The following is a 72,089-nucleotide window of genomic DNA, read 5'->3' on the forward strand; positions in this document are numbered from 1 at the left end:
GAGTCTGTTAACAATAGATTATCACAAGATGTCTTTAGATCCGAAAATAGTTCTAAAGATCCCGTCGATACTTTGATCTAGTTTGAATGCCCCTTATGTCAGAAGAGAAGGCTCTCAAGAACAATCAAACTAGGTGTAATCAAAGTTACAACACCCGTTAGTCAATCAAATCAATAATCGGAAACTAAAGTAACAATACAACTATCTATTTTCCCACCAACGATACTCGTAGAGCTTCTTGATCCCATAAAAGTCTTTAAATCAGCGGTCGTAAGAGATTTTTCCTAATTCGAATACTTTCCTATCCGAATAGATGGCTCCACCAGAAACTACACGAATGAAGTTTATTTGGCTCTTAGGATAGTTTGAAGAAATAAAAACTCAATTATTTATAGACCAAGGTTGGTTGGACAACAAGGAAATTCCAAAACCGAAAATATTCTCAAGATATTAATATTAAAATACCTAATTTTGGTTTTCCTATTTCCAATTAATTACCAAACCATATTTCCGAAAACTCCCTTAGAAAAATTTTATCATTAACCTAGCACATTAACCAATAATATTTTCCAGAGGATATGCTTTAATTGCTGGTAATTAAAACATATATTATGAAAATCATAATTAAACGCTTTTCAATTTTTCGGTTTGGGATCACCTTGAGTATCAAGGAATATTTTTGAACAATTTATGATAAGAGTTATGTACATGTTGAAATAATGTCGACACCTAGAAGCTTCTCATCTTGGCAAACCCTAAACCCTAACTCATACACATCAAAGAAACATGTGAACCATGGAAACTTGGTTTTGCTCATGAAATCGATTATACCATTACTCCAAATATATGTTGTGATCGGATATAACATGATCCCCAAGATAAGTTGTAATCGGTTAAACCTTGCCCCACAAAGTAGCTTGTGACCGATTATACCTTGCTTCCCGAAGTAGCTTGTGACTGATTACACCTTGCTTCCGAAAGGTAGCTTGTGACTGATTACAACTAATTTCCCAATTCATCTTTTGATCGGTTATACCTTGGATTCCAAAGTAACTTGTGACCGGTTACAACTTGCATTCCAATATAGCTTGCGATCGGTTACACCTTGATTCCCAAAGTAACTTGTGACCGATTACAACTAGCTACTATCATAGGATATGACCGGTTATACCTCAAATCTCAACCAAAGTTAAGATTGGTTTCTACATAGTCATCTTGTATTGATCAATCAAAATATTCAATGAAGAACCGGATCAACACAACATGATTTCACTTTCGATTGTAAAACAAGTTCATACAACTACTTCCTTAAACTAATGTAATAATACATAGTTTTCTAGTATGAAATCACACCTATATAATGCACACATAATTAAGTAACTAAATACAATAGATTATGTCATGTCGTATTTACGAAGTTCAAAAGATAAATGTTATACTTTGTAATATAATTCCTTAATACTTTGATCATACTATTATGTCCAAGTCTAACACTAGAGTTTGATATGTATATATCTTCGCATGTTATATTTTCAATGTAAAGAGACTTGAAAGATACGTTAGGAATGGAAACAAGATCAAGTCAATACTACTAACTTCAAGAGGAAGGATGATGTCGTCATTGCAGTCGCTACTTCTTCACTTTCTTCAAGTCTTCGAAGTAATACTTGTATGTCTCAACATTCTTAGACTTTCTAGTCTAACCTAAACTAAGTTGACTCTGGTATTTAATGAAGCGACTCTAGATGAGTTTTGATACTAAAATATGACAACCAACCCTGACATACTAACGCTTGGTGGGTTCAACCGACTATGATCTAACACTATGGATATAGAAAAGTGGCAAAAAATTCTGGCTAAGCGGCAAATTTGCCACTTAACCAGGGGAGGTTTAGTCCCTACAGAGCGGTGGAGTCTCAACCGCTCGGTTGAAACTAAGCCGTTAGGTGTAGTGTAGGCCTCCAGCAGTAAAGACTCGACCGCTCGGTGCAAACTACATCGCCCAGTATGTCTAATCCAACGACCATAAACCATCCCCATATAAACACCCAATTTCAATTTCATTTCAACTTAAACCTTCTTTACTCTTCTCACTTCTCACATTTGTGATAATCTAATACAAATTTTATCATCCAATTCCATCTTCTCTACAATACACTACTATTGTGTAATATTTTGAATATCGATTCTCAATATGATTCTCAAATGAGTGTACAAATTTAACATAGGGGAAGATGAAAGCATTTGCAGAAACTATGTGTACTTTATACAAGTATTAATGGTGCCCAAAAACCAAGTAATAAGTTGTGGGATAACGTATTTCATAAGTTTCATAAAGAAAAAATGAACATCGATGATTGTAATGCAAATGGATTGTCGGGTCGCTTTGTTGCAATTAACACCCATATTGCCTTGTATGTTGGTGTGATAATGCAAGATGATCATGGTCGAGGGAGCGGTCTTGTCGATGTTAATGTGGAACGTAAATGGGAAAAAATTTGTTTATGAAAGTTGTTATCATATTTTGAAAGTGTTGCCTAAATATAATCCAGACGTGTTATCAAATTTGCAGCATGTACCTGAAAGGTCACCATACACTTCTTCGATCTCCTTCAGCACCAAGTTGACAACCACCTCAACCCCCTCCAAATAATCCATTTTCTTCACCATACACCATAAAAAAACAAAATTCCAAACATGAATCTCAATGCGGCGGTTAAGAGACGAAGAAAAAAAATACAAAAGTAGCGAGAAAAGTTGCACAAGAAGGACAAAAAATTGAAGGTTTTTTGGAAACTTTTATGGATCATCAGAAGACCGTCGAAAAACAAACAATAGTTGGTCGGAAACTCATAACCAGGGAGATCAAAAAACATTGTCAGACTCAAGACAGGTTTGTTGCAGACTATGACAAGAATAAGATTCTTGGTGCAAACACCTCAACAATGACCAAGTGACAAAAAATGGTATGAAAGATGAAATTTGATAGGTTAGCAGAAGAGTTGGAAGAAAAACATAACAAGAGAAATTTGGAACAACAATTTGGAGGTCAAGATATAAATGAAGCTGATGGATCAGAACACGATGAAGTAAAACTACTTCATTATTTAATGTATCAACTTTAATTTTAATTAAAATGTAATAGTTTGTTTAATGAATGAAGTTGTAGTAGTTTTTCATTACTTGGATTTTGAAATACATAAATGGTTTGCATGAAAATACACATAAAATTAAAATTAAACAACATCTCATTCAAACTTAAACTTGACAACATCCCATTAAAACTAACCAACATCCCATTAAAAACTAACATCTCACACGAGTTATGAGAAACCTCCTTGAGATTTAGAAGAGCGCTTCGTATTAAAAAAAAATTCTTTTTCATCTTCTCCATTCGCCTCGAGCTTGCATTCCCATATCAGCATTGGTTTCACCTCTAAGACAATATCGGTTGACTGTCTCATAGCTATAAAATCCACAACTTTTTTTTTGATAGTCATGAATCGACAAAACAAAGCAATTTGATCCTTATGATGAGGATTCCATGTGTCTGTGCAGAAGGTTTCATGAAATTTCCCCCAATAACTCATACTGGGTAAACCATTCATCTGTCGTTCTTCTACAAAGAGATAGATCTTCATCTTCAGTAAAGCTTGGATCATCCATGAATTACCTGGAAAATAAAGAAAATCTTGAATGAAGGTGTGATTTTGAAATGGCTGAATTGGTAGGTATATATAGGGATTTTGGACGATATATTCTAGGGCGTTCGATGCACCCTAGGCCCCTCGGTGCCTTCTAGGTCGCTTGGTCGAGTGAAAAACGTAAACTAGAACCTTAAAAGATTCAAACAATTTGGGTAATATTAACCATAAACATTAAAACTTAAAACCTTTCAAACGATTTAAAAACTAAACAAATAAACTTAAAATAATTTTAAAAATAAATTGATCTAGCTAACATTAATCCATTCGCCCTCTCGTTCTTCCAAACTCCACCCATATATTTGCTTTCCGATCTTCCTGTAACCTGTCATATAAAAATTTGTTCTCAATGTAACTAGTCATTTGCGCATAGTTCCTTGCAGGTAATCCTCTTTCTGGTTGAACCTCATGCCTTAAATCTTCATCTTCATGGTTAGTCCAATTCCTCTTACGATGGGTTTCCTGAATTACCATGTTATGCATAATTATGCAAGTGAGCATAGTCTTATGTATTTCACGATCACTAGGATCACAATAAGGCCCACAAATGGTGGTGAACTTCCACTTCAGAATTCCAAAAGCCTGTTCCACATCCTTCCTCAATATTATCTGTTTACTATTAAAATACGTATATAAACGACCTAATTCGCCAGCAGGGGACTGGCGATAACATTGAACTAAAGTTCGCCATTTTTGATAGATTCTATCTGCAAGATAATACCCATGAGCGTAACAATGAACGTTGATAGTGAAGTTTACTTTATGACTAATTTTATACTTTATATCTTCAATAAAAAAGGCAAGTTATGCAAAACATTTATGTTGTTCTGAGACCCCATAAGACAAAAAAAAGCGTGCCATATCCAACAATCATAAGAAGACGGATTCCAAAATTTAAAAATTATGGAAGATGAATATATTTGCATGAATTATGTATTTTTTTAGTCAACGTCTTATCATTAGTGCTGCACTCCAAGCCATGACATTTTGGGAAAACATATTTGTGAAATTTCACTACGAAACAATGAAGCTCTATAATCGCGATGCGAACACGTTAATTCACTGCTTCAACGTGATCAATAAGGAAATTATTAAGTATGTTGCTTTAGTAATGTAAGCGGGTCGAAACATGAAGGGTGGTAAAACCATGATGGACATTGAACAAAGGTGTCAGGTGGAATAGCGCTGCATCAACGGAGAAAACTTCCAATATGGAAGTTGTATTGAGATTTTAAGAGTGTTTCCCAAATATAATCCAATATTGTTTTAATTTCTTAATTGCCGACTTAAGCTTAGGTAGAAGTCTATTTTTTAATTATTTTTTAATATCTAATTTCTTAATATTTTTTTTACTTGATTAAGAATAAAATATAAGCTTAATTCTTAATAATACGAGTCAGATTTTCAAATTCATTAAACTTCGAGCTAATCATTAATAGTCATTCTACAAGACATAAAACTAGATAATAATAATTTAAAATATAGACTTCAAAAATAAAAATTCGGGACAATGTTTTCATCTTGTTTATCTTCTTTATTTCACATAACTTCTAATCAATACGCTCATGAACTGTGTTTCCCTTGTTTATCTTCTTCTTTGCCTTCAAATTTGCTTTGCCTTGATTTTCCTTGCCTTGAAAGTTTCTTTGTCTTCTCTTAGCTGCAGGTTTGAATTGGTTACTATCCAAAACTTGAAGACTTCTTTGCTCTTTACCTATTTCTTTATCATTATCACATATCTTCTTAACAACACCGTCAAGTATTACTCCAGAAAATCAAGCTGTATTGCCAAATCAAATTGGGTTTGAAATTCTGCCATTTGAGAAAATTTTAGAGTTTAAGAAAGAAAGAAATAAAGAAAAAATTTTAGTAAAAAAAAATTATGTGTAAATTTTAAGTTTAAATTACCTTATAGGCGAGAAATAACTATTGATTGGCGCTAGACATTCCGTCGAGCAATATTAACTTTCTATCCAGTGATATAGTTTTTGTTATTGGCGTTATTGACAATATCGTTCGTTAGACCATATAGTAACGCGACTGGTTTGTCATGCCATTTGGCTAATAGAACTTTTTTGACATGGTACATAGGGATAGGCTTAGGTGGCATCTTTCCACTCATTCTCATTATTTTGAACCATTTTTTGGGGACTACTCAAAAATGGTGGGGGACTACTTTGTGATAGGAATGTCTACCCTATACTTATAAGGGGTGTCCTAAAATATGTAAATGACTAACCTACCCTTCACCTATATATAATCACCTCCTCCCAAAACCACCACCACATATATATATATAACCACCTCTACCCATCACCACCGCCGCTCACCACCACCAACAACCACCTACCACCACCGACCACCTCAAATCACCACCACCGCCACCTCTATATGTAGCTTAATTTAAATCATTACCGAAACAAAATCAAAATCAAAATTATAACAAACCCATTACTTTTCTTTCGTTTTCCTTTGAAAAAATGAGAAGTTATCATCAAAATGAGTTGAAAATGGAAGTTGCGGATAAAAGTTCGGCTAGGAATTATCTGAAAAACTTTGTCGAACTAGTCGAACTCAACTTTAATGGAGGTTTTTTCTTTTAGAGAAAACTTCGGTTACGTCGCAATTTTTTTTTCCTAACCGAACTTTTAGTTCGGTTACGTCGCAATTTTTTTCTCCTAACCGAACTTTTCTCTGAAAACCTATATATTGAGTTCGGTTACGTCGCAAATTTTTTCATTTTATTTTCCCAGCCGAACTTTTAGTTCGGTTACGTCGCAATTTTTTTCTCCTAACCGAACTTTTCTCTGAAAGAAAAAACTCCATTAAAGCTGAGTTCGGCTACCTGTGTTTTTAGAAACATTAACCGAACTACACTTGCAGAATGAGTTCGGCTACCTGTTCTTCAAATGTTGTAACCGAACTCTGTTAACGAAACCGAAATCAATTTGTAAATTGTTCATTTTTAGGAATGTTTTGGCCAATTCAAGCACCATTAACTAAAATTGAAGTATCCGTGAGTACCCAAAACATCATATTCTTGTTGTGCCTCTTAAAGAAAAAGATCTAAATTTTTTTCTTCCAAAACACTCATCTTCATTATAATCTTCATCTTCTTCTTCTCCCTCTCTATAATTCTTTTTTTGAAAAAAAATCAAATTATTAATTTAATCTCACTAATCATTAATTAACTCACTAATCATTACACTAGTTTAATTATCAAGGGCAAGTTTGATATTAGAAGAAAAGTTAGATAAGGGGTGACTCATTATTACTTCTAATATCCACCCAAAAAACTGGAGAGTAGTTCCCCATCATTTTTGAGTAGTCCCCAAAAAAAACCGTTCATTATTTTCACTTGGATACGGCTAGCTGGGCTAATCGTAGCCTTATGGGCTTACCTGGTCTACATCCCGTACCCCGCTATTGGGTTTATTTATTTGTTACCGAGCTAGAAACTAGTAAAAGAAGAACGATTTTTTGGGGACCATGATTTTTCTTGGGGGACCATGGTTTTATTTTGGGTAAAGACATTAGAAGTAATCTAGGTCACCCCTTATCTAGATATTTATATTAATACCTAAATAACCCTCCTGATTAATTTTGGGTGATGATTAGCTAGTGTTAATAATAGTTAGTGTAATGATCAGTGAGATGATTAATTTAAAGATAATTAGTGAGATTAAAAAATCAGATAAGTTTTTTTTTAAAGAAGTAGACTTATTGAGAGAGTAAAGTTAGATAGATGAAGAAGGAAAACATGAAAAACGATGGATTTTACCGACCACAACCGGAGGAAGGGTATTTGGGTACCCAGGTATGCTTCAAACTTAGATAATGTTGGTTGAATTGCTCCAAACTTTCAAAAAAATGAATTTTTTTATGTAAATTTGGGCCAGTTCGGTTAACCATATGTCAACAACATGTAACCGAACACATTTGAAAGTGTAGTTCGGTTACCATATGTCAAGAACATGTAACCGAACACACCTGAAAGTGTAGTTCAGTTACGTTTTCCAAACACGCAGGTTACCGAACTCGCTCGTTAATGGAGGTTTTGGACGTACAGTGCAATGTTCGGTTACCTAGGATAAAATGGTAGGTAACCGAACTTTGAACTTGACAATTTATTTGAGTACATCTTGTGTGTTCGGTTAGTTCGCAAACTTCAACGCAACCAAGTTCCCAACCGAACTTCAGGTTAAAAGTAACCTAGTGTTAGAAGTTCGGTTGGTTCGCAAACTTCAACATATTTTGCGAATCAACCGAACTGGGCTTATAGGTAGAGTTCTGTTACAAAGAAAACTTAATAATTTTGCGAACGAACCGAACTTATGGACTTGTATTGTTCTAATACAAGGAGTTCGGTTAAAAGTATTTTTTTTGCGAATCAACCGAACTTTGATTTCAGTTAAGAAAAAAATAATTTGTGATAACCGAACTTTTTACTGAAAAAAAAATCCATTAAACCTCTCCGCAACTTCCATTTTCAACTCATTTTGATGATTAGTTCTCATTTATTCAACCAAAAACGAATGGCAAGTAATGGGTTTGTGAGAATATCTTTGTTAATGTTTTAAATTAAGATATATATATATATATAGTGGTGGTGGTGGTAATCGGTGGTTGTTGGTGGTGATAATTGGAGGTGGTGGTGGTGGTAATCGGCGGTGGTGGGCGGTGGTGGTAATCAGTGGTTGTTGTTGTTGTTGGTGGTAATAGACGGTGGTGGGTGGTGGTGGTAATCGGTGGTTGGTGGTGGTGGTAATCGGCGGTGGTGGGAGGTGGTGGTGAGAGGAGGTGGTGGTTATATACATATATAGAGAGAGGTGGTTATTATGTTGGTTTTAAATTAAATTAGGTTAAGGATAGATTAGTCATTTCAATATTCTAGGTTAAGGAAGGTGGCCTAATAAGACCATGGTCCCAAAAAAAACCACCGGACCTAAAAAATCATTCCAAAAGAATTATATCTTCAGAAACCCTAGCTAGCACCAAATTTTATTCTCTATCTATCCTCATACAGTCATACTCTATCTCTCCTTCTTCCCTACAGGGTTTTGATTAGGGTTTGAGATTCACCGCAGTAGCTTTCTTCTGAACAAGTCAAACATGGTGGAAGGTATGTCGATGACAGACATTGAAGCTTTTGGAAATAGACTTGGAATTGATATTAGACAAGTTGATCTAGATTCGATTCAGTTACCACCTGGTGAAGATTTTGGTATTCCAAGGTAAATCCCTTTTAACCCCTGATTTTGTTTGTTGATTTTTCTTTTCTCATGCTTAGAGATGGATTTTAATGTTTTTTTTTTGTTTATATTTCATTTCAGCGACGATGAAGAAAAACTCCGCCAGGAAGATAGTTTAGAGTTTGAATCAGGATTTGGTAATATAATGGTTGTTGATAATCTTCCAGTAGTTCCTCCTGAGAAATATGATAAGTTGGAAGGCGTTGTTAAAAAGATTTACAGTCAGATTGGTGTTATTAAGGAAGATGGGTTATGGATGCCTGTTAATCCTGAAACACAGAAAACTCTAGGTTATTGTCACATCGAATATAATACTCCTCAGGTATTTTCTCTTACTCGATGTTGATTTATTAATGAAACCTAGATTGGTTCAATTATTAACTGTATACCTAGATCCCCCAATATTTTTCAACTTGGGGGAACTTGATTTAGTTGAGATCAAGTTGTCTTTTAATGTACCTATTCTGTAATTTTTCCCTAAAATTTGTAATTGTAAATATAATGTGGCTCTTTACTCACTTTCATTGTTACAGGAAGCTGAGCTTGCCAAGGAGAGGACTCATGGCTACAAATTGGACAAAGCCCATATATTTGCAGTCAACTTATTTGATGATTTCGACAAATTCATGAAAGTTCCCGATGAATGGGCTCCACCTGAAATTAAGCCATATGCACCCGGGGTACCTCTTTTTAAACCGTTTCTAAATGTTAAATTAAACCAAAGGAAAATTTAATTATAGTCTATATAGATCTCTGAAATTCAGATATTTTATTTACGTAGAAGTCTAAATTTCCGGGAATACATATTATAAATTTAGACCTAATTATGTATGTGGTTTTAGTCTCTTTGTTTTTTTGGTTGTTATGAAATAATAAGTCCAACTTTTACAGCTTCTTCCACCATGAAGCTTTTTATTTTAAGCAGTTGTACAACAGAATGGTTTTCATATGTTATTTTTTATTACACAGATTTCCAGCTATTACTCCTTGTAGGTGTGAATTATTACTTGAGCTGTATCATCTAAATGATGATTTAGTGTGTTTGGTGTTGTACCATTGGTCTAGTTCTATATTGTTGCTTTTTTATAGTTAATTTCCCTTACTCAAATATCTGCATGTTCGATTACAGGAAAATCTACAACAATGGTTGACTGATGAAAAAGCACGTGATCAGTTTGTTATACGTGCACATCATGATACTGAAGTCTTTTGGAACGATCCCAGGCAATCCATGCCCGTTCCAGTTTATCGCCGTCAAGTAAATATAACAATCTTTTGCACATTACTTTTAATATCTAGTTGTATATCTCGTTGTACATAGTTTGATAACATACTGTGCTATTCCAGTAACTGGGAGGTCTGGTAACTTCATTTTTAAGTAATATGTTTTTCTTTTTGGCTTGCAGTACTGGACTGAGAGTTTTGTTCAGTGGTCTCCACTTGGGACATACTTAGCCACTGTTCACCGACAAGGTGCTGCAGTGTGGGGTGGTGCGGCCACCTTTGATCGCCTTTCACGATATGCCCATCCACAGGTTATATCCTTGTCAAGTTGTACATTCTTTTCATCTTTGCTTTTTTCTTTTTCTTTTCTGCGTTTAGTAATATTGATATTGTCGATTGCAGGTTAAGCTCATAGATTTCTCTCCCGGGGAAAAATATTTGGTTACATATAGCAGTCATGAACCTAGCAACCCTCGTGATACGCATGTGAGCAGCCTCACTTTGCATCTATTCTATATGTTTTTATTTTCCTTGATATCAAGCATCTCTGAAGTGTTGTGTTCTTTATGCTCTAGAGGGTTATCTTGAACATTTTTGATGTACGATCCGGTAAAGTAATGCGAGATTTCAAGGGAAGCGCTGATGAGTTTGCAACTGGTGGAACCGGTGGTGTATCGGGAGTCTCATGGCCCGTTTTTAGGTGATTTATCCTTCTGTGTTATTGTGGTACTTCAAGTAACCATGGGAAAGGTTGACAAATGACTAATTAATATTTTTCTTTTTATCTTTTACTATTCAGATGGGGTGGTGGAACAGACGATAAGTATTTTGCCAAACTTGGAAAGAATGTCATCTCTGTATATGAGACAGAGACTTTCACTCTTATTGATAAGAAGTCTTTGAAGGTTGAAAATGTGCTCGACTTCAGCTGGTCACCTGCTGATCCCATCATTGCTCTCTTTGTTCCTGAACTAGGTGGAGGCAACCAACCCGCTAGAGTGAGTACTGAAGTTCTTAATGTATATTCCATATCTCCGCTTCTACTTAAATTATTCTAATGCGCCTTTTATATGCAGGTGAGTCTTTTTCAAATTCCCGGTAAAGAGGAACTCAGGCAGAAGAATCTCTTCAGTGTCAGTGATTGCAAAATGTACTGGCAAAGCAATGGAGAATACCTTGCAGTTAAGGTTGACAGGTATACCAAAACCAAGAAAAGTACGTATACTGGTTTTGAGCTTTTCCGAATCAAAGAAAGAGACATTCCTATTGAGGTTCTCGAGCTGGAGAACAAAAATGATAAGATCATGGCTTTTGCTTGGGAGCCTAAAGGACATAGATTTGCTGTTATCCATGGAGAATCTTCCAGGACAGATATTAGCTTTTACTCGATGCGAACTGCTACAAATACTGGGCGTGTCTCAAAGCTCACAACGCTAAAAGGAAAGAATGCAAATGCGCTATATTGGTCACCTTCTGGCCGTTTCATACTTCTTGCTGGGTTGAAACATCTCAATGGACAGTTGGAATTCTACAATGTTGATGAGCTTGAAACCATGGCCACTGGGGAACATTTTATGGCAACAGAAATCGAATGGGATCCCACTGGAAGGTACCGACAGCTTAATAAAATTATTTAATTGTATTCCTACCCTTCTCTATAGTATGCGGATTATCTCTTTAGTGGATATTAGCCTATTAGGGCATAATTCCATTTCCTCTTTTTGGTACATATAGCGGATGAGAATTATAATTTCCTCTTGGATTCTGGCATATGTGCAGATATGTCGCAACTGCTGTTACTTCCATTCATGAAATGGAAAACGGGTTCAACATCTGGTCTTTCAATGGAAAGCTACTGTACAGGCACTCAAGGGATCATTTCTATCAGGTAAAATATATCTTTATTGTTTATGTTCTTCCAATGCTGTACCCAGCTGAACCCTGAAACCTAATTGTGTATAACTTTTCTATCTCAGTTTTTGTGGCGCCCAAGGCCACCATCTTTGTTGACTGCTGAAAAAGAAGAAGAAATTGCTAAGAATCTCAAGAAATACAGCAAGAAATATGAGATTGAGGACCAAGATGTCAGTGCTCAATTGAGCGAGCAGGACAGAGAAAAACGAAGGAAGCTGCAAGAATCATGGGAATCTTGGATCATGAAATGGAAACAAATTCATGAAGAGGAGAAGTTAGAGAGGCAGCACTTAAGAGATGGTGAGGCTAGTGATGATGAGGAAGAATATGAAGCCAAAGAAGTCGAGGTCGAGGAAATTTTGGATGTTAAAGAAGAGATTATTCCATACGAGTTTGACCAAGAGTAGAGTTGAAATTCTTCTGGAAGTTTCTACGATTTACACCAGCGTTCAAAGGCCTTCTGGAAGTTTCTACGATTTACACCAGCGTTCAAAGGCTAAAACAGGAGAGCTCGTTAGGAATTGCGGGTTGTAGTCGGTGCCCTCGTGTGGGACCACGTTAAAGTGTTGTCTCTATGTTTTTTCTGGATATGATATTTCTTTATCAAACTGAAGATTTTGTTGGACTAAATAGATTTTGTTCAACTTTTGTATCTGAAATCTTGCATTGCTTGATTTTGATTTTCATTACTTAGTTTTGAACCCCCAATTTTGAGGAAGAGAAGGTGTGAATTCGATGATTGGTTGAAACCAAGATGCAAAATAAATTGATATACAAAAAGCTGTTACATGGCTAAGGGACAACGTTGAAAACACAGTTCAAGAAGCCAAGAAGTTCAAGAAGCCAAGAAAATCTTTAAAGATCTTCCTCAAAAAATTTATAATGAAAAAATATAATTCTAATGCTTTTTGATAAAAACGAAATTATAAATCTTATGTCCTATCTTTGCTAGTTAATATATTCATCTTTCCTTGTAAGAGCATCGGCCAAGCTTAAAATTGCAGTGGGCGAACTTTGATTCCTGCTGCCAGCTGGGTTTAGATAGCATATCTTATCATTTCTCTTTCTCCATATGTTCGGAAAAAAAGCAGAGAATAACCTTAGATAAAAATTATAATAAAAAAGTGTGCAATTGGAACATGAAAACTTGACGGAGCTGCTCATAGTTACTCGGTAGGAATGGAGTGGAAGAAGGGATCCAATGAGAGTAGATTAGAGGAATTGATACTGGTATCACTTACTGCACTAGCTCATGTCAGATATGAATCAACTTGGAAGTTCCTAGGTTACCAGATGAGTGGACTCAAAAAAAATTCTACCCATACTTTATTCCAACATAACAACTCCACAGATTCAGATTTTAGTAAAATAAATAGAAGTGAAAATACAACAATGAATGGTTAATGCAAGCTTTCTTTCCTGACAAGAAGAACAAAGACATTGAAAAACATCTAAATACTTGTCTGTTGAATGCTGACGAATTAATGACAAGCCTCTTCCTGTATACCTTCAACCTACAGTCCTGGTGAGTACTGCATAGGAAACGCGAACCTACAGAGAAGGTAGAAGTCATCAGGTAGTGAATGAACAAAGCAGGAGTTGAAATGTAAATCTTAACTAGCAAAAACCTAGATCTTGTGGAAAATAACGCCAACTGGAAACTGCAATTAGTCGTATGGATGAATTAGCTAACTAAGTTTATAAGCACCAAGTTCTTATTGAGGTTTGGGTTTTCAAAACTGTAATGCCCTACACATATAGTTTCTTAATTCTTTGTTTATTTAATAACGACAAGGCATGGAAGTATAGTTTAGCGTTTCATCGTTTGGGCTAGATAGTGCCCTTTGACTTGAACACTTGGCAAACTGCAAGTCTGAAATACTAGGTTGTATCACCAAGTTAATCAAAGACAGTCGGGTCTCAACAAGCACAGATTAATGAACTCAACTCAGTGAACTGTGATCAAAGAGTCAAACCGTTTTAGGTAGCTAACCATGGGTGAACCGGTACATCCTTCTGCATTACACTATAAAAATAGGTTACATTACTGTATTTCCAACTTAAATCCGACTGTTTAAGGACCAATTCATTTAACATGTCATAAACCTAGAGCAAAACTGAAATCCATCTGAATTTTCTTGGGCACAGAAATAAGTTCAGCAGCCATTATGCTTCAATTGTCTGAGTGTTACTACAATGTGAGTGTTACCAAAATAACATTGGACTCCGGAGGACAAACCTAGTACAGATACAATAAAGATACAAGACAAACAATAGTCTAATGTTGAACTAAACATGATCCATGGAGTATAAAACTAAAGATGATATATTCAAGGAATATGAATTTCCCATTTGAAAACAACTGGTCAAAGATCACTCACACTTAAAATATGATGAACCGAGACAACAAATGAAATCATTTGAGATTATCTTGCGCTGAAAATAAGTTCAGCCCCCGGCGTAGGTTGTGTTCTTCGAGTGTACTTGAGAAGCAAACCTTCGGCAGAGACACCTGGTACTCGTAAATCCCTGAAAGAAGATTAATAGATATACAATATGAATTGAAATTGCCATCCGAAAATGCTAAATGCAAAGAGATTTACTAGAAGCCTAGAAATCTCCAATTATTTATAATGTCTTAATCTTAGTGATACAAAGTACTATCTATTTTAGATAGAAAAATTGAGATAGAGAACAGGAGAGAATTGAAGCAAACCTGATGTAAGGATGAAGATCTTTCATTTCCCACTTTTGTTTCTCTCGAAAGAGGGCAGCAAATCGGTCAGCAGGAGTGAGAGGTAAAGAAGAGACACTAAACGCACGGACCCATGTTTCGACTCCAAGTTTTTCTACCAAAACTTCCCCTTCCAACATCTCAAAATCTGCACACATCCTAGCTGGAATCTTCTGTACCCATTCCTCCATAAATCTGTCCATCTTCATTTTCCCTTCTTTCAAAACACCTTTTGCAAAATGGACGCAGATCCTCTTCTCATCCAGTCTCCAAACACATTTGCCTTCCATATCCGTATCCAATTTATTTCCATAAACCTCCAAATTATGTAGCGAAATTCTACGCGAAAACCCATCCGACTCCAGCACGCTCGAAATTTCATCTTCATTAAGTGAAGTCAAATTCCACCCAAACAACACAGAATTGTGCAAAAGCATACTTAAAACAACATCTATATACTCATCATCAACAATTCTCCAATACCCATTAATCTCAACAGCTGAAAGTGCTTTTAACTCGGCTCTCAATTCTTCATCACTTGCTTGAACCTTAGCAACCAAATCTTCCCATCTATACAATCCCATTTTCCCTCTTTCCAAATACTCCTCTTCTTCCATAGGATCCACAGAATCCTCCTCAGATCTGTAAGGATTCTCCATTAACAGTGACTTTAGTTTCCCTAACCTAGGGGCAATCTCAACTAGCTCCATATTTCCAGAAGCCAATTTGAGCACTTGAGCCGCCTTACATGAGTCCCCCTTTTCCCCATTTTCATCAGTAAATTCAGAATTTTCAAATGGAGGAATTAGAAAGATAGAATTAGAGTTACCGACAAATTTGATCGCGTACGTTGTAGATGAAGTACACAGTACTGCTTCTTCATCACATTCTCCTCTTACAGTTACTCTACAAAAGAACACACACAAAACCCTAAAACTTCAAAAAAAAAAAAAAAAAAAGTTCAAAATCGATAAACACATAACATAAGTGGGCAACCAGAAACTGCAATTGAAATTTTAAAATTCTAGATTGGTGTTTTAATGGTTATATGTATTTACCTTTGATGTAGAATGTGAGGGAGAAGCTTTTCATCGACTTCCAGAAGGAGAAGATCTTCATGAGGACCAAATGAAGGGTGATAAGAAATAGGCATAGATGAATTAGGTTTCAGATTTATGATTCCCTCTGCTCCACCACCACCACTTCCACTCTTGCCTGGATCTTCTTCCATCTCTTACTTCCTATCGTCTCTCTACTCTCTCTCACTCTTCTTTCAGTATCAATTTTCCCGCGCTTTCAATCTAGATTGGGACCACAGCCCCGAGTATTTTGTTTAAGTGTCAAATCCTAGGGTGCCCCTGAGTTACATTTCGAGGGTACTGAATAACAAGGTGCAAGAGCTTATGCCCAAATCTAGAGAGACAAGTCTGAAGACTCTGAACAACTATCACTTTGATCATCAAAATTTCAACCTCTCTTTCGCTCTCTCTGTGTACGATGGATGAACATCAAAAAGGAATGCTGTTAGAATGTGCATCAAAATATCCAGTTCCAAAGGGTGTGAAGATATCATATGGAACTGCTGGATTTAGAGCAGATGCATCAATTTTATCATCAACTGTATTTAGAGTTGGGATATTAGCAGCTCTGAGATCATTGAAAACTAAATCTGTAATTGGATTGATGATTACTGCTTCACATAATCAGATTTCAGATAATGGTGTTAAAATTGCTGATCCAAGTGGTGGTATGTTGACACAAGATTGGGAACCTTTTGCTGATTTACTTGCTAATGCTCCTGATCCACAAAATCTTGTTAAGGTCAGCTGCTAATGTTGTTTCTTTTGATGATTCTGTATTGTGGATTTTATCACTTTTGCTTTTGTGCTAAGGATTGAACTTGATAGTGGTAGTAGTCTTATCACAGACAAAATAATAAATTAGATACACATGAAACCTAAAATGATGATTGATTTTCAGTATTTTGTAGAAATTAATCTTTGCATCCCCCCTTATTGAAGAGAAATTTAAGATAAAAGCTTTCTTTTATTATTGAGATCCCATTTCCTACTGTATGAGCTAAATCATCCTTTCCTTCTCTATTTAGGCCATAATAAACAGTGCGAAAAGTTAATGGAACTAGGGATTATCCCACTACTTGACATCTCATATAATAACTGCAGGGCTTCTTCAAACCTGCCTATTTCATAGAGGCATGTCATGGACATTGGATATGTTTTAAAATCAGGTATAGGTCTTTTAGCTTCATACATCGAAAGATAATCCAAGCATCACTAACCATCTCCATGTTCATATAACCACGGATCAGTGCAGAGAATGTAACAATGGTTGGCTCACAACCATCTTCTACCATTTTATTGAAAAATTCCAGAGCTTCCCAATTTGTTTCTTCTTGAAGAAGTGGACAACTAACGGTGTATATACATGGACTGTCGGACCGATACCTTCCTCTTTCATTTAAGGCTTCATCCACCTTACCTGCTCTAGTAAACCATGAATAAAACTTCCGTAAATATATTGATCAAGTTTAGATCTTTCTTCCCCTACTTCATCTACCATAGCTAGAGCTTCATCTAGCCTCCCCGCACGGCAAAGAGCCCTATTGCCAGCGAATAGCTAAGAGGCTTGCTAAACCCACTCTTGCATAAATCTTCCTTGCATTTTTGAGCGTCTGATACTTTTCCTACTTGACACAGACAATTAAGATAGATTTCAACCAGTTCTTTGTCTGGCACATATTTTGCCCTGATGAAGTTTCCAAGGAGCCTTTTCTTCTCATTTCCAAATAGACGTTTCTCATGTGTTTAAATCTTTTCCAGATCCAGCTAATTTTATGACCATGTTATAGGTCTCTGCAGTGTGGCTATAATCAGACTGCGAACCCACCCATGGAAAGAAACTGAATGCAGCATGTTATAGGGCAATGGCGAAGAGCATCACGAACAAGCTCTGGAGTGAACTGAATAGTGTGTTTCTCCAGAGCTTCTTGGACCAGTGGATGTAGTTGGGTAGGTTTTAAAGTGCAACAGGATTCTGTGGGCTGACATATATGAACGACATGTTGGTACTTGGTAGCTACATCGAGAGACTGGTAATTGGTGGGTAGATATACTGAACCATTTTCTTGATTGCAAATGGCTCTCCAGATCTGCTTCACCTTCTCAGCTGTCTTTATGTCTCCTTTTCTCTCAGATGAGGCTATTTCTAAATGAAACATTTCATCAGAGATGTTCATTTTTGAGATCCTCATTTTGTTCAAAAGCTCAAGATCCTTATTTGTTCTTGCAGCCTTACAGAACTCCTTAAAGAAAATCAAATAGAATTTTAGAGTGGGTTTCACACTTTTATCCTTCATATAATTAAAGTTTCCTGTGCTCCGGTGACATGGTTATGCTGCACATGACCTGTGATCAAAGCTGTAAATGCAACAATATCCAGTTCAACTCCGTTCTCCAACATCTCCCTGTAAAGTTTGCAAGCTCTTTTATACTGATTCGATCTTAAAACATGTTCTATTAGCTCGGTAAAAATCGAAAAGGTAGGAAGATATCCAGATTCTTTCATTCCAGTAAACTTTTCAGAGCCATCCTCAAACTTATTATATCATTTCCAATTAGTCGAACAGCTGAGAGTTTCCTGATCGTGATAAGCAATTAGAAACTTTTTATACAAATTCATATCAACCTCCATATTCATAAATACCATTGTAGAACTCCAAGGCAATATCAGCCTTTCCAGCACCACACAATGTATGAACGATCAATTTATAGGTCCTTCCATCAGGTTCACAGCCAGATTTCCTCAAACTCCCAAAAACATGTAAACGTCTTCCAATCAGATTCACTTTCCCATAACTAGAAATGAGAATGGTCCATGTTTTGATATCTTTTGAACATAATTCCATCTTCATTTCTTTTACCAATTTAATTAATCAGGCCAAATTGTTTCGCTTCTCCAGCAGTGTATAACATAGTGTTGTAAGGACTCACATCATTTATAATAGATTCTCTTAACTGGGTTTCCAAAGACTCCCTTGGGCTCTAATGGTTCTTCAATTGTGTGCAACTGCTGGATGCATATGTTGAAACTTCCTAAATTAGCATCAGAAATCTACTACTAGTTAATACTTTCTTAAGACACTTTTTTTTTGGTAGAGTATTAAGACACTATTAAGTGTAAGAATCTAGGTAAAAAGAGGCGTCTTCTCTAATAACTTTCCATCTTAGAGGTGTGACTTTGACTATGTACCCATATTTTCTCCGAGGTCTATCAACACCGTCGACTTCTCAATAACTCAAATGAGCGCTGCCGAAAGCATTACTTGTTCTAGGACCCCAAACTCTGCTGCTTATCCCTTTTTTTTTCCTTCAAAAACCCCTAGAACAGCAAGTAGTATTAAGTCACAAACAGTTAGATGTTATGGTTGTGGCTTTGAGTAAAGATGGATTGCCTTGTGCATGTGGGGAGTCGGCAGTGTTTTCAGGGTTTCACATTGCAAATTGATTGCTTCAAAAAAGAAAAGATAAGGTGCCTTAAATAAGTCGTAGACATAAAGAGCCACATGAAGATGGATGGATATAATTGAACTCTGAAACTGACGATCAAAATTCAATGATATCCCATGTCATACGCCGTAACTAAAAGTTAGTTATTTATCTAAAGTTTCGATCTAAAAACTCTTTCACATATCCAGCTAACGGTTTCTCCCGTATGAAAGTTCAATGTCCAACTACTACTACTTTTTTTTTGTTTTTTTTTTACTTGCTTCATCAGGACTTGCAGATTTAGAAAAAGAACAGTAGCAACCTGAGGTTTGATGTCCCCACTAGGGTTACACGTTCATGCTAGCGAGCCCAACTTAACCATTTGCATAGTGTTTGTTATATTTTAGTTAGTTAGTGACTCAATTCATCGCCATCTTTTGTACTTCTCGTTGTTTTTGCTTGCAGCATTGAAATGGGCTAACTCGATGTTCGATTCATTTCAGCCTTTATTAAAGCTTGAGAGTTGAGTGTGAGGCAGTGGATTAGTTAATTGCGATTATCATTTGTTTGCTAGAGTTGAGATAGTACCATCGATGTTTTTCCTACATTTCTATGTTTTTTATTAACATCCCTTGAGTTTCAAGTATATCAGTGAGATTTCAATTTGTTTTGAAATGTTAGAACTCCAATCATTTCTTTAACTGACTAATGATTACTGTTTGATTGCTCCACCAGTTGATCTCAGAGTTCGCAAAGAAAGAGAACATTTCCTTTGGAGGAGTTTATTCTGCAGAGGTTCTCTTGGGAAGAGACACAAGACCAAGTGGTGAATCTCTTCTTGAAGCTGCAAGACATGTATGGCCTATTTCATATCGTTCATCATGAACTTTGTAGTATATTACTTTGTTTTATTTTTTCATACATGATACTATTCACCGATGCTAATTGACTGCAGGGAATTAATTCTGTAGTTGGCGCAGTAGCAACTGATATGGGAATTCTTACTACACCACAACTCCATTGGATGGTTCGCTATAGAAATAAGGGCAAAAGTTCGTTAGAATCTGATTATTTCACACAACTCTCCAACGCTTTTAGGTTAGTGTTACATAGCATTTACATAACATTTCTCTTTTTTCTGATTCCAAATTTCTTATCAAATTACAGATTTTCAAGCTTTAATTGTTTCATTCTGAGTGCAGGTGCCTAATGAATTATATACCCAGGGAAATGACCACATCTGAAATGGATGAATTGATTGTAGACGGAGCTAATGGAGTAGGTGGAGAAAAACTCGAAGTGGTCAAAAAAACTTTGAGCAGTTTGGTGATTCAGATCCGTAATTCGGGTAGGGAAGGAGAAGGTGTTCTAAACCAAGGAGTTGGTGCTGATTTCGTGCAGAAGGAGAAGATTGTACCATCTGGATTTGGTCAGATTGATGTGGGAAAGAGGTTAGCTATCCAAATATCCATTCATTCCATCACTTTAAAGCACTTCTCTTTCTAAGTCAAAACTTAGTTTAGTTTGCCTGGACTGCAACAACTTACCAACGAATGTACACGGTGGAGATTGATCCAATTACCTAGGTGCTAACTGATTAGTTTCTTTCTAGTGTTTCAGGTGTGCCAGTTTAGATGGAGATGCTGATCGGTTTGTTTATTTCCACGTGCTACCTGGGAGTAACAACAAGATTGAACTTGTTGATGGAGATAAGATACTATCACTTTTTGCTTTATTCATCAAGCAGCAATTGGCTATTTTAAACAAGGAAGATGGTCATCAGGTACACCTTGGCATTGTTCAGACAGCCTATGCAAATGGGGCATCCACAGATTACCTTAAGAAGTTGGGTCTAGAAGTTGCACTTACCCCAACAGGTGTGAAATATTTGCATGAGAAGGCTTGCGAGTATGATATCGGAATATATTTTGAAGCAAATGGACATGGAACAATCTTGTTCTCTGCAAGTTTCTTATCTTGGTTGGAAAATAGAAATAAAGAGATTGCTTCTTCATCTGATGGTTTACTTCTTATATACGCCCAAGCTACATAGAGAGGTATTTCTGTACTGCGATTTCTAAATGCTAATATTCTTTGTTTTCCCCTTAATCAGGTTTAGAACAGCAACTTTCTGTTAAGAGGCTATTGGCAGTTAGTGAATTGATCAATCAGGCAGTTGGGGATGCTTTGAGTGGGGTGCTTCTGGTGGAGGTCATCTTACGGCATATGGGATGGTCCATCCAGAGGTGGAATGAGCTTTATCAGGACCTACCCAGTAGGCAACTTAAGGTCTGTGAATTAATTAATCTCTAACTTGATGTAACTTATATTGCCGTTTTTGTAGCCTGTCGAATCTTAATGAAATTCATTGTGAAGTTCGCATTATTAGCTTTTGTGTTTGCTCATGAGAAGGAAAGTAAATTTTTGTTTTCCATAACTTTTAGTCTAAGAAGTAGGAACAACACAGTGGATGGTGAGTTGGGAACATTCTGTTATGGTGTTCCTTATAAGAATTCTGAACTACCCTCTTCTCTCGGTTATTTACCATGGCCGAGTAGCGTACTAGTTTTGCCAAAGTATAATCAGAACAAGTAAACCTGCTTTACTGTGGCACACATTTGCATAGTAGCTATTGTAAGTGAGATGGAGTCCAATTGGAGAAATGGAACTTGTAGCACAATCAGGCTTTTCAGGGACATTTTATGCTGCTAATTTCTCACTTTTTATCTATCCCACCTCTAGTGATCTGCAATACCTACAACCTGAAAATCGAAGTCAATAATTAGGTGAACGAGTGTCTTTTTTTTCATTATGGAAAATGTATCAAATATGATCCTTTTCTTTAAGATCTCATTATTCTACTCTTTCTCATGACTCATGAGTAAATTATATCATCATAAAACTGATTTGGATTTTTCTTTTTTTTTTTTTTTTAAATTGTTTATAGTTTTGATTTGCAACATTCCAACCTTTACATGTAGTAACAAACCAAATTCATTTTTAGATGAAAGAGTATAATACGATTGAACATATGTTAAAGTGTAAATGTCTTTGTATCTTTCACCAGTATATTGATGCATTATAACTCACGGTCCAAGTTATCTAATTTACATCCGTCTATAAATTTCAGGTTAAAGTCATGGACAGAACTGCGGTTGTTACAGCAAATGCAGAAACTGGGGTAGTGAAACCTACAGGTCTTCAAGAAGCAATAAACTGTGAAGTTGGTAAGTGCATGCATTAAGTTGGCCCTAATTATGTTTTGCAGTTGGTTTGTTGGTTGATTGGTTCCTTGTTCATGCTAATTATATTTCAGGAGTCTAAAATTCACAGATAATTTTTAACAACCGAGTTCCAGTTTTCAAATTATTTAGCTTATTTTTGAAAAAGAGATGCAGTATATGAGATACTTAACATTTAGGATTTGTGCATCAGAGCGACAGAAAAGAAGAAGGTATCGGTACAGACCATCTAAATGTTTGGCGATATGACTTTATCTTTTCTATTTGCAGCTAAGTACACTATGAGAAGATCATTTGTACGGCCATCAGGTACTGAGGACGTCATACGTGTATATGCAGAGGCATCAACACAAGAAGAAGCTGATAACTTGGCTAAATCTGTTGCCCAGCATGTGGATCATTTTCTTGGATTTGGCAGCAGCTAATTTTTGTCAGTTCAAACTCATTTGTTTTACGAAAGTATTGTTTCTTGATATCTAGTATGTAGGTGTACGAGGTATGTTGTACTAAAAGTTAAACCATGCCAACTTTGGGACTCTATCTTGATTCTAGTGATTTGCAATATAATTGGTTTTTGTATCTTAAGGGAACTTAAAATGCAGCTTTTGCCTGGGTATTCAGCATGACTATTTCTAGTTTGCCTTGGCTTGGATAAACTCAGCTTAGATCGTTTATGGAAGGAAGGTACAAGTGAATTCTGAGAGACAAGGAGTGGCCGGAGGCATCACTGGCGAAGGCTTGTTAAATATGTACGTACCCATGTAAAAAGTGACCAACGAGAATTCAGTTGTAGCCTTGTAGGGTGGTAAACTAGTGTGTTGCCTTGTTGGTAAACTGGTTTGGTCTGTTTGAAATTCTTTCATCCACCTTCCACAAGTATGTTTTTATCTTCTTTATCTTTGTGAGAAAATGTTCTGAACTTTAATAGTATATTATTAGATTTTCAAAAACGGGCAGCACTTCAAAAACTTATTTCCATTAATCATCAACAAGAGATCAGCTAGAGATATGTATTGCTAGTTGTGTTTGAACTTTGATAAAACCTTTGAATCCATTAATTTATTCAACAAATTCATCCTGATGAAAACCCAAAGTGATTCATATGAGCAGTTACTATGGGCCCAACAAACTTGAAGTTTGTTGATTTTGCATCCATTATGGACTCAACAAACATGAAAAATGGATGTACGAACCAACAAATATGTTGGTTTGTTGAGTGAGATGGAACATGTAGCGCGCGCGTGATGGAAAGCCGGGCGAGCTTGGCACCAACGCTGGCGCCTGTCCTTGCACCGCGTGCTGTTATTTCATACGCCAACGTCTTTCCTAAAAGCACCGAGTTTTACATAAAAGCGCCTACGGCTGAATCTGGACGACTGAAAACTCTAGTGATCTAACGACTATAATTTTTGAGTTCTATAAATACTCCTCATTTCAATTCTCCATTCACACATTCTTCACTCTCAAATCATCTACAAAAATGCCTCCCAGAGTTTGTGGTGTTAGATTCACTCAACAAGAGGATTTAGCTATTTGTATAGCCTTTGTTTTTCACACACAAGATGCTGTCTTAAGTAATGTAGCCGAATCGACGTTGACTTTCTGACAGAAAGTTTATATAATGTTCACCGCTGAAACAGGGAACATTCATGGGCGTGATTCTCACTTATTGTCGCATCATTTTAGTTCAATTAGTAGGCATGTATTGGAGTTCATCACTTTACTAATGGAGAATCACAAAAATAAGCTCAACGGTGAAGCCGAACATGAAATGAAACCCAAAACTCTAGTGATGTGGCCAGTATCTCGCGACGGTCATCCTTTCGACTTCTATGCTTGTTTCAACATTCTTAGGGTGCTCAACAAATACGATCCTACATCGCCCTAGGAATTCTACCACCCGCCGAGAATTGATGCCTATGTAGTAGTTGTTTTAATCTAATGCATTTCTTTTATTCTCATGTATGATGTGGTTGTTCGATTAGAGCTGCAAACGGGCGGGTCGGGGCTGGCTTGTTACCAACCCGCGGGTTACGGGTTAATACTGTCCAAAGCTTGCGGGTTGAAATTCTTCACGGGTGGTCATTTCTCCAACCCGCGCCCGTCCCGGGTAAAGCTTGCGGGTTCACGGATTAGCCCGGCTTGTTTAATTAAAAATAAAATTATAATTTAATTAAGTTATTTTTTGACGAATTACAAGGATTAAACACAATTATTACAAGGATCAAACACAAATCCTTTCGAATCCTTCCCTATAACACCTAACTACTCCATTTTCAGCTCAACCCATCATTACTTCAACCGCAGCAAGAACTTAATTAAGTTAATTTTTAACAAATTACAAGGATCAAACACAATTATTACAAGGATCAAACACAAATCCTTTCGAATCCTTCCCTGTAACACCTAACACACGTTTAATTACTCCATTTTCAGCTAACCCATCATTACTTCAACCGCAGCAAGAACTCTTTACACAGTTGTGTTCTCTGCTCAAACTCAGACTCATGCAGATCAACCAATGACAATCTCCAACACTTCAATTCCATAACCTGCAACACCTTCAATTCCATAACCCGTGACACCAAGAACACTGCATCACCAACACCCAATAATCCCAACAGTAAATTAATCAAGTAATGATAGTGGATATGATTTAGAAAAATGCAAAAAGAACTTTATGTTTCCTGAAACAAAATTCCTTAGTCTTATCTTCAATACTCATTCTAAATCAACCAAAAACAAAATTCAATAAATCAGTTAACCAAAAATTTGAATCAAACTGAATCTAGTACTCGCATCATAGAAAACCCTTAATCAAACTAAAAAAAATAAAAAAAAAATCATCTTTCTTTAAGTATGTGAATTGCAACTAGAATCAACGAATAATAGTTTCAGAGGATAATCAAACCTCACTAGAGTCACAATAAACTATCAAAATCATATACTAGAGATACTGTAACCCTAAAAAATTGTTCTTCTCTCAGATCTATTATAATAGATTCTTCTTCTTACATACAAGAAGAGATAAAGAGATGAGAAAGAAAAAAAATCAAAACAGAAGAAAGATGCAGGTGGTGACTGGTGAGGAGGCGCATCACAGTAGGGAAGAGAAGACATTTGAGGAGAAGAAAGAAAAGAAAGAGGAAGAAGAAATGACCCGTCTGCTAGGGTTTTTTATCATTTTATATCTTAAACGTATGAATAGGATTAATCCTAGATGATCTGACGGTGGAAATTAAATAATACTTATTACTTATGGATTTTTGACGTGTTAACGGGTTAAACCCGCGGGTTTGCAGTCCGGTCCGGGCTAACCCGTTTTCCTACAAGCCGGCATTTCTCCAACCCTAACCCGACTTGTTTAGACACCAGCCGAGCCGGGTGCGGTTTTTTTATGGGTCGGGCCGGGTAAACCCGCAGGTTTTGGCTTGTTTGCCAGCTCTATGTTCGATGCAGTATGTTTTTATTTATGAGATTCATGGTGCAATGTTTAATCCAGGAAAAATTTAAATTACTTATGATATTGATGGTGCAAATGTGAAGAATCCACATGTCTGGTTTTGATAATCGTAATAACACAAAATAAACAGCAAACTAAATAACATAATACCATTGTGAATCGATTTGTCCTTCAACTTCAATCAGCCCACTCCACCAAAGAACACTTAGGACATTCCCAGAAATGCCTTCCATATGTGTCTTCTTCATAAGAAGTCCGCAAATGCATAAAAGTCTTGCAACCGGGATTTGAGCATCCGCTGATTCTCTGTGGACAATGTTTGTATTCGTGATCTCCATATCCACAATGCTTGCAGTGTAATAACTCATTCTTCAATTTGGCTTTAAGTTTGAAGTTTTTGCAGAGTGTTGCAATCTTTTCTTCTTCTTCTTCTTCTTCTTTTTTAATCTTCATAGCATCATCTAGCATATGTAGTTCCACTGGATAGTTGGGATCTTGACATTGCAAATACCTGAGCTTTTCCGGTTGTGATTCAATCACCATTCTGATGCGTGAACAACCTTCCCGCGGACACTTTGAATACATCCAAGGGCATTGTATAAGACTGTGGTTATCCATGAAACATAATGGACAAACCTCTTTTGCTTCGACACATAATATTTGCTTCGCTTTGTATTTAGAAAACATGGTGTATGTTGAGAAAGAAATTTGTTGGTTTGGTTGAGAATAAAACCTAGTGTTGTATTTATAACAAAAAATAGGCGTTGGTAATTCAAACGGGCGGTTTTAGTAAAGTCGCGCGGTTTTACTACAAACGCCAACGGCTCGATTTTCTTTCTCGACCTATAAATTCCATTCTTTTGATCTCAAAAATCACATCTTCTTCTTCTTCTTTTTAATCTCTCTCACTCTGCAGAAATGTCTGTTAGAAATCGTGGTCCCAAGTTTACTGAAGAAGAGGATATAACTATATGTAAAACATATTTTTTTCATAGGGTAATCACTGGTATGTGCTCTCAAGACGGTTCTTTTTGGAAGAACGTTTTTTCAATGTTCGTCTCACTGACGGGAAACCCAAGAAACCGAGATGCTCGTCGATTGTGTGATCGTTTTCAATCTATTAGGCTTGCACTCCAGCCATTTCTTGCTCTGGTAATGGAAATTGATCGAGAAAAGTTCATCGGTGTAACTGAAGAAGAAGTGATCCAAACATCTCTTCATAATTGGGAGGAAGCTCATGGTAAACCTTTTCGTTACGAAGCGTGTTTTAGAATTCTAAAAGATGGTCCATCTCAAGCACATCTGTCCTGCACTCGAATGCCTCTCTCGGTCTTTACAATGGAAGAAGATGTTACTCTTGTTCGATCTTGGTTACATCGTATGATCAGACCAATGAACAATGATTATTTCTAGGAAAGAGTATTGGGACATTTTGTAGCATAGCAGAACAAAACCATAAGAAACAGTAAGAGCCTAGAACTAAGAATTGCGTTCATCACTAAGGAAGTCAAACATTATACAGAAGTTTTGTGGATGGTTCACCATAGCAATTCTGGATTATCCAACGGAGAACTGGTGAGTATCTTACCTCTGTCCTCGTGGACTCAACTGGATCATAAATATCTGAACTTGTTGTTTATTTGTTATACAAAAAACCATCGCTCAGACCAAGTTTACTGAAGAAAGCGGAAGAGAGTTTAAGCATTTTGAATGCTATGAACTCTATAGAGAGAATGTCGCTAGATTTGATGTAGTTTAATATTATTTGCAAGTTCAAATTGTAATAAATTTCGCTTAATCTGGAGTGGAAATCTATTTTAAAATCTAAATATTTTCATTCATTGATATTACTGCCAATTCTTTTACAAGATATAAACTTAGAAAATAATAAAAAATACTAAACAACTTCAATAAAAATCAAGTACAAGTTTTGGCCTCCTGTTTATCTTCATTTGACGTATCTTCCATCCAACGCGCTCTTTGACAGTTTCGCCTTTGTTTCTGAATTTTTTGTTGTTAACTTTCAAAACTGGAGCTCTTCTTTGCATTTATGCGGAACGTATTCTTGGAGCAACTTCAAAAACTTGCATTTCCCTCTTATAATTTTAAATCTTTTTAAAACTCCCTCATGTCGTAGAAACAACAGCTTCAAGTTTTGCATCGCAAAAAAGTTTGATCGCCTTTTCAGCCATTTCACCAACAATAAACTAAAAAATTGAAATAGATTTTAGAAGATAAAATTCAAGAGAAGTGAATTTTTGTGCGAGTGAATTGTTTGAAGATGATAGCAATTTATAGAGGTTAAAAGTGAATTTTCAATTTTAAAAAAACTACCCGTTGGCGTTTTTGCTACAAACACCAGCGTTCTATGTTCGAGCGCCGTATTTATGCTTTGAACGCCAGCGCTTGTGCTTCCAACGCCGTCGGTTTTCTGCCAATGCCAACGTATGTCTCAAGTTCTGCGCTTGATGATCTGTTGCGACTGCAACAATAAAACAATAAAAGAAGATGTGAAGATGTTAGAAATAAATTTCTGGAAGGTAAATAAACACTCAATTGATAGCAAACATAGGACAGAGTCACGTGTTCAACACGTCGTCCTTAACACGATAGTTGACCGGTACGCCTCAAGAATGAGTGATGCTTATACCTTGTGGTCAAGTCGTATCCAGGATAAAACTTCCCAATGCAAGCACTGTTAGCACTACAGTACTTGTCCACTCTTACGAACTCAACAACAATGGTACAAAGAATGTAAAAAACCACACAGAGAGAGAGAGACGAAAAGAAGAGGATAGTAGCTCTTCTGGACACAAGTTAGAATGAAAAGGTCGAGTCTCTTTTATAGGCAGAAATGAGAGAGGCGCAGTAATGACAATTGATTCTCAATTAATTCCCTTCATAAAGCTAATTAAATTAAAACGAAAATAAAACAACCAATTTAATTTAATTTTCAAATCAAAATAAAGTTTAAAACGAAAAAAATATTTAAATTAATTAAGCCGGTCATTACTGCATGCATAAGAGTTTTGGTAAGCAAAATATATTGCGCCTGGTCAGACGCCCCCCATATTAAGACAAAATTTGATTTGATTTTCAAAATGTTTTAGGAATTAATTCAAAAGAATTATGACAAAAAAAAAGATAAGTCTTGGTTGATCTGTCCACGCCGGTAGCACGAGCCTTAAGCTCAAGCCTTAATGGAACCAAAAATATTTCGACCCACCCGTTTCACCCACATTGTTTTACTAACTATCCATAAAGGAATAACTATACAGTGGATATCCTCTTTAGTTATACCCAATGTGGGACTAATAGCCTGTTTGGATAGACAAATAAAAATAACTTTTTAACTTCTGAAAGTCAATAAATCGAAAGTTAGGATGACTGCCTTATTTTTAACCAACTTCTAGAAGCAAAGAAGCAGCTTCTAAACGAAGCAAAAAATCTGGACTTCTTGCTTCTCTCAGAAGTAGCTTCTTTGCTTCTCCTCGATCCCTGTACAATTAAGAGAAAAAATCTGCTTCATCTTCTTTTCGTATTCCCCATTTCATGACCTATAACTGTCTCTCTCTGTATGGTGTTGTTAGAGGTGATGAAACCGCATCAATCTCATCACGAATTTAAGGGAGAAAATATTCAATTTCTTTGATTGTGATGGTACTATATTAGATTTTTTCTCTATCAATCTGTTCGTCAAATTAACTGAAGAAATGGACCAAATATATTTACCGACAAATTTAAGGATCTAAATCTAAGCCCCTAAGCAATTAGTGATTATGAGTTGGGATAATTCAACCCATTGTCATGCCTGACACATCACAGATTTTGATGGAGCTGATTTTTAGTTTCATCACAAATCTGGTCAAATTCTTATTTTATTAGTACATGTACACCGTAACAATGAAATTCCTACTTACCAGTACGAAGCTTCTTGCCGTGATTCATTTCTTTTGTTCACGTTGAAGATGCAATTTTTGTGCCCATACTTCTTAATTCTTATTTTCTCATCAAAGATGTAATCTTTGTGCTTCACAGTTCTTATGTTCTCATCTTCTTCTTAATGTATGATTTTTATAACCATTGATTCGTTCCTCACTGATGCTATGATTTGTATAACCATTGATTCGTTCCTCACTGATAATGTTTTGATGGATCAAATAAACATTTTCTTTTAATTTCGACGAACAACTTTGTAAAACAACCAAAATATCTTGCTGTTAAGGAAGAACAAAAATATGTTCACTACATTGTGTAGTTTCCAAACGCAACTTATCAACTTATTTGCTTCTCAGAAGTACTTCTGAGAAGTCCAGAAGCAGAAGTTACTTCTCCTTCTGTATCCAAACAGGCTATAAATGTTCTATTTCATTCACTTTTGTTATAGGGAGGAGGCTTTTGGATCAAGGGAGAGGAAAACTCGTACTCCACTCACCTAACACAACTTTTTCAACACTTTTCAATGAGTTGGACAAAACTAACCTCGCACAAGACCCGTTCAAAACAAAAGACAAATTCCTTCTTTACTTCTTCTTCCTATCAACTGTGAAGGATACTCATAAACCCTAAAACCCCAATTTCATGTATGATTCATCTACTTAAAACCATCGGGATTGATTACACTTCATCACTGAAACTATATCTCAAAAAGGGTTGACGATAATAATGGATGATTATCTAGACTATATGAAGTTAGGAAACAATTTTCAAAGCCAAGGAAACCAAATTAAACATTTCGTGAATCTTTGTTTTTAAATGTGACGGAGTTTGCTGCAAGCAAAAGATTCTAGGCACTTAAGAAACAAAATCATGATTCTCTCGGCTTCCGCGTATCTTTTCAAAAAAAAAAAAAACCCAGTGTACAAAACCTTGGTTCGGTCGTACCAGAAAAAGAGAAACAAAATATTCACGTTTGTGATATGGAATGGGAATACCAAATTTCTCTACCATGTAGGTTATCATGGAACGAAATATTTCACTACTACTTGAATATAGGTGAAATAGAACATTTCACTGCCTTTTTGGTACCGGTGAACGTCTTAATACCGCACAATATAAATTAGTTGAGAAATATAATGAGCTAGACTATTAATTAAACAAAAGTTTCACTTCCATCTTAGAAGTTGCTTCTTAGACTACTCTATTCACTTCATATACTTCAGAATTCAGACTCATGAATGTTGGTGGTGCTAGCATGAAAATGCAATTGGGTACAGGGTCATAGGATGAGTTTATTAATTAAGCGAGAGAGTTGCAAATGGAACTATAGCTTAACATTCATGTTAAGTGTAAAATTAGTAAGACTAGACAATCAAAACCGAAAGAAAACAATGACAGTTAAATATTGTATTTCACAATCAATTGAGTGGAAGTGAAAGGTCGTGTTGCACTGTCACTGAGATGGAAGTGAACTGTTAGTTTCACCGCCACTTTACTTGTAGAGAAGTAAAGTATTTACAGTATGAAATCTGGACGTGAATGCTTCATTCCACTACCTCTGTTTCGAACGAGTGAAGCTCCCACATTTGATTAGAGATGTACGTCAAACATGGCTTATTGTCACATGGGTGAGTGACCCCATGAACGGAAACACCATCAAAGCTCCATGTGGTCTCAAGACCCGCTCATTTGATGCCATCAGAGTAAGTAAAAGACTCCGCAATAGTATTTTCCCATGGTGAAATTGGGAAGATATTTTAGCTCATCTTCTGACACACTGTCTATATGAACAATTGCAGGCGGAACTGAGAGCATTTTTTGACGTTCATGACTAAGAAGGAAGTTACCCAGGAGGAGTTCATTTGAAGATGACAGGACAAAATGTCACAGAGTTCGTCGGAGGGTCAAAGAATTTGGCCTTGACGAACGTTTGGATTTCAATGATAAAGTTTGCCAAACCTTGATAATTCCACAAGGTGAAAGGAGTTCTGATTATAATTGGATTTTTAAAGAGTATTTTGGTTGCTGTTGGTTAATGTTTATGTTTTGGTTGCTGAGTCGAGTCAAGTTACAGGGTATTTTGGTCAAAAGCGAGTTACTATCTAACTCATCTATGAATCAGTGAGTGAACTCTGATTCTTCCACTCCCTTGATCCAAAAGCCTCCTCCTTATAACAAAAGTGATTTCATTCAATCAGATGAAAATGAGTAAGAGCTCTTAAAGACCCAAAGGTTCTAAGTTCCATTCCCACCAAGACCATAAAATCAAAACATTAAAAATTCATTTTTTCCAACATGAGTAACCGCCCAATGCTTTACCATAATGGAAAAACCTATTTGGCCATCCACGGGGCTCAACAAAATTTTTCATTTAACCAGTGTCATAGGAATTGCCCAAAGGTATTGTCATTTCATTTTGTATCTTTTTTGCTTTTCTTTATTTGCCCAATCTATTCTAAAGAATCTGCGGCAACAAATCGCAGCGTCATACAATAAGTTTATATCATCATATCATATCATATCATAAGGTTTGCTTCACTACTGTTTACTCTCCAAAGACACGTTCAACTTCAGCTTCCTCATCACATCACATCACATCACATCACATCACATCACAGAATAATGCTTTCTATATGTTTGATAAAATGTTACAACCAAAAGCTATTGCTATACTTGGAAATCAAGTGTTTTTCAAATTAACTAGGGTCAATCACAGACAGCATTTGCTCAACATTGGCTCGTTTTTCATTTACATCTGAACCCCTTAAGCTTAAGCTTTTGTGACTGTAAATGTAAACATTAGTTTTGCTTTCTCGCTTTTGATTGCATCTGTTTAGCTAGTTTCTAAGGTTGGTGTAAATTAAGTGTAAGAATAATTGGGAATGGCGGAGCAAACCTCGACCCTTTTTGAATAGAAAACGAAGATTGGCTTCTCTTTAGTGATTCTTCACTTGTTCTTTTTCCCAACAGGCGCCTACACTCTGTGAAACCCCATTATCTTCTTTATGTATCGAGATAACGACCATGGTAACTGAAATCACTTTCACTATTCTCAGCTGTTAGAAAGGGTTTTGAAGTTTAGAAACCCTAGATTTTGACAGAGTAAAAACGAGAAAGACAGAATTCCTCAAGGATGAGTTGGGCAACCTCTAATCTCTCGCAACTATGGAAAATACCTTCAACCAGGATACTCTTAGCAAATTCTAAGCTTCCAAAAGGTTCTTTCTTATCTTCAAAAAAAAAAAAAAAGTTGTCAGATTTTTTTATTTCAATAAGGCAATGGAAAATGAAAATTTGATGTTTATCGGGTTGCAAGACCTTAATATATATCCTTCTTCGTTGACGGGAACACATTTGTGCAGGTTCATCCTTGTTGTCTGCAACAGAAATTCGTGCAACTGTGTGCTTTTGTAGGAAAATGCAGACACAAACATATGAAATTGTGAATGGTAGCTATGTTCCTGTTGCCGAGAACAAACAAGAAAGTCCTGCAGAGGTAGTTTATATTCCTGAATATGAATCTAATTGAGTTGATGTTGATACTTAGGGACTGCAAATTACGCGTGACTTGGGAGTTCTAATGAATTTGGACCCCAACTAATCTGGACTGGATCAAATTTGAGTGTTTGATTACTTATAATTTTCCATTTTCTAGGACAAGAATAATGTAAAACTGGAGACAGTTGGTGCATTCCAGAAGCTACCTATGGTGATGCCATCAGTTGACATTCTTTATTCAGCTATTAAGAAGTCAAAGAGGATATCTCCAACAAAGGGTAAAAAATGATTGCTGGACAATTCTTATTACAATTTTGATACAATCGGTTGTTGGTATATAGATAAATAGCTTAGAACTTGGTGATGGGAAGTTGTGACAGATGTGATATCTATTATCTTTATGTGTCATAGGCATTGTCAATGCTGCAAAGAGAGAGAGAAATAAAGGTGCACGACAGCTTGATGCTCTTATGAAAGTGGGTTCTTTCCTGTTCAGAAATCCATTAAATTAGCTGAACATAACTTATCATGTTCTTGGATCTTACCTTTCCCCTTCTCTGTTTTTTTAGGAATTGGGTGTTCCATTGAGAGATTACTTAGACAAGTTTCCAAACAGAAAATATCTGCATCCTTACGAACGGTCTCTTACTGAGCTGACTCTGGGTGATGGAAACTATGAAGAGGTACGTTTTGATGACATTGCACATTATTTTGCTTATCTTTTCTTTAATTTTATCCGTTTAATCTTGAAGTGACTGGGGTCATGAATTCTTGTGGATCTGAATATGCTTTCTGACAGGTATTAGGAAGGTTAAATGCTCTAAAAAAGAAGGTGAATTCTGTTGGAAAAGAGCATGCCTCTCTCTGCGCTAAGGTTAGAATTCTTCCGAAGCATAAATTATCAAATTGATAGTATTGTCTAGAATAAAAGAAAACTCTGGTGTTAATTGTTGACGTTGTCAACTGAAAGTTGAACATAATGTAGTCGGTCAAACTGAATTCTTATTTTTTGATGCGGAGATTAATTCTGCTCTTTATTTTGCCTCTGTTAGTGTAAGGGTGTCTCACATGTCTAGGTGGTTTACCTATGGTGTTTGTTCATTATCAGATGTATGTTAAACATGAAAATTAAATGCTTAGATTACTCATGAAGAGAACTCAATTTATCGAAGTTAGTTGATCTGGTTTCACAACAGACCGATTATCTTGAGGGCGCTCTCAAGTCCTTGAGAAGGAAAAAATGAAATTGAAAATGTATCTGAAAACTGTTTTTCCAATCATTTCCAGTCTGTGTCTAAGCGTGAAGCAGAAGAGCGACTTGCTGAGGTTAGTGCTTTATTTACATATCAAGAACATATGCCATGAATCTGCTGTTGTCATTTCTCTTGTCTAACATAGACTGCAACCTGCATGGTTTTATCTATAGGGTATCAAGAGATTGGAAGACATTTTTAAATCGGAAGGAAAAGCTGTAGATGATTTGCTAAACATTGCCAAGGTAATATGGCTACTTTCTATCATGAAATAACCTATAAGAAGTGGCCTTTGGATTTCTTGTTTCTTATTGGCTTGACTCTCGTGATGATTATTGATTTATCACAAATCTTTGAGCCGCATGTGTTAGCAATTATTCTTTTCTCTGGTTGTAGACATTATGTGCAATGCCTGTGGTTGATTTGGAGTCACCGACACTCTGTCTTGTGGGGGCGCCAAATGTGGGGAAATCATCACTGGTTCGTATACTGTCATCAGGAAAGCCTGAGGTATGCGCAAACCATAAGCATCACATGAGTTCTAAAAATCCTAAAATCCAATCTCATTGTTATTTATTGGTTTGTTTTTTCTGTTTCCATGTATGTTTTAATTAATCTTCACACATTTTGCCCCTAAAAGAAGAGCACGTTTTATTTCTTACATATTTATTGTCACCCTTTTTATTGTTGTGCAGATATGCAACTACCCGTTCACAACCAGAGGAATTCTGATGGGTCACATTCATTTAAACTACCAACATTTTCAGGTTAGCAATCATTTTTAAGAGTTCAAAAAGCAAATGTGCAACTTCAATAATAGATAGCTCCATATGATCTTAAGGAAGCCATGGTGGTATCTTTCTACTAATGTCGTGAACTTTCATTGAAAAAAAAAACTAGGATGATCCAATGATGTACCACTTGCTTAATTTTTTATTTTAATTAAATTTCTTTGACTCACAACTAGAGTCGAGTCAAGGCTGGTAATGCTCGGAGCAACTCAAGAATAGTTGATTAAAGCTCATTGTGTTGGCTTTTGGCTAGACAGATCGAGCTGGTTGAACCCCGACTGTCGAAGCTGTAACTTTGTAAAGTTTGCTCTTCTATGTTGTTTTTAATACTCCATTACATCTGAAAGGCGATGGAAATTGACTGCACGTTACAGACACTCCTGGGCTTCTTCGAAGACCAGATGGTAAGCAATTAACATATATAACGTCATTGGTAAAGTTGCAGAAAGTTTGTTATATTCTTTTAACATCAAAAGTGCTCTAATTTATACTTATTCATCATAAAGAGGACAGAAATAATCTGGAGAAGTTAACTCTAGCAGTCCTCCAGCATCTTCCTACAGCGGTGCTATATGTTCATGATCTATCAGGAGAGTGTGGATCATCTCCTTCCGACCAGGTACCATACTTTTCTCTTTTTGTTTGCTATTTTTGAAACATGCTTCAGTTGCCAGGTTTCAGGGTTCTGATATTCTCCTCTTAGTTTCCTCGGGCAGCTTCAGGGTTCTCTTGGCACCTTCAAATATCATTTATGATCGAAAATGTCATGATTATAGTTCCGGAAGTTTGTAACTGTAACTTTTGCATAGTTTTCGTATCACAACTTACTTGCTTTCGCTTACCAACTGTGCAGTTCGTTACATACAAAGAAGTACGGGAGAAGTTTAGTGATCATCTTTGGATTGATGTTGTCTCTAAATGTGATCTGTTGAAAGATTCACCTGTCTTTTACATTACAGAAGATAGTAGCAATCCGGAACATATTGAGATGGAACAGTACAGAAAAATGGGACCTCCAGGGGCTATCCATGTGTCAGTGATGAGTGAGAAAGGACTGTCTGAGGTTATAACAATATATATCCCCATCCTTTTTATTTGTCGATACATTTAGTTTCAGTTTTTAATTATGATGAATTTATCTTCAACTGGTAATCCGAAAAGTAAAAACCAACAACAAATTTCTTTAACGAACCTATCAATAACATGGTCCCGTTGGATTTTATCGTTTCTTTTGTAATGAAGGATGAATTAATTCCTTTTTGTTTTTTCCACCTTTGCAGTTAAAGAGTACGGTTCATGAGCTGCTGATTTCTCAAATGGCTAGGATCAAAAGCCAAAATAGCAATCCAGAAACTTTAGGTGCATAAAACTTAGACGCTATTTGTTAGTCTTTTTAATCTTTCTCCAGTCTTTCTCAGATGGGGTTGTAGAAAGTAGAAGCCAGAATTCTTCCATTCTGGTTAAGCAGTTGTAATGCAGCTTCAATTTTCAGTCAACTGCTCTAGTATACAGCACTGGATCTTGCACTACTCCGAATAATGACCCTTGTTTTTGAGTTTTCAAGGACAGTCACCGTTTTGTTCTTCCATACGGTTATAATTTACGCCGAAGCGCGGTCCATCATTGTAAAGCTGTTGTGTTTCTTCACAGTTTTCCTTCTTTTGATAATGATATTTGTCACAATGTAATGTTTTTGCAATTGAATTGTCCTCGTCAATTCATTTTCAGTATTTAAATGAAAATAGTTTAAATATTACTGCACCAGTTTTATAACCTTTGATAAGTTACATATCCGTATATGAAGTCATGGGATGATTTTTTTTTTCTGATAATAAACTTCCATATCATTAATAGCAAACCACGATTAGAATGAGATTAAGTACATCAAGAACCCATCGAAGAACATGAAGAACATACCATAAAAAAAGTATTGTATAACCCCTATAAAATAATAGCGTTGGGACCGACGAAATTTATCAATTTATCAAGATATTAAATAATCGTATAAATTAATAATTATTAAATTATATATTAATTAGTATCAAAATATTGTTTAATTCAATTGCAAATTATTTTCGTCATTGTAAGATTCGTTCAATGGATGACATTGTATCAAAGAATTCAAGTGAAGCGTTAAGTAATAAAGGAACTAAAGAATTGCAAAATTTAATTAATGAATTGAATTATCACAGTGGAATGGATGTTGTATTTCTTTTAAACTGCCCTCAAAAGGATATTATTTCAGATTTGTTGACTGACGAAGAAATAATTGAGAGTATCATGGGAAAAGATGAAAGTGATGATGTGGAAGTCGAAGATGAAATATTAGTTACAGAGCCCACCTTCCCGTAAAGAAGCTATCAAAGCTGCAAAGATATGGAATAAGTTTTTATTGCATCGGGAAACGACGTCAACACTAAAAACTCTTTTAATGTTAAGAAAAATCCAAGATGAAATTCAATGTGACATCAATTTTAAGAAAAAACAAGTCACAATTGAATCATTCTTTACCAAATTAACATAAATGTAAAACTAAATTTATAAAAATTGGAGAGTTATTAATTTATATTCGAAGTGACCTATATAAAGCTAAAGAAAGTTATTATTTTATAAATTTAGCGAATTATTAATTTAGCACGCTGGGCCCGACTCGGGACCGACAAAATTTATTAATTTATCGTGATTATTAATTTATCGCGGGTTAAATTATAGGGGGTTCTACTGTACATGGCTGAGTATTTCGACAAGGAAAAGAGAAGAAATCGGACTTTGACAAATTACAAGTATGCAAGAGCCGATTAAATCGGAGATGGATAGTCTTCTAGACATAGTTTTTTTTTTTTTTTTACAATGAGTTTAAGATCGAAAATAAGAGAATACAAAATAACAAGAACATACTGTAAAAGTACAATACCGAGAAATCCGACGAGAGAAAGTGAAGGATTACCGGAGTAAGACAAATACAAGTATGAATAAGATCCAATTAAATCGGAAGAAGGATGGTTTTTCTCGGAATTAACTTCCAACCATTTAGTTTGTTTTTCTTCTATAGAAATATGTGCTCCCAAATTAGGAGTGATTTGCTCTTGTAACTAAGCTTCCGTCGTCAAAAAGACCACCTATGGAGATTTCGTCGCCGGATAAGTTGATGATGAAGATTCCGTCGCCAGAGACAACCAAGATGAAGATTTCGTCGTTGGAGAGCATCACTGTTGATCTTAAAACCCAACCCAACAACCAAGAATCACCATTAAAGCGAAGATAAGCCTCAAAAGAGTAGATAAAACCACCATAACGGCGTAGATGAGTAGGAAACATAATAAAAACTACACCAAACTACTAGCTAACCTAGAAAACAAGGAATAATGAAGAAATCTCCTCAGATCTAGTCCATTTTTGGACTAAATCTGAGCAGAGAATGGTTGTTCTTGATGGTTTTGTTGGAGAAGAAGGAGTGAGAGACAGAGGAGGAGGAGAGACAGAGATATCATGTTCTAGACATAATCTAACCATTTGATAGAGTGTTCTTTGCAAAGAGATACTCTTTTGAAACAATAGTGTTATGCCTGATTTTTGACCGGAGAACTTCAGAGACAGGTGACCAGAAGAAACGCTATGAAGACGCAGCCAAACTGGAAGAAATTCTATGAAGCTAGAGCCGAACTGCCAGACAACAAGAAGCAATTATCGTCGGAAACAACTAAAACTTAACTAAAATCTAGCCCTAATCTTCTAATCAATGAAAAACTGTAAATAAAGTATAAACACTAAAAGTAAATGCCCAGATCTACTCCAAGAGGAGCAGATCTGATCAATAAACACATGCAGGAATTAGATTTACCCTCACTGGAAATCGCTTGGTTCTAGAGAGAGGGAAGGAGAGATAAGAGGTGTGGAATGAAATCTTGGCCGATACATTTCCGTATTTGTTGACACTGGTCCAAGATCTTTATTTATTTGTATCCCCAAGTATTAATTATTTACATCAATCAATACGGATGAATACTGACCCATACTTTTTTTTTTGATGCCAAAGATGTGATAATTTATTAACTTGAAACAGGTACATTTTCTGCTAATAAAAGACTCTCAATAATACTAAGGGGTTTATCAAACCATACCCTAATGACTCCAACTTTCCTGTGCTATTTAGCTAACTTATCAGCAGTTTATTACAGATTTTGGGAACAAAATGACAGTCCCATTGTGGGATGGTTTTAAGACATTCCATGAAATCTAGCAAAATATCTTCACTTTCTCAAGCTATCGCTGGTGCCTGCTTATTGATGTAGCTTTCGATCCCTACCAAGTTTGTTTGCAAAACTACATGTGTGTGTTGTAAGTCCCTACTCCATTTGACAACATCGAGAAACGCCAGACATTCTGCTTGTTCAGAGTTTTTTACTACTGCATAGCATTTTTCAGAGCTTCCCCACCATTTTTCTGCAAAATCACGCAAAATGAGAGCAATACATGTTAGTGTGGTGTTTGTATCATAAGAAGCATCACAATTTATGATAAAGAATGGGGGGTGCAGGTGGTTTCCAATGCATAAGGGTTGTTTTATGATGCACAACATGAATTCTATTTTCCTGCTTTTCATTCAAACTTTCTATGTAGCTAGCAAAGCTCATGGCTTTCCTAGCAACTGTTTGTGGGTTAGCCTGCTTGTGTTGGAACTGAACTTCACATCTTTCGTTCCAAATTGTCCACGAGACTATCATGTCCAGGTTTAACCATTTATTGCGAACTATTTTGTTGAGATGATTGCATCCAGTTTCAAATGCAGGAGTTATATCGGTAAATGCCTCTGATGAAAAACTCGATCCTCCAGGGATAAGCATCCATACATCTCTTGAGAAGGGACATGTAAATAAGACATGCATAATATCTTCATCGTATTGGTTGCAGCGAGGACAAGTTCTATTGATGTATATGCATGATCAAGAGAGTCGCACATTCGTACGTAGTATGTCAGCAAGACATTTCCACCAGAAGTGTTTGACTCTATGCCACATTTTGATCTCCCATAACTCTTTCCATCGTATTTCTGAATCTTCAGTGGGACTTCCGTATCACCCAGACTAATCTCGTGAAGTTTACTATACGCTGATTTAAGAGTTAAGATTCCGTTCCTTATAAGATTCCAGATGAGCTTGTCTTTAGCGACCACTGGTATTCTCATACGCAGTATTAAGTTTGGTTCGAGAACTTCCGCCATTTCGCGGACTTGGCTCACGCCACATTCCGTTTCTCTTGATCAACAAAGTTCGCAAGCTTTGGTTCAAGGAATAAGGACTTATACATATATGTGTTTCCACAACAATGCTTATATCCTACCAATGGTTATGTAATCTAAACTCTCATCTCAATCATTGAAACATTCTCAGAAGACGTTATGTAGTCGTTATTCACAGACCACTTTTCGTCAGAGCAATTTTCAAAGTGATTGAAACATAACATGACATTCGTCACTAGGCAAAGATGAATTTGGCTAAAGCGAAAGCTTACCAACACATATTTCAAGAAATAGATAGGCGAGTTAAAATCGGCTCGAAATAACAAGTTTGTATAATGAAAGTCTATACATCAGCACGACTTTTGTCTCAAGAGTAGGAGATAGAATAGATAGACTTTTGAGTGACAGATAAGTTCAAGTCTCCACATACCTTTTAGTCGATGAAGATCCACCAGTTCCTTGAGTAGTCCTTCGTCTTGTATGATGATTGCCATGGAGTCTTGATCTCAACTACACTTTCTATCCTAGTCCGAGACCTTTAGCTGTGTAGGCTAGAAATCAAGACTTATAGTTTTGATCACTAACATTGACAAACATGCTTGAGATAGCAACGCATGCGAGTTCGACCGAGCAATGCTCTAACAATCTCCCCCTTTGTCAATTTTAGTGACAAAACTATTAATACATATGGAATACAAAAAATAGATAAATTAACTTTTGTAGCTCCTATTCCACATGCCTAATCTTCAACATTACTCGAAATCTTCGTCACTTCCAAGTACTCCAATGATCCCAAAGGTTGTAAGTTTAGCATCATCGTTGTTGAAAATCCGTAGTTATAACAACAAGAAAACAATAGTTTTCAATCATTGTTATACAGTGTCATAGTATCATTACACGACGTCAAAGTCCAATTATATCACAACTTCAACAACAATACTATGGTGATATGTATCACTCCCCCTTAGTCAATACTCCATCTCACATGTAAACCACTCCCCCTTACATAATGATCCGAAAACCATATGTATTTGTAGTGTGAATTACATATTAATTCTCCCCCTTTTTGTCAATAAAATTGGCAAAGGTACAAGAACGGGATCCTAATGAAATTTCCGAAAGAGACATTTCTTGACCAAAAGAAAGCAAAAGTATATCATTTTATTTAGATGCAATCATAAAGCCGAAACTAAATGCATTCATCAAGGAGTTTGTAAAGATACAAGATAACCCCTACAATATTCCACAGCTGCACTCCCCACAAAGATTTGGCAATTAGGCGCAAGTTCAAATGAACTCTCCCCCATAAAATGTCATTCCCAAAAGAACAACAAGAGCAACCTTAATTTCGAAATAAAAGAAGGATTTCTTTGGACATAACAAATCACATACAAGTATAAATTTGAATCCAAAAAATTCAATTAAACTAACCACAAGAGAACCCATGATTAATTTAATCAACAAGTGCTCAACATAAGTGAACTTATGGAGACACAAAATTTACAATTAGATTAATCACAAGAGAACCCATAATTAATCTAATTGAAATACACAATCAAACTAATCACAAAAGTAATCAATTTAATTGGTCATACTCGACATAAGAAAACTTACGGAGCAACAACTAAATAACCAAACAAGATGATCAATTTAGTTGAATATGCTCGATATAAAGTACCTTATGGAACAACAACATAACTAATCATGAAAATAATCAACTTGGTCGTTCAATGCTCAACATAAGACACTTCATGGAGCCTCACAGTAATACATAAAATATGGATATGGGAAGATCAATTACTGCGGAATACACAGGATTCATTCTATTTTCCATCACTATTCGCATAACGACATTTAATAGACATAATCCTTGAAAACAAAAGATTTTAACCTATCTGCCATCAAAAATTGACAATATAGGCTTAACTTTTGTATTTGTCAAAAGTCCATTCATTCTTTCATCAACATATGAATATCGACATTCAAGTTCACAGATGTAAACACACACATCCCATAAAAATATTGCAATATATAAAATCATAAATATCAATATTGCAAAAATAATCTTCCAAACAAATTTAGAATTTAAACCAATAAATCTAAAAACATGAAGATGAAAACGTTGGACATAGCTATGTGTAATCACAATAATGGCTATTCCAAACTCTAGTTATTCTTCTAAACAAAACAATAAAATAGAAGATTTACTAGGTAAACAAAATAAATCAACAAGCTAGGGAAAGAAAGCAGACTCCAGTTCCATGGCCGAACACGAACTAAGGTCAAATAGACGGTTCAGGATCCTCACGAGTCTTGGTGTCTTTGAGCTTGTGATTAGAAACATCCATTGCATCTTCAGAGAAAATATTCTCCTTGTGAAGATCACTGATGTGAGATTTTATGAGACCAAGGTCAGATGAAACCTTTTTCAACTCAGTTTTCAACACATCAAGACTTTTCAGAGTATCAACGAGCTGCAGTTTTGCTTCCTCAAAGTACTTAAGAAAGTCATGGACCACTTCGGCAGAAATCATATCATCCTTCTCAGCATTCTCATGAGTATACGCATAGTAACACGAGGCATTGGGATGATTTTCATCTACAAGGGTTCTTTTCTTCCTCCCTTCGGATTCAAAACCAATACCTTTATCAATAAATCCTTTAGCAAAGCCACGCGATTGTGAAGAGGATGACATTCTTGATAAACCAAAATAACCTAGAGTACACAAACGTGACTCAGAGGTTTGGTATTTATATGTTTTCTTAGGGAAGAAGACCTTTAGGGTTTCCAAACGGTTGACTCGTGATGGTAACAGGTGTACACATACGAATACAACATGGCCCATAAAGAATAAAACAACAAAGGAACTTTTGCTACATGAGAATTCATAAATGGCTCAATAAATTCCATCCCAAAGGAGTAATTTAGAGCACATGTGTAGCAGCCCACAAAGATGCAAAAGAAAATGCAAAAAGAGAGAAACAATACAAAAATACTTTTTAAGCAATATTGTTTGCAGGCACTAGTTTAGCTATAAACGATAAGAGGATAGCTCAACTAAGCAGAATACTAACTTGCCAGCGTACACCTGAACCTTACACATCTTGCTCAACATGATTTTTATGAGCAAGTTCTTAATCCTTGTGATTAATTAGCACAAGTATGAGCTCTGATCTCATTAAAAGAACCGTGTTTATGATCGAGTCTTTTTTTCCTTCTGAATTTAGAGAGAGATCCCTTTTTATGTGAGAAATTATCATAAAACTTACTGTCATCAAAATACGAGACATAGTTAGAGTTCTTACTAGAAGAATTTTGACTTGCGGAGGATGACAACATGTCGACAATTTCTTTATATCCTTCAATTATCTCCATCAGGTTATTTCTCATATCATTAATTTTTCTTCTTTCTTCTGGAATTTCGTTCATATTAAGGGAAATGTTATTTCCAGAGGAAACGACTTGATCTTTCCTTGGACGATTCTTGTTAAGACTCTTATTCTGCTTTAGAGCATTTGAGGAACTCATTGAACTGACCTTCCTGGTAACATACATAGGCTAAGTACGAAAACCAACTGGTTTAGACATACGAATGTCAGTTACACATTTGAGAATTAAGTCTAAGGTGTGTTGAAGTTGAACCAAGGAGGTTTTATTCAACTTAGAGTTTCTCTTTTGTTTAGCAGAGCCTTTTGCATCGCAAAAGAGGCATATTTTCTGATCACAAGAGTGATTAGACAAGGTAGTCTTAACAACCTCGTTAGGAGATTTCTTCCTTCCATGTGATGTGGAACATCCTTGATCAATGGGAAATTCAGACACATTCTTTGCACCAGGAAGGGATTCCAATTTTACTTCTGGAGCTGGAACGTTTTCAGGCGTAGCAGAAGTACTTGGTATATTAGACTGCTTAGACAATCCTTGAATAGAGAGTTTACTCAAGCGATGTTCAATTTCCAAAGCATCCTTTTTGAGTATAGCCTCAAGAGTCATACGTGAAGAATGATCTTAAGTATTTTCTTTGAATTTGCAGTCTCTTATTACAGCAAGCAGAACATCGACATGATGTTTTAACCGATTAAATCTATCAGCTTGGATTCTAGCAAGATTTAGAATCAAGACACTCTCTTCATCTGTTTCCCGTTCATTTGGAGAGATAGACTCTTTTGAAGGGTAATCGGAAATACTCATGTCGGAGCCTGTCTGTCTTGTTGGAACACATGGTTCATCTATATTCGAGATTGAGGAATCTTTCTCTTTAATATAATTAGATAAGACAGAGCCTTTATTTCCGGTGACGCGTTTATCAGAGATACTATTATCCATCCCCAGATTGCTACAAACACAGACTTGTAAGGTCTTAAACGTGTTTTCCTGCTCTAATACCAATTGAAAAAGTGGGGGTACAACAACCACACCCAATATTTCGCTTAGAAATCTGTATGGACAAACTCCAATATATTTTCTTAGAGAATCAACTAGATAGTCAGACTCAATCTAGATAAAAAGTATATCAAAGAGTTTATATCTCAATCTCTCGATTTGATATATACTCAAGCAAATAGAAATCTGCGAGTCTTTATCAAATACTAGAGAGATAACTTGGATGGTACCAAAGACTAATATCCAAGTTTCAATCAATTTAAATCAACAACCAAAAGGTCAGATATTCTAATTGATTGAACAACGCACAACCTGTGATATTTCAATTATATAACAAAATATAATGCGGAAAAGAAATAACACAGACACCAGAATTTTGTTAAAGAGGAAACAGAAAATGCAGAAAAACCCCGGGACCTAGTCCAAATTGAACATACACTGTATTAAGCCGCTACATACACTAGCCTACTCCAAACTAACTTAGGTCTGGACTGTATTTGAACCCCAATCAATCTCACACTGATCCAAGGTACAGTTATGCTCCTACGCCTCCGATCCCAGCAGGATGCTACGTACTTGATTCCCTAGCTGATCTTACCCACAACTAAGAGTTGCTATGACCCAAAGTCGAAGACTTTAATAAACAAATCTGTATCACACAAAAAAGTCTACGATGATAGATAAATCCGTCTCCCACGAATATACCTATGAGTTTTTTTCCGTATTTTGATAAATCAAGGTGAACAGGAACCAATTGATAAACCAGACTTATATTCCCGAAGAACAGCCTAGTATTAACAATCACCTCACAATAATCCTAATCGACGCAGCGAAAAAAGATATTGTGGAATCACAAATGATGAGACGGAGTGTTTGTGATTACTTTTCTATCTTGCCTATCGGAGATATAAATCTCGAGCCAATTATTACAATCGTACTCGTAACGATAGAAGATGCAAGATCAGATCACACAACTACAAGAAAAGTAGTATCGGTCTGGCTTCACAATCCCAATGAAGTCTTTAAGTCGTTAACCTGGTTTTAGAAGAAGAAACCAAAGTTTAAAGGAGAATCGACTCTAGCTATGCAACTAGTATCATACGTAAGGTGTGGGGATTAGGTTTCCCAGTTGCTAGAGTTCTCCTTTATATAGTCTTTCAAATCAGGGTTTGCAATCAATGTTAGCTTGGTAACAAAGCATTCAATATTCACCGTTAGATGAAAACCTGATTAGATTCAAGCTAATATTTCTCAACCGTTGGATCGAAAACTTAGCTTATTACACACAAATGAAATGTCCAATTTTGGGTTTACAAACCGTTACCAAACATTAACGTTTGTTGGTTCAACAATAGTTAACCAAATGGTTAGCCATATGATCACTTTCATATCCACCATATTCTTCTTCACCATAACTAGTTCAAATGACTCAAATGAACTAGTTAGAGAGTTATTGAATTGCTTAGATCTTATGTAACTATACAAGACACAAACCAACTAGTTAGAGAGTTATTCACTTTCATATCCACCATATTCTTCTTCACCATAAATAGTTTGCCAGCTGGTCCGCCCTAGCTGGCGTCGCCGTACCATCGGCCGGCCATTCCCTTATTGCTCCCTGCCAGCCCCTCTTTCCCTTATTGCTTAGATCTTATGTAACTACACAAGAACCCAGTCCGCGAACTTGAGCAGGTTATATCTAAAATCGATTTTTCTTGAACTCATGTTTATTTAAACTAAGGAATGCTTTTGCAAACCGTGGTCGATGGGAAAGAGGGGCTGGAAGGAAGCAATAAGGGAATGGCCGGCCGATGGTACGGCGACGCCAGCTAGGGCGGACCGGTTGGCGAAGTGGCGCGGCCGCGTCCCTTTTGCTGCTGCCTTTACCTGCCGCAATTCCTCTTTATTTCTTGTTTTTTTAACTTTTGGTAGGATTTTGCTCCTACTAGTCCATGGTGGATCAATCTTCTAGCTTACCTAGGTTTGGTCTCGACCAATAGGGTTCGAGATATTGCGCAGGCTGCAAAAACTTAATTTTTGCAAAAAGGTAAAATTAGGTTAGAAATTGAATTTTTTGAGCTGTCACAAAATTAATCAAATTTGATGATTTCTGTGCATTGGCACAAAATCACTAATTTTATTCTCAGAGAGCAGCACAGCTTGCTTCTGAATAAGTACTTTCTAAAAAAGCGGGGGTCCGTCAACCACACCCAATATTTCGCTTAGCAATCTGTGTGGACTAACTCCAATATACTTTCAAGAGAATCAACTAGACAGTCAAACTCAATCTTAAGAAAATTATATCAAAGAGTTATATCTCAATCTCTTAATTCAATCCGCAATCAAACAAACAGTAATTTGCGAGCCCGATTGAATTTAAGAGAGATGACTTGAACGGTACCAAAGACCAATGTTCAAGGATCAATCAATTTCAATCAACAACCAAAGGTTGGATTTACTAATTGATCGATTCAACGCACAACCTCTGATATTTCAATTATATAACAAAATATAATGCGCAAAATAAATAACACAGACACCATAAGTATTGTTAACGAGGAAACCGCAAATGTAGAAAAACCCCGGGACCTAGTCCGGATTGAACACACACAGTATTAATCCGCTCCTTACGTCTCTGATCCCAGCAGGATACTGCGCACTTGATTCCCTTAGTTGATCTCACCCACAACTAAGAGTTGCTACGACTCAAAGTCGAAGACTTTAATAAACATATCTGTCTTACACATAAAAGTCTACATGGATAGATAAATCTGTCTCCCACAGAAATACCTACGAGTTTTGTTCCATCTTTTGATAATTCAAGGTGAACAAGAACCAGTTAATATACCAGACTTATATTCCCGAAGAACAACCTAGAAATATCAATCACCTCACGATAATCTTAATCGATTAGCGAAACAAGATATTGCGGAATCACAAACGATGAGACGAAGGTGTTTGTGAATACTTTTCTATCTTGCCTATCGAAGATATAAATCTCAAGCCAATCATACTATCGTACTCAATCACGATAGAAACAGCAAGATCAGATCACGCAACTACAGAGAAAATAGTTGGGTCTGGCTTCACAATCCCAATGAAGTCTTCAAGTCGTTAACCTACAGGGTCTCGTGAGAAACCTAAGGTTAAAGGAGAATCGACTCTAGCTTACACAACTAGTATCACACATGAGGTATGGGTATTAGGTTTCCCAGTTGCTAGAGTTCTCCTTTATATAAATTTCAAATCAGGGATTGCAATCTTAGTTACCTTGGTAACAAAGCATTCAATATTCACCGTTAGATGAAAACCTGATTAGATTCAAGCTAATATCTTTTGACCGTTAGATCGAACTTAGCTTATTATACACAAATGAAATGTAACTTCATTTAGGTTTGAGTAACCGTACCTAAATGTGTACACCTGGTTGGTTCAACAATAGTTAACCAATGGTTAGCCATATGAGCACTTTCATATCAACCTTATTTCTTTACCATAACTAGTTCAAATGACTCAAATGAACTAGTTAGAGAGTTGTTCAATTGCTTAGATCTCATATAAGTATACAAGACACAATCGAAGCAAAATCGGTTTTGATTCACTCGAATCGATTCATGAACATTATCGCCACGGTTTGCAAAGATTGCATTCCTTAATATATATAAATGTTTTACTTCATGAATAAACCGATTTTAGAAAGTAACCTACCTAAGTATGCAAACAGGTACGCGTATTTAAGTAACCGGATTGAGTTTATTTTCACTTACAAACTCCAACAGAAATTCACGAACATGAACTTTCCGCCAGTACTCGTACGGGTACGCATACTGTCCCGGATTTCCAACAACCGCCAGTACACGTACGGGTACGCATACTTTGGGTTCCCGATTTTGGACTTTTACACAAATGTGAAAACACACTATGCTTATATCCAAAGATGGTTACATGTTTTAAACTCTCATTTTAATCATTGAAACTTTCTTAGAGGATGTTATATAGTTGTTATTCACAAACTATTTTTCATCAAAGCGATTTTCAAGTTATTGAAATATTCAACATGACTTTCTTCACGAGTAAAGATGAACTTGGCCAAAGTGAAAGCTTACCAACACATATTTCGAGAAATAGATAAGCGAGATAAACTCGGATCGAAATAAAAAGTGTGTATAATCGAAGTCTATATAGCAATACGACTTTTGTCTCAAGATAAGAGATAAAATAGATAGACTTTTGAGTGATAGATAAGTTCAAGTCTCCACATACCTTTTTTCCGATGAAGTTCCACCAGTTCCTTGAGTAGTTCTTCGTCTTTGCATGATGAACGTCGTGGAGTCTAGAGCTCAACTACACTTGCTATCCTAGTCCGAGACTTAGAAATCAAGACTTATAGTTTTGGAATCTAAACTTGACAAACAAGCTTGAGATATCAACGCTTGCGAGTTCGACCGAGCAGTTGTCTAAAACTTTCATGCAAATCTTAATCCTGACACTTCGGGAGATTCATGCTACTCAGTTGTGAGCGAACATTAATCGTCATGTCATGTTGAAAAGACGAGGGTACCCAAATATACCACAATCTTAAACTTTTCCACCTATAAGTCCTCTTACCGAAAGTGATTGTTTATGGACTGAGTCGAGACAATACAACGAATCGGTATTCACACTTTGTGTGTCTATGGATACGAGATCGAGACAATACAACAATCAAAGTGTGATTACTTGATAATAGGTTCAGACTTAACCAAACTCTGTAGGGTCACTATCAAGTAATACAGAGTTAACGTTTGTGTAATTTACTTTAAATTATAATAACAACAATTATAATTGCGGAAAACAAAAGTAACTGACACATCAAGATTTTGTTAACGAGGAAATCGTAAATGCAGAAAACCCCGGTACCTAGTCCAGAATTGAATACTCTCATAATTAAGCCGCTATACAAAATCAACCTAACTTCGTATAGTTGAGACCAAGCAAATAAACCTATAGTTCACCTAGTTTCTTCAGTATCCATGCGCTTCCGACATTCAATAAGTGCACGCACGGGAACAAGTCCTTTGGTTTGTATTCCAAACAGTAAAGGAACAACAAATCTGTTCGGTAACAACTCTATTCAATCTCAGTGATATGAGTTAGACAAAGGCTCTTCTGTTTAATCCAATAAACTCCTTTGTCGGGTTTAGATCAATCTATCAAACAACTACCAAAGTAGCAGAGTTTAGATTATCCAATCAATAATAGGATCTTATCAAGATGCTAAATACTGATGCCGATCTACGCAACTAATCTATCAAAGATAATCTGACTATAGTTGGATCCCAACCGATCAAGTTTTGTGCACACCAAAGATTATGAACCCAAATCAGAAATCTTCTTCTTCAAATCTTCTTAAATCTTCAATAAACGCCTGCACACCACAACTTGAATCTCTTGTGATCAATCACGCACAGAACGGAGTCTGTTAACAATGGATTATCACAAGACATCTTTAGGTCTACAAACAGTTATAAATATCTCGTCGACACTTCGATCTAGTTTGAGTGAATCTTATATCATAAGAGAAGATTCTCAAGAATAAACAAACTAGGTGCAGTCAAAGTTCAACAACCGTTGGTCAATCAAATCAAATCGAAAACTAATAATACCGCAATTATCTAGTTTCCCACCAACGGTACTCGTATAGCTTCTTGATCCCATATAAGTATTTAAACGACCGGTCGTAAGAGATTTCGCCTAATTAGGGTACTTTCCTCTCCGAATAGACGGCTCCACCAGTAACACCACAAAAAGTAGTTTTGCTGGCTCTTAGGATAGTTTGCTCGAAATGCAAACTTGGGTATTTATAAAAAAAAGAAGTTTGGACACCAAGGAATTTCCAAAATCAAAAATATCCTCAAGATATGCAATATATTTCCAAATTCGGTTTTCATAATTCCTAGAAATGCTCTGTCCAATATTAACCGAAATCCTACTAGAAAATCTCCAATTAGTAAATGCACATTACCAATTTTTATTTTCCAGATATATGCATTTTAGTTGCTGGTAATTAAAAGCATATAAAATTAATAACCTTAATTAAAAGATTCTCAACTTATTTCGGTCCGGGATCTCCTTAAGTTATTAAGGAATATCTTTGAACAATAAAAGATAAGAGTTACTGATCATGTTCAAATTATGTCGACATCTTATTTCTTTGTAAATCATCTTTCATATTTACAATCTTGGAACTGATTATACCACACTTCAAAACAAGTTTAGAACTGGTTCATCTGATTTCCAAGAACTATGTGATTGATCAAATCAACACAGTAATCATGGGTTTACAGTTCTACCAAACACAAGGATCGGTTCTACCTTAATATGGTTACTGGGACCGGTTACATTAGTTACCAAATTGGTCACGTCAATTACCAGGACCAGTTACCATATTCTCATGGTATTACTTGTGATCGTTCACACCAGTTACCAGGATCGGTTACACCAATTACCAGGACCGGTTACACCAATTACAAGGGTCGATTACAAGTAATACCATGAGAATAAGGTTCAGGGTTGAACCCTGAACCCTGAATTCTATTGTGATCGGTCACACCAAATACTAGGATCGATTACACCAATTACAAATATCAATCATACCATCTTAGGTGATTACTTAGGATCAGTTACACTAATAAAAGTCATACCAATACATAAGTCACGCATTGTGACTAGTTTTACAAAGATACATAACAAGTTATGATCGGTTCCACTAACTCACACATATTGGTAATCCAAATATATGCAATGAATAACAATACCAATAAGCCTAGCGATTTCCCTTTCGATTCACAAAAAAAGTTCATGAATTTACTTCCTTTAAAAGAATGTAAACATTGTTTCCTAGGATGAAATCTTCACCCATACCCATACACATAATCACAATAGCATTCATACGATTATGTTGATGTATTATATATGAAGTTCAAAAGATAAGCGTTATGCTTTGTATTGTAATTCCTTAACACTATATCTAGTAGAGTATAATCATTCACTGCTTCACAGTTATGTTTTCAATATATCACGACTTGAAAGATAGAAACAGTTCAAGTTAAAATATTACTAACCTCAAGAGGAAGGATGATGTTGTCGATGTAGCTTGTTACTTCTTCACATTCTTCAAGTCTTCGAGTAATACTTGTATGTCTCATTATCCTAATCTTTCTAGCCTAACCTATACGAAGTTGTCTCTAGTACATAATCAAGCGACTCTTTAATTGAGTTTTGATTCACTAAAATATGACAACCAAACTTGACATACCAACGCTTGGTGGGTTCAACCGATCTATGCTCTAACACATGTCAATATTAAGAGTTCAGCTGGGGAACATAGCATAGGAAAAAATACTCACCAAGCCATACATTAGTGAATAATGCAGGCGAGAGATTAAATACTCATTAGGCTCTATACTAGTGAACAATTCATCTAGGAGCTTGAGTTTCAATACAATATGAAGAGCGGCATAGTCACTCATCAAATTTTAATATATTCTTCAGACTCCTTGCGGAATATGGACATATCAAGGTCTACTATTTCTAAGACCGGGTCAGCTAGACAGACTTTTACAGTTTTCACCTTAAACTAAAAACCACCATCAACATTAAGTCCCCTGCTTAGCACGTAATAGTGACATTGTTGCGGGGTAAGCACTAGATGGTGACAAACGAAAACAAAATTAAGAAGATGAAGTAGGTAGATCTTACCGAAGAGATATCGGTTGGTTTGAACTTCCTTGGCAGTCGCACTGGTGAAGCAGCTATCAATCAGGGGCTGCTAACAAATTACCGCTCAACGAGGATCAATGGTAGGAAAAGAAAGCGAGCATATCCGGTCAAAGCCTTTGAGCTCAACTGGGTTCTCCCCCATCTTCATGTACGCCAACCAGCAGCAAGGTAAGTTCATCTCGACTTCGTATTTTGGCTGTGAGTGTAATATCCACGAGTAGTTGATCAAACTTGAACATTTAGCACAGTGTGAATGACTTTCTTTATTAGCGGCGGTAGAGCGAGCGTCAACGACAACAAAGAAATCTCCAATAATTATGATCAGCAGCAATGCGAGCAAGGAGAATTCAAGGTAGGTGCTCTTTTCTATTTTGCACATGTATCCACCCAACAGTAACCAGGAGTGTAATTTTTTATTTTTTTTTGATAAGATGTCACCTGGAGATATTCCCGCTGCTAAGCCAGGAGGCATTAATGATTCCAAAGACACGCCAAATATAGATGATGACTTCTTCGAAGTATCTTATACGATTTTTAGGACTCATCTTAATCATGTGACGGTTCTTCTTCCTGGACCAGAGGGTGTAGAAGATGTACCATCGATCTTCTCCGGAATGTGTAATGAGGTTATGTCTCCAGAATAATGAGTGTCTAGCCTCTCCAGTGGATTTCAAAATTTTCCAAACTCCATTGCGCTCAATTGAAAGAGGCCTCGACTTTAAGTTGTTTGGTGTCTGGACTGCTGAGTCGCAATTAAAATGTTCTTTAAACTCCTGAGCATTGACTGGAACGAAATTGTATTTATTTTGACTCTTTAGCTCATAGGCCTACTCTTTCCCTTCTGATTGCGATGACGATATGCTTGGAATGCTTGTATGGGCAAAATCTTCCGGAGCCGTTGAGTGAAGTAGACAAGCTGAGAGGCGTTCCATTGCCGACGTGCTGCTATCAAGTCTTGAAGGACTTCGTTCTAAGAAACATCCTTTGAACCATCTTCTGAATTTTGGATTGTTGTATGGAATGGGATGCGATGAGCAGTCCTCAGTTACACTTTTGTTTGGTTGCTAGAGCTGTATTTTTGAGTCGGCTTGGGAACACAATGCGGTCTTTTAAGGAGGTGTAGATGCGTACTAGATCCAATGGCGTGGCCAGATATGTGAAAACATCTCTGCGACGTAATTTTGGAGTCTTTGATGCACGTGTACGGCTTCATGTTGAGAAATTCCTGCGGCTCGTAAAGCTCTAACAGTGCTGATGCTGGTATCAGAAATAATCTGGTTGAGGGACGTGAAGGCATCCAGTGCTGGAAGTCTTCAGGTGTAATTATCTTAAGCCTATTTTCTCCTGAAAGATGTACTTCCATTGCATTTGATGGTAAGGTGGTTGACGAATTGACGAAAACGACAATCTTTTGGATCCGCCATTTGTTAATCAATGGGTGGGGAGTCACACTTGATAGACATGTATCGTATCCAAACTTCTGGCATCCCATGCACCCCTTCCATAGGAAATTGAAAATCTAGAAACACCGAATCTGACTTTGTCGACTGATGTGGTTGTTGATGCGCAACTTCATGCAGACCTTGGGTAGGCGGTACTGAGTTCTGAGTAGGTGATGTGGCAAACATGATTCGGTTGGTCTGGCTTGCTGAGGCGCGATTTTCCTATTTGATTCTTCATTGATAACAATGCTTATGGATGGTTTAACCAAATACTGATTGTCGGTCAAGCGTCTTCTAGACAGGGAGGTGATGATATCCTTATGTTGCATCTTTGAAAAGTGGTGACCTTGTCACGGTTATGGCTTCTTGGTTGACTATCTCTTCTGAGTTGAAAAGGTTCTTGACAGTGAAGGGATTCCGTGTTGAGCCTCAGTCCCCAAGTGTGATATACGTGGTTCTATCTTGTATGGTCGACGAGTTGACCATGATAAATGTGACTACTCGTTTTCCCATAGTCTACGTAATGTAAACATCTCAAAGGATCGAATACTATGTAGTAATGATACCTCTGTTGAACAGACAATGCTGAGTAATAAAAGATATCTAATATCGCGATAATAACAAAGAACACAAATATAATGTAAATGGAACTGAGTTATCATGATACACGAGAGATTACGTGGTTCGACTTTTGTCTACATCCACGGGGTAATGAGTGATTTGTTTATATTAAGTTACGGTGGTTACAAAGATCTTAAATGCTTCCAAAAGTAATAGAGATAACTCAAGTTGAAGTAAATACTTAAGTTCTAAACATTAAAGAGGTATAAGTTTAAGACTAGATCTTCCTCCCCTAGATATGCCCTTGGTTTGTTAGTGAAGCTTGGTATTTATAGCCTCCTCTGCTCCAGGTATATCTTTGTTATCTTTGGATCCATCGTTCCCTGATATACCTTCCGTATAAATGGTACCTTCGTTCACCGCGCGCTTTCACCAGTCGGACTCTGCCACCTCAGCTGACCCACGTTCCTTCGGGAACTTCCTAACCTCAGTACAGATTGTACCTTCGTTCACCGCTAACCTTTGCCAGTCAGATTCCGCCACGTCATTTCTCTCCACGTGATTTGGTTATGCGTGTAGATAAGAGATTTGTGCGTTTAATGCTGATTAGATGCATCATCTACCTCTGTCCCTTCGCCAACTGCCCCTCCCTAGACCAGGCTTTACTTTTTCCATCTCGACCGCCGAGGTATCCCTTCTTGGGATGAGATAAAGAAGATCTACGAAGGTGTATCTTCTGCTACTCAGGTTTCTATGTATAGCGAGGGCTACACAGTTATCTTGTATGCGACCACTAAGATCGTGACACGTGCTCCGCAGAATATTGGTATTCACAGTTTGCCCATTTTCTTTCGTATTCTACCATTTGGTAGGATTAGAAGAAAAACCCCCGTAACGCCGCCATTTTTGCACGTACCGATTGGGTGGTCCCCACATGTCCTTTCATGCAATAACTTCCTCTTGGATTTCGGGACATCAAAATTTTTGGATTCTCCAGCCGCCTATAAGAAGAGAATAAAGAGAAGGAATTTTAATTAACTCCTTTCTTTCTCTTCGAACTGTCGCTCTCCATCTCTTTTTCAGAGATTTTCTTCCACTTTCAATTGCTGGTCTTCCCTTTGATTCGTCAAGACTTCTGGTTCAATACACGATCATCATATACAAGTAAGTGATACTTTGCTTCTTTTCTGTTTGTTTGGATTTTCATCCTCGATTCGCACTACTTCGATTTTGGTTAATTATTATTGAACGCCATTGACGTTCTTGGATGTTTGCATGCGGTATTTGAAGTTTCTGTTGTGTTTTTTGTGTTGTTTGAGAATCATGGGTCTGCTACTTTTCGTGTTTTTCACCACGAATGTATCATGATTGCTCCATGTCTGCAAGATTTTAAATGTGTTGGTCGACTATGTTTTTTACTTCTTTGGGAGGACAAAATTGTTTCCCCTGGTTGGTTTTTGCTAAACCCATGCCCAAAGTACTATCATTTTTGCCCCCACCAAGCTTTTGGGTCGACTGTAATTCCAGTCCGCCATTGTTGACTGAATTTTCTTCCTGCTGGTGTTAGGGATCATGAGACTTACGAAGAAGCCTACGCGGAAGGACCGTAGACCATCTTCGTTTACTGATCCACCTCCGCGGATGGATCATCCTGATGCTACGCCTTCTCCACCTCTTGAGGATTCTAAGGTACCTGCTGGTACTGAGGTGTCTGTGGATCCTGAGGTTGCTGAGGACCCTGAGGTTGAAGAGGTCGCTGTTGAGGGTCTTCCTCCTCCTCTACCTCATTATGAGCTTCAAAGGCTGCAGCTACGTGACAAAGATATCTACGCTCACTTGTCTTTAACTGAGATCGCCAAGTCCTTTCGCCTCCATAAGTTTGATATCTCCTTTGTCAAAGTACCTGATGTTCTCACCGAATCCATGATTCGAAGTTTTCCATATGATGAGAACAACCTCTTGATCAGTGTTGTCCAGCTGGCCGCGGGTATGATTTTGCCCTTGTTTAGTAGAAATGATCCATTTTACTATGATGTTTTGTCTACCAGGTGTTGATGGTGGATTTTTGTTTAAGGCTAAAATTGTAAAAGATGAATTTTAATAGGCTGACATCATGTAAAGGATAAAGCCATTTGAGTGATGAATACTTCTTCACTTTATTAATTCACCTAGAATGGAGCATGTGGCAACAATCCCTGTGAATTAAATACACCCAGAACGGAGCATGTAGCAACAATCCCGATTTTCTGTGGATTTATAGCATTATTAAATAATGCTTTATTAGCCTTACATTTCCTGTGTTGTTCCCGGGAACCCTCACTGTTGATGCGGCATGAGGACTGAGTGTTGCTCCTAACAGGGTAACACGAATCTCCGAGTGTCAATAGTGAGGCATGCACGAAATGCCCGTACAGGATAGCTCTCGGTGTGTTATACTATCCCGATTGAGTAAAGTCTCTCGGTGTGTTATACTAGCCCGATTGAGCATTCCTCTCGGTGTGTTATACTAGCCCGATTGAGTATAATCTGGACTGCCCGTGCCAGTCTCAGAAATAATCATGGCCACGCAGGTTGGCCGCATGATTCGATAGCCTAGACGATCCTCAGTAGGAGCAGGCTATCACCACAATGACCACCAGCGGGCCCGGTTATGCCCTGGCAGATCGAATACATACCACGCCCTTCAAATGGTCACTGAACGCCAGCCCAGAGTTGTATGGCCAGGCTGGTGTGGAGCAGCTAAAAAGGATCGCGCGACAAGGGCCGGCCAAACCAGACTTAAAAACAGTCATGGCCGTCCAACTTCGCCGACACGGTTGGACGGCGTAGATTGTTCCAAGTCTGGTCGGACAAGTACCGTGGTGTACACCAATAGGGCCCCTTCCTACCTGCATAATCAATCCTTCCCTGACTTAGCCACGAAATAACGTGCGGTTGCCTGAAGTTGGGCCGGCGTGAGGCTTAAAGGGTCGCATGAAATTCCACTAAGGGTCTCAGATTGATCACGCCCATCCGACTTCACCAGCATGTTTGGATGGCTTGGATCAGGCCTATGACCATCAGTCAGGTATCACCATGTTCACCACTGGCCTAATGTGGGTCCCACGTGGTCGGCCAATCCAAACGAAGAGCATATCATGCAAATTCGTCCGGCCAAAGTAGCATGCACGAGACCAACATAAAACCCTAATTAGGGTTTGCGACATATTACATGTATCGTAAATCGATCACGAGCATCCATCTTCACCAACCTGGATGAAGGGTGTAGGAATAGACTAAGGAGGTCCAGACAATATCTACATGATCACCGTGGGACCGTCTACCTCTATGTCCGACCGACTAGAGCAAATACATACTGGGTATTGGTATGGCGGTTTACAACGTGCAGCGTGCAACGCGCCATCACAAGAACGTGTCAGGAAGACATGGATGGTTAGTAATGATGGGAGGAGTGGGCTCATACCTGATCGTGTGACAATCACTAACACGACTCCACTACTCCATCACTCCACTTCCTCCACTTCCCACGATAGACGTGGGTTAGGCTCAATGACTTGTATAAATAGGTTCTCCTCCCAATTTCCAAGGTAGACAAGACAGAAACCAAGTGTTGATACAATTCGTATTCAAACACACAGAGCTGATTGCTTACATCTTGAAAGCCAGTTCGGTATTCTGATACAATTCATAAACAACCAACACCTTCATAATCTCAACACCTTCTTCGCTTTCCCTCCCTAAGATCAAACCCCATCTCATTCACTTTGTGACCGAAGCAAGTCTGGAACGACCATTTCTTGGTTTAGGACAAAATTTTACAGATTGATCTCTCAAATTAGAAATCACTCCCGTGCAGTGCATTTGTTTAGGGTTTAGATTCATTTCTCATCCACACACACCCCAAAATTACCAAAACCATCAGAAATAGTTTTCACCCATAAACAATTGGCGACCACAGTGGGAGATTAATCTCTCGGTTGTGAAGTCAATTTCTTCAATACCAAGTCAATTTCTTTAACCGTGCTGCAAACCTCTCATCTCTCGCGCTCACTGGTACTCGCGACGCTTCATCATGCCTACATTGCTCCTCCATATCGATTGTAGCTGAAAGGGCACAAATACGTCCCCTGGAAATACGCAGATGCAGAATGGACATCCCTGTATAGCACGACCAACTTCGCGAAATGGGAGGTCAATTTTAGCCATCACCTCCTCGTGCGCATTAGCCTCAGACTTGTTGACTTCGAAACTTTTTTCTGGAGAAGTTACAGAGTGGTCATCACCAACTGCTTCCATGATGTACTGAAAAAAAGAGGTTACCGTTGCATGTAAAATAAAAAAATCATCATGGTCAATCAGAGGATCAGATAGACACAGAGCAGTACCTGAGATATCGAAGTAAGCGATTAATTGATAGGAAGAAGGTCCTTGGATTCTTCTTTATATTTCACAATCCAACAAGATCCTAGGAGAAAAAGGAGTCTTTTCTTACCACCTATAAAGGCTACTGATCCGGGATAGTGATCAACAATACTTATCAGATATACAATACTTGTCGGACGTGCTTGGGAGAAGCTGTCGTATAATGAGAGTAAGCACACCCAGTCCAAGAAGCGAGCCTATTTTCGTCCAGGGATATGCGGAGGGAGTCAAAGAAAGTCAAAGCGGCTCGACTAACCAAGTCGTACTCTCTTCCAAACCCTAACTAAGATCGGAAAATACTATTGAGGAGGAACGGCTCAACTAGCTCCGGGACGCTTGGGGCATATGACAGTCTTCTCTCACGCGGTAAATATATATTTACTGTAGCTTGGTCATTTCGATATGTAAATTGTCACCATCTCATGCCTACCCCGCAATAGTGTAACCATTGTGTGCTAGGCAGGGGACTTAATGTTGATGGTGGATTTTTGTTTAAGGATAAAATTGTAAAAGCCGAATTTTAATAGGCTGACATCTTGTAAAGGATAAAGCCATTTGAGTGATGAATACTTCTTCACTTTATTAATTCACCTAGAATGGAGTATGTGGCAACAATCCCTATGAATTAAATACACCCAGAATGGAGCATGTAGCAACAATCCCGATTTTCTGTGGATTTATAGCATTATTAAATAATGCTTTATTAGCCTTGTATTTCCTGTGTTGTTCCCTGGAACCCTCATTGTTGATACGGCATGAGGACTGAGTGTTGCTCCTAACAGGGTAACACGAATCTCCGAGTGTCAATAGTGAGGCATTCACGAAATACCCGTACAGGATATCTCTCGGTGTGTTATACTAGCCCGATTGAGTAAAGTCCCACAGTGTGTTATACTAGCCAGATTGAGCATTCCTCTCGGTGTGTTATGCTAGCTCGATTGAGTATAATCTGGACTGCCCGTGCCAGTCTCAGAAATAATCATGGCCACGCAGGTTGGACGCATGATTCGATAGCCTAGACGATCCTCAGTAGGAGCAGGCTATCACCACAATGACCACCAGCGGGCCCGGTTATGCCCTGGCTGGTCGAATACATACCACGCCCTTCAAACGGCTACCGAACGCGTTCCCAGAGTTGGATGTCCAGGCTGGTGTGGAGCAGCTAAAAGGATCGCGTGACAAGGGCCGGCCAAACCAGACTTAAAAACAGTCATGGCCGTCCAACTTCGCCGGCACGATTGGACGGCGTAGATTGTTCCAAGTCCGGTCGGACAAATATCGTGGTGTACACCAACGGGACCCCTTCCTACCTGCATAATCGATCCTCCCCTGACTTAGCCACGGAATGATGTGCGGTTGCCTGAAGTTGGGCCGGCGTGAGGCTTAAAGGGTCGCAGGAAATTCCACTAAGGGTCTCAGATTGATCACGACCATCAGACTTCACCAGCATGTTTGGATGGCTTAGATCAGGCCTATGACCATCAGTCAGGTATCACCATGTTCACCACCGGCCCAATGTGGGTCCCACGTGGTCGTCCAATCCAAACGAAGAGCATAGCATGCCGACCAAAGTAGCATGCGCGCGACCAGCATAAAACCCTAATTAGGGTTTGCAACATATTACATGTGTCGTAAATTGATCACGACGTCCATCTTCGCCATCCTGGATGAAGGGTGCAGGAATAAACTAAGGAGGTCCAGAAAGTATCTACATGATTACGTGGGCCCGTCTACCTCTATGTCCGACCGACCAGAGCAAGGCAGGACCAGACGCCTCGGTTCGTGCGCCCTGAAGATGGCATGCTGATAGACACATTTTTGTGTCTAATTTGTCCTCAATGTCCGTATTGTTGGCACTCGATTTTGTACTAATTTTGTTATTTTATGTATTTGTAGGTATTTTTTGGAAATAAATATTTTAAGAAAATTCAGCTCGAAAAGTTGATTTTGGCACCCGGAGGACAAGTGTTATTCGGACTCTCGCTTTTGGATAAGGGGCGACCACTGGATAAGGGGCGACCTTCTTTCAAAATTCAAAATTTGTTTTGGCGGGAAAATTCTTTCCTTTACTGGCAGATTTTCAATTCGACATTTGAAGGTGTTTTAACGAGATTAAAGAGCTTAGACTTAATGGGTATATGTGATATGAGTATATGAAGATATTATGGTGGTTGGGATCGATCAAATTTGTCCAGAAAATCAATTCCCAATCAAAACAGAGAAAAGAATATCGTCTCATTTTTGGAAAGAAAATCACGTAAAAGATGTTGCATGTTTGTGTAGTTAAGCCCAGATATTCTCCTAGGATGCGTATAAATCAGTTTATGAAGATTTCCAAGACAATTAACGTACACAGAGGAAGAAATAAGAAATTATTCTCAAAAATATTTTTCTTCATTGTGAAGATTTTTGAGGAGTTATGGCGAGATTCAATGAGGCTTAGGTGTATAAATAGGTTGCTACTATCACAGGTAAGGGCTGTCGAGAGTTGGGAGTCGAAAGGAGGGCCAGAGGAGCAGAAATCAGAGTTTTCAGAACTCTGTTGCTGCTGCTGCTGCTGCCCGTGAAGAACAAGGAATCGGCCACGGTTTCTTCATCCATTTGCAACTGTTTCTTCAACTGCTCTGCAACGTTTATCTTCATCGCAACAGTTTCTTCAACTGCTGTGCAACGTTTATCTTCATCGCAACAGTTTCTTCATCATATTTTGCAACAGAGAAGTAAACCACAGCATTTAATTTTCCGTCACCACTTGTTTCTCTGTAACAGTCCAACATCGTCTTCGCAACAGGAACTGCTGTTGCGATTTCTCTGTTGCATTGTTTACTCAATTGTAATCAACTTTGGAGCAATAATAAAACATTTTGAGATTATGATTAATATGAGGAGCTAAACCCAACATTGGGACGACGGAGGGAGTCTATTTTCGTCATTGTGGTAAATTTAATTTATTCTTTTTATGACTTTTGCACTGATTAAAAATTGAAAAATGATTTTAATTAATTAGTTATCATTTTATTTGATGCGGCATGCTTGCTTAAATGTTTGATGTCCCATGCTTACGATTTATAACTAATATTCTGAGAATCTATTTTGGCAAAATAAGAGTCCATATATTTATGTTTTGAGAAGTAATTGTTAAGAATAAATAAAATATACCACATGCATGAAGAATTGGCCAAGTCCTTAGTCCCAATACCTCTCGAACATCTTGTGACAAATTTGTACATATATTTTCATTTTAAAATCTATTCAAGTCCGAGCAACGAACTTTTACTTACCTCTTGAAAAATACTACAACAAAATGGCGCCGCCGACGCGGACTTGTATATAGATTGATTTATTTTTTTTAGGTTTATTATTATTATTTTTTAGAATTGTTTGTTCCTTTTTACGTTTCTTTTTGTCTTTATTTTGCAGGTTCAAAGTGAAAACTAAGGACTTGGAGAGGAAAAATCTTAAAGCGAAAAGCGAAAAGAGAAGAAAAAAAGGACAATTTTAGGATTTAATTTTTAATTTTTTTTTTAGAGTGTGTGAGGAAAACTGTAATTTTTTTTTATTTATTTATTTTGGACTTTGGACTTTATTTTTTTTTTAACCCTACGGAAGGGTATTATTATTAAAAAAAAAAATTATTATATAAACTGTGTGCAGGGAAGGACGACGATTACTATATCGTCTCGGCCCCTCGGGTTCGCACACGGCATAGGAGTCGTGGCCCGAGTCGACGACAACGGTTCATCGCCCGTCTGGTACGGGAGGTAAGTCCAATCGAAACACCCGCGAATCTCCTGCAAGCGGGTTACTGTCTGCCTTAAGGTGATAATTGTTTGAGGACGAACCGGACTGTCTTTAAATTCCTAGTAAAGGGCAAGGCCTGGCCAAATCAAGATAAGGACTCGGATTTCATCACCGTTTCCTTCTTGCCCGCCTTAGGAAAACAAAACCGAACGCGAACCTAAGCTTTAAAATTTGGAATAGAACGAGACCGATAGGGTAACGAGCTTAATAGGAAACTCGTTCGAAAAATATTGGTTGCTCTTTAAGCACACTCCAAAGTTCATGATGGTTTCTGTGAGTTGAATGCGTGACTGCGCCGCCTTGTGATAGCGGTGAGGCCTTGGGTATCAAAGCTCCACCGAGCTTCCCTCGCCTCAATTCAACTTACTTTGACTCGGATTGATTCCAGAGGGGTTTGCTCAAATTGCAACGAATTCCCTTTCGAAAGATAGAAGTTGGTCTAGAAACAATCTAAGTGGAGCCATCATGCTTTTTGTTTGCTAGAAATCTTTAGGTTTGCTTTGGTGGAGTCGAGTCGGCCTTGTTTGTGATTGTATAGAATCCCTCTGTAGTTTATATTTCTTCGGTGATGAATCCTTTTGAGGAGACGCCACCTGCGATGACGTTGCGAGAATATATGTCTAGAAATTCTCGTTATCAAGAGACGTCTTCGGAAATGACTCTTGGTGAATATATGCGTGGGCAGCGATATATGGATACTCCAACTTTTATTGAGGAATCACCTCTAACGATCTATGAGAAATATTATAAACATAAACCATGTAGTTTGGAACAAAGATTGAGAATTCTTGAATTTCAAAAATTGTATCATGATGATGAGGATAGTGATGATGAAGAATCTGAAATATGTGGGAATAGTGATCAGGAATTTGTTACCCCAGTTGAGCCTTATAATGATTATATTATTTCTGGTTCAGATCCTAATAATTTTAAAAATTGTTCACCTATTCAAAAGGACGAGGATTTGACTAGAGATACCCCCGTTTCAGACGATGTAGTATGTCCTGTTTACGAAACCGATGATGGTTTAGAGGAAACAGTTTATCTTGAGATCGAGTCAAACGATTTAGAAACAATAGTCTTAGATGAACTCGTAGAGATTAGCGAGGATGAACCTGACTTAGAAAAATCAATTTCCGACCTAGAAATTAGGGAGGTTATGACCAGTCTATCTAGAGACGCCGAAAACTCTAAGTTTGGGGGTGAGTATCATTCTCCATGTGCTTTAACTCTTAGTAAGGTCCCTCACTTGGTACTTGACATCAATGCCTCACCCATCTTACGAGACTATCTTCGTACTCGTTTTCCAGAACCTAATGATATCCAGGAAGAAGTTCAGTCGTTAGAAACCCATCCTCTGGTTGATGTGGTTTTCCCAGGCTATGATCCCCAGATTGACTTTGTTTTCCCACCAAATAGTTTTCTTCCAACTGTGGGAACGTTTATATTCCAAATGTGTCGAATATTAAGTTGTGAGACTAAACCTAAATGCCTTAGGAAATTAGAATCGATACATTTGCTTAAGAATGACCACTATTCTCACTGTGGTCAATTTTGTAAGTCATATCTAATTGACTTAGAGGATCCGCAATTATTTAGGTTATTACTTTGTGATTCCAAGTTCTTATTTGAGTTTTTCCAGACTCTAGGACCTAATAATTTGGATCCAACCTATGAAGAAACGCAACCAATGAAAATATTCTATTTAGACCCTTTCATAGAACCTGAACCTGAACCACAATTAGCGATAGTTATCAGGAAACTAGGTAAGGGCATGCTAGTGTTGTTCATTTCGTTGGTTCACTGTAGTTTCCTTTTGTCAGCTCTTTTTGGTTTTAAAGACCCACAGTTATTCCGGCTACTGTTATACGGTTCGAGTTGACTAAACCTTTCCTACGTCTGGCTGAAGACTTTAAACTTAGCACTTCTTGGGAGGTAACCCAATCTCATGCAACACGGTAATATCTTTCCTTAACTCTTTCGCTTCAAATGGTAACAGTTTCTCCTTGTTCATGCTTTTAGTTTCATCTTTAGAACATTGAGGACAATGTTAGATTTAAGTTTGGGGGTATGGGAGAAACTTTTTAGTCGCAATAAATAAACTCCAGAGCCTAGAAATTTATGCGTATTTAGGATAGCACTAACCAATCTAAGTGGATGGAAACATTTTTGTTTTAGGAGTTGAGGAACCAATCTGACTAGATGGAAACATCTATAGAGTCTATTCATAAAAGCACAGAGCTCAGGTGTTAGAAATAACATGATAGTTTCGCCATATCTTGTCGAGTCCTTTTCACTTTCTATTTTTAGTTTTCTTTTGTTTCAAGTGATTTGGTGGGGCACACGATTCAAGTTGTTACCTTTGCTAGGGTGAAATAGAGTGACTGAGTTACCTTTTAAAAAAAAAAAAAAAAAAAAAATTATTAGACCGGACCAGTTAGACCAATCGGAATAAGTATTAACACTTGGATAGCAATATGCGTGTGTTCTCCCTGTTTCCGTCGCCTAAGCAAGCGTGGAATGCAGGACCCGTGGGAACTATCGTGTAATCTGCTGACAAGAAGCATGCGCTTGGATCCAAAAGATCTATTCATGCCGTTAAGTTAAAAAAAAATAAAAAAAAATGGTTATTGTTATGTGTAGTCAACTGCTGGTTCCCTTGTATTTGCCAGTTTGTTGATCTAGATTTAAGTTATTGACCACTGGTTCCCTTGTATATGCCAGTGTGTTAATATTAGTCAGACCGGTATCTCAGTCATTTAGGTTAGGTTCATCTTGGCAGAGGCCTTCAGACAGATATGGGAAACACCGTTCTCTTTTCAACCATCTACATTTTTCTTTTTCCATCTTCTTAATCTTTTCATGTGATTAGTCTGACTCCGAGTATGATGTCCATCGTGAAACTATCTTAGTAGAGCTCTGTCACTTATATGGATTTTAGTATGCTTGAGTGCAAACTCGTGTACAGCAATTGGAATTTCGCATCAGGGTTCTTCCTCTTAGAGTCAATAATTGTATGCCAACCAAGGAGGTTCTTTAGTGCTTTACAAGGTTCTGCGTAGATAGCTAGGGTCTGGAGTATTGGTTTTTGTGGGTACACCTCTGATAAACCCACCCGAGATTAACTCGGTCACTTTTCAAGAATAAATTTTGCTCGAGGACTAGCAAATAATAAGTTTGGGGGTATTTGATAGACACATTTTTGTGTCTAATTTGTCCTCAATGTCCGTATTGTTGGCACTCGATTTTGTACTAATTTTGTTATTTTATGTATTTGTAGGTATTTTTTGGAAATAAATATTTTAAGAAAATTCAGCTCGAAAAGTTGATTTTGGCACCCGGAGGACAAGTGTTATTCGGACTCTCGCTTTTGGATAAGGGGCGACCACTGGATAAGGGGCGACCTTCTTTCAAAATTCAAAATTTGTTTTGGCGGAGAAAATTCTTTCCTTTACTGGCAGATTTTCAATTCGACATTTGAAGGTGTTTTAACGAGATTAAAGAGCTTAGACTTAATGGGTATATGTGATATGAGTATATGAAGATATTATGGTGGTTGGGATCGATCAAATTTGTCCAGAAAATCAATTCCCAATCAAAACAGAGAAAAGAATATCGTCTCATTTTTGGAAAGAAAATCACGTAAAAGATGTTGCATGTTTGTGTAGTTAAGCCCAGATATTCTCCTAGGATGCGTATAAATCAGTTTATGAAGATTTCCAAGACAATTAACGTACACAGAGGAAGAAATAAGAAATTATTCTCAAAAATATTTTTCTTCATTGTGAAGATTTTTGAGGAGTTATGGCGAGATTCAATGAGGCTTAGGTGTATAAATAGGTTGCTACTATCACAGGGAAGGGCTGTCGAGAGTTGGGAGTCGAAAGGAGGGCCATAGGAGCAGAAATCAGAGTTTTCAGAACTCTGTTGCTGCTGCTGCTGCTGCCCGTGAAGAACAAGGAATCGGCCACGGTTCCTTCATCCATTTGCAACTGTTTCTTTAACTGCTCTGCAACGTTTATCTTCATCGCAACAGTTTCTTCATCATATTTTGCAACAGAGAAGTAAACCACAGCATTTAATTTTCCGTCACCTTTTGTTTCGCTGTGTCAGTTCAACATCGTCTTCGCAACAGGAACTGCTGTTGCGATTTCTCTGTTGCATTGTTTACTCAATTGTAATCAACTTTGGAGCAATAATAAAACATTTTGAGATTATGATTAATATGAGGATCTAAACCCAACACTGGGGTGATGGAGAAAGCCTTATTTCACACTTGGGTAATTATATTTAATTCTTCTCATGACTTTTGCACTAATTTTAATTGAAATTATGATTTGAAAAAATTAGTTGTCATTTGATTTGATGCGGCATGCTTAGCTTAGATGATTTGATGCCTCATGCTTAACATTTACATCTAATATTTGGAGAATTTATCTTGGCAAAAATAAGAGTCAATATATTTTATATATTTACTGAGCTATAATTGTTAAAAGAATCATTATTTGAACCTTAAGAAATGAATTCGGTGGAATCCTAAACCCCAGTACCTCTTGCACCATTGTTAATATCTTTGTGTATATAATTTTTATAAATCTAAAAATCCATTACCTTCACAAGTCCGAGAGTTTGAACCTTTATTACTACAACCCCCATTAAATCATTAATCAAAATGGCGCCGCCGACGCGGATTTGTGCTTAGGTAGAATTTTTATGTTTATTTTTTTTTTCTTTATTTTTTGTTCCTTTTTACTTTGTCTTTTTGTCTTTTATTTACAGGTTCGAAGTGGAGCACTAAGGACTTGGAGAGGAAAAAGCTTAAAGCGAAAAGCGAAAAGAGAAGAAAAAAGGACAATTTTAGGATTTAATTTTTAATTTTTAATTTTTTTTAGAGTGTGTGAGGAAAACTGTAATTATTATTTTTTAATTTATTTTGGACTTTATTCTGGACAATTGGACTTTATTTTTTTAACCCTACGGAAGGGTATTATTATTAAAAAAAAAAATATATTATATAAACTGTGTGCAGGGAAGGACGACGATTACTATATCGTCTCGGCCCCTCGGGTTCGTACACGGCATAGGAGTCGTGGCCCGAGTCGACGACAACGGTTCATCGCCCGTCTGGTACGGGAGGTAAGTCCAATCGAAACACCCGCGAATCTCCTGCAAGCGGGTTACTGTCTGCCTTAAGGTGATAATTGTTTGAGGACGAACCGGACTGTCTTTATTTTCCTAGTAAAGGGCAAGGCCTGGCCAATACAAGATAAGGGTTCGGATTTCATCACCGCTCCCTTCTTGCCCGCCTTAGGAAAACGAAACCTAACGCGAACCTAACCTTAAAATTTGGAATAGAACAAGACCGATAGGGTAACGAGCTTAATAGGAAACTCGTTCGAAAAATATTGGTTGCTCTTTAAGCACACTCCAAAGTTCATGATGGTTTCTGTGAGTTGAATGCGTGACTGCGCTGCCTTGTGATAGCGGTGAGGCCTTGGGTATCAAAGCTCCACTGAGCTTCCCTCGCCTCAATTCAACTTACTTTGACTCGGATTGATTCCAGAGGGGTTTGCTCAAATTGCAACGAATTCCCTTTCGAAAGATAGAAGCTGGTCTAGAAAAAATCTAAGTGGAGCCATCATGCTTTTTGTTTGCTAGAAATCTTTAGGTTTGCTTTGGTGGAGTCGAGTCGGCCTTGTTTGTGATTGTATAGAATCCCTCTGTAGTTTATATTTCTTCGGTGATGAATCCTTTTGAGGATACGCCACCTGCGATGACGTTGCGAGAATATATGTCTAGGAATTCTCGTTATCAAGAGACGTCTTCGGAAATGACTCTTGGTGAATATATGCGTGGGCAGCGATATATGGATACTCCAACTTTTATTGAGGAATCACCTCTAACGATCTATGAGAAATATTATAAACATAGACCATGTAGTTTGGAACAAAGATTGAGAATTCTTGAATTTCAAAAATTGTATCATGATGATGAGGATAGTGATGATGAAGAATCTGAAATATGTAGGCAGAGTAATCAGGAATTTGTTTCTCCAATTGAGCCTTATAATGATAACGTTATTTATAGTTCAAGTCCAAATAATTTTAATAATTATTCACCTATTCAAAAGGACGAGGATTTGACTAGAGATACCACAGTTTTAGACGAGGATTACGAAGCCGATAATGGTCTAGATGAACGAGTTTATTCTGAGAATATTGTTTTAGAGTCTAGCGATTTAGAAACATTAGTCTTAGACGAAGAACATGAACTCGTAGAGATTTTAAATATGAGTAAAGATGCACCACCTGATAATAACTTAGAAGAATCAATTGACCATTTTCAAGAATGTAATGATCCAGAAATTAGGGAGATTGTGACTAGTCTAGCTAGAGACACTGAAAACTCTAAGTTTGGGGGTGATTATCACCTTCCTAGTGCCTTACCTTTAACTCTTAGAAAGGTCCCTCACTTGGGACTTGACATATGTGCCTCAACCATTTTACAAGATTACCTTCATACTCGTTTTCCCGAACCTAATGATGTCCAGGAAGAAGTTCAGTCGTTAGAAACCCATCCTCTGGGTTAATGTGGTTTGCGCAGGCTATGATCCCCAGATTGACTTTGTTTTCCCACCAAATAGTTTTCTTCCAACTGTGGGAACGTTTATATTCCAAATGTGTCGAATATTAAGTTGTGAGACTAAACCTAAATGCCTTAGGAAATTAGAATCGATACATTTGCTTAAGAATGACCACTATTCTCACTGTGGTCAATTTTGTAAGTCATATATGATTGACTTAGAGGATCCGCAATTATTTAGGTTATTACTTTGTGATTCCAAGTTCTTATTTGAGTTTTTCCAGACTCTAGGACCTAATAATTTGGATCCAACCTATGAAGAAACGCAACCAATGAAAATATTCTATTTAGACCCTTTCATAGAACCTGAACCTGAACCACAATTAGCGATAGTTATCAGGAAACTAGGTAAGGGCATGCTAGTGTTATTCATTTCGTTGGTTCACTGTAGTTTCCTTTTGTCAGCTCTTTTTGGTTTTAAAGACCCACAGTTATTCCGGCTACTATTATACGGTTCGAGTTGACTAAACCTTTCCTAAGTCTGGCTGAAGACTTTAAACTTAGCACTTCTTGGGAGGTAACCCAATATCATGCAACCTGGTAATATCCTTCCTTCACTCTTTTGCTTCAAATAGTAATTGTCTCTCCTTGTTCATGCTTTTAATTTCATCTTTAGAACATTGAGGACAATGTTAGATTTAAGTTTGGGGGTATGGGAGAAACTTTTTAGTTGCAATAAATAAACTCCAGAGCCTAGAAATTTATGCGTATTTAGGATAACACTAACCAATCTAAGTGGATGGAAACATTTTTGTTTTAGGAGCTGAGGAACCAATCTGACTAGATGGAAACATCTATAGAGTCTATTCATAAAAGCACAGAGCTCAGGTGTTAGAAATAACATGATAGTTTCGCCATATCTCGTCGAGTCCTTTTCACTTTCTATTTTTAGTTTTCTTTTGTTTCAAGTGATTTGGTGGGGCACACGATTCAAGTTGTTACCTTTGCTAGGGTGAAATAGAGTGACTGAGTTACCCCAAAAAAAAAAAGACCGGACCAGTTAGACCAATCGGAATAAGTATTAACACTTGGATAGCAATATGCGTGTGTTCTCCATGTTTCCGTCGCCTAAGCAAGCGTGGAATGCAGGACCCGTGGGAACTATCGTGTAATCTGCTGACAAGAAGCATGCGCTTGGATCCAAAAGATCTATTCATGCCGTTAAGTTAAAAAAAAATAAAAAAAAATGGTTATTGTTATGTGTAGTCAACTGCTGGTTCCCTTGTATTTGCCAGTTTGTTGATCTAGATTTAAGTTATTGACCACTGGTTCCCTTGTATATGCCAGTGTGTTAATATTAGTCAGACCGGTATCTCAGTCATTTAGGTTAGGTTCATCTTGGCAGAGGCCTTCAGACAGATATGGGAAACACCGTTCTCTTTTCAACCATCTACATTTTTCTTTTTCCATCTTCTTAATCTTTTCATGTGATTAGTCTGACTCCGAGTATGATGTCCATCGTGAAACTATCTTAGTAGAGCTCTGTCACTTATATGGATTTTAGTATGCTTGAGTGCAAACTCGTGTACAGCAATTGGAATTTCGCATCAGGGTTCTTCCTCTTAGAGTCAATAATTGTATGCCAACCAAGGAGGTTCTTTAGTGCTTTACAAGGTTCTGCGTAGATAGCTAGGGTCTGGAGTATTGGTTTTTGTGGGTACACCTCTGATAAACCCACCCGAGATTAACTCGGTCACTTTTCAAGAATAAATTTTGCTCGAGGACTAGCAAATAATAAGTTTGGGGGTATTTGATAGACACATTTTTGTGTCTAATTTGTCCTCAATGTCCGTATTGTTGGCACTCGATTTTGTACTAATTTTGTTATTTTATGTATTTGTAGGTATTTTTTGGAAATAAATATTTTAAGAAAATTCAGCTCGAAAAGTTGATTTTGGCACCCGGAGGACAAGTGTTATTCGGACTCTCGCTTTTGGATAAGGGGCGACCACTGGATAAGGGGCGACCTTCTTTCAAAATTCAAAATTTGTTTTGGCGGGAAAATTCTTTCCTTTACTGGAAGATTTTCAATTCGACATTTGAAGGTGTTTTAACGAGATTAAAGAGCTGAGACTTAATGGGTATATGTGATATGAGTATATGAAGATATTATGGTGGTTGGGATCGATCAAATTTGTCCAGAAAATCAATTCCCAATCAAAACAGAGAAAAGAATATCGTCTCATTTTTGGAAAGAAAATCACGTAAAAGATGTTGCATGTTTGTGTAGTTAAGCCCAGATATTCTCCTAGGATGCGTATCAATCAGTTTATGAAGATTTCCAAGACAATTAACGTACACAGAGGAAGAAATAAGAA

General features: G+C 37.3%; 4 protein-coding genes and 1 long non-coding RNA gene across 6 annotated transcripts; 3 read left to right on the plus strand and 2 right to left on the minus strand.

The window, feature by feature from the left end:
• Positions 1 to 8,651: 8,651 nt before the first annotated feature.
• On the plus strand, positions 8,652 to 12,810 carry LOC113297342 (eukaryotic translation initiation factor 3 subunit B-like). The gene is made up of 11 exons (XM_026545774.1): positions 8,652 to 8,938; positions 9,038 to 9,278; positions 9,490 to 9,636; positions 10,086 to 10,214; positions 10,363 to 10,491; positions 10,583 to 10,666; positions 10,756 to 10,880; positions 10,980 to 11,178; positions 11,257 to 11,789; positions 11,960 to 12,068; positions 12,157 to 12,810. The coding sequence occupies exons 1-11, from the start codon at positions 8,817 to 8,819 to the stop codon at positions 12,499 to 12,501; spliced, it is 2,163 nt and encodes a 720-aa protein (XP_026401559.1). The 5' UTR covers positions 8,652 to 8,816; the 3' UTR covers positions 12,502 to 12,810.
• Positions 12,811 to 13,392: 582 nt separating this feature from the next.
• On the minus strand, positions 13,393 to 16,163 carry LOC113297344 (sister chromatid cohesion protein DCC1-like). Of its 2 annotated transcripts, none has more exons than XM_026545776.1 (4): positions 15,887 to 16,163; positions 14,811 to 15,764; positions 14,476 to 14,623; positions 13,393 to 13,645 (listed from the first exon to the last, which is right to left on the minus strand). In XM_026545776.1, exons 1-3 carry the CDS (start codon positions 16,057 to 16,059, stop codon positions 14,521 to 14,523), a joined length of 1,230 nt encoding a protein of 409 aa, XP_026401561.1. In that variant the 5' UTR covers positions 16,060 to 16,163; the 3' UTR covers positions 13,393 to 13,645; positions 14,476 to 14,520. The 2 variants fall into 2 exon arrangements, with proteins under 2 accessions (XP_026401561.1, XP_026401562.1); XM_026545777.1 differs by having other exon boundaries at positions 14,811 to 15,734; positions 15,887 to 16,154.
• A 49-nt stretch (positions 16,164 to 16,212) lies between these two features.
• LOC113297343 (phosphoacetylglucosamine mutase-like) lies at positions 16,213 to 23,191 on the plus strand. Its single transcript, XM_026545775.1, has 8 exons — positions 16,213 to 16,649; positions 20,069 to 20,188; positions 20,289 to 20,431; positions 20,536 to 20,784; positions 20,954 to 21,354; positions 21,447 to 21,622; positions 22,464 to 22,560; positions 22,846 to 23,191. Exons 1-8 carry the CDS (start codon positions 16,326 to 16,328, stop codon positions 22,998 to 23,000), a joined length of 1,665 nt encoding a protein of 554 aa, XP_026401560.1. The 5' UTR covers positions 16,213 to 16,325; the 3' UTR covers positions 23,001 to 23,191.
• Positions 23,192 to 28,185: 4,994 nt separating this feature from the next.
• Positions 28,186 to 30,356, minus strand: LOC113297347. Its single transcript, XR_003333455.1, has 3 exons — positions 29,959 to 30,356; positions 28,373 to 28,520; positions 28,186 to 28,245 (listed from the first exon to the last, which is right to left on the minus strand). It is a non-coding gene; the product is annotated as an uncharacterized LOC113297347 (long non-coding RNA).
• A 2,270-nt stretch (positions 30,357 to 32,626) lies between these two features.
• LOC113297346 (nucleolar GTP-binding protein 1-like) lies at positions 32,627 to 37,202 on the plus strand. The gene is made up of 14 exons (XM_026545778.1): positions 32,627 to 33,195; positions 33,340 to 33,473; positions 33,633 to 33,753; positions 33,887 to 33,951; positions 34,045 to 34,158; positions 34,275 to 34,349; positions 34,763 to 34,801; positions 34,902 to 34,973; positions 35,125 to 35,238; positions 35,424 to 35,495; positions 35,887 to 35,923; positions 36,026 to 36,138; positions 36,373 to 36,582; positions 36,800 to 37,202. The coding sequence occupies exons 1-14, from the start codon at positions 33,111 to 33,113 to the stop codon at positions 36,884 to 36,886; spliced, it is 1,338 nt and encodes a 445-aa protein (XP_026401563.1). The 5' UTR covers positions 32,627 to 33,110; the 3' UTR covers positions 36,887 to 37,202.
• The last annotated feature ends 34,887 nt before the right edge of the window (positions 37,203 to 72,089 follow it).

This window comes from Papaver somniferum, chromosome 7 (assembly GCF_003573695.1).
Source record: "Papaver somniferum cultivar HN1 chromosome 7, ASM357369v1, whole genome shotgun sequence".
NCBI classification, from domain to species: domain Eukaryota; kingdom Viridiplantae; phylum Streptophyta; class Magnoliopsida; order Ranunculales; family Papaveraceae; genus Papaver; species Papaver somniferum.

Bases quoted from the DNA above. Each gene is read 5' to 3' on its own strand.
- LOC113297342 (XM_026545774.1), top strand. From the start codon at position 8,817: ATGGTGGAAGGTATGTCGATGACAGACATTGAAGCTTTTGGAAATAGA. The intron at 10,492-10,582 runs GTTATATCCTTG...TGTCGATTGCAG, and splicing joins CACGATATGCCCATCCACAG to GTTAAGCTCATAGATTTCTC. The intron at 10,667-10,755 runs GTGAGCAGCCTC...TTTATGCTCTAG, and splicing joins GCAACCCTCGTGATACGCAT to AGGGTTATCTTGAACATTTT.
- LOC113297344 (XM_026545776.1), bottom strand. From the start codon at position 16,059: ATGGAAGAAGATCCAGGCAAGAGTGGAAGTGGTGGTGGTGGAGCAGAG. The intron at 15,765-15,886 runs GTAAATACATAT...TTTTTTTTGAAG, and splicing joins CCTCACATTCTACATCAAAG to TTTTAGGGTTTTGTGTGTGT. The intron at 14,624-14,810 runs GTTTGCTTCAAT...ATCTTCTTTCAG, and splicing joins GATCTTCATCCTTACATCAG to GGATTTACGAGTACCAGGTG.
- LOC113297343 (XM_026545775.1), top strand. From the start codon at position 16,326: ATGGATGAACATCAAAAAGGAATGCTGTTAGAATGTGCATCAAAATAT. The intron at 16,650-20,068 runs GTCAGCTGCTAA...TTGCTCCACCAG, and splicing joins ATCCACAAAATCTTGTTAAG to TTGATCTCAGAGTTCGCAAA. The intron at 21,355-21,446 runs GTTTACTTCTTA...CCCCTTAATCAG, and splicing joins GATTGCTTCTTCATCTGATG to GTTTAGAACAGCAACTTTCT.
- LOC113297346 (XM_026545778.1), top strand. From the start codon at position 33,111: ATGAGTTGGGCAACCTCTAATCTCTCGCAACTATGGAAAATACCTTCA. The intron at 34,159-34,274 runs GTACGTTTTGAT...GCTTTCTGACAG, and splicing joins GTGATGGAAACTATGAAGAG to GTATTAGGAAGGTTAAATGC. The intron at 36,583-36,799 runs GTTATAACAATA...CCACCTTTGCAG, and splicing joins GTGAGAAAGGACTGTCTGAG to TTAAAGAGTACGGTTCATGA.